Consider the following 70,486-nt stretch of genomic DNA (forward strand, 5'->3'; position numbering starts at 1 on the left):
ATGAAAAATCATTTATCAATTAAAAAATTCTGAAAATATTTATGTTAATAAAAAACCTATGGTTTTATTACCGTAATAACTTTGAGAATAAAACTAGAAAAATAAGTTTGTACAAAAAAAAATAACATATTAATTAAGTCAAACAAAAACTCTAATCTAGTAAATTTATTATTAATTTGAAAGAGAGCTAGATTAGACATATTTTTGGAACCCAGTATATATTTCTACTGGATTAATTAGAAATTTTCTTAAAATTATATTTCTTGGTACTTTTATGATTTGACCCCTATGATTTCATAAATACTAATTAAGTTTACCATGATTTCTAAGATTTGAATTTTGAAAAGAACTTGATTTTAAGCATGCATCATTTTTTCAGTAACTCTATTGTTATTTTACTTTTTTTTGTTTTTATTTTTGACTTTATCATATTCTTCTAGTGAACATGCCTTAGCTGAAATTGTTTTCAAATTGGCATTTTCTTTTTTCAAATTTATATTCTTAGATTTAAGTTTACATAACGATTTAGATATTGATTTTATACTAGAATATAACTGATCAGGAGGTAGAAGGCATACCTCATTTACCATATCTGATCTAAAGTCGAATTCTTCTTCTTCACTGTTGTTTTCTTCAGATGTAGCTCCCCTTTCATTGATGCTCTCCTCTTGGTGACTTGCCATTAGAGCTAGTCTGAAATACTCCTCCAGTTCAGACTTTGATGACTAATCTCACGTTGCCTTCAAATTCTTGTATTTCGATTTGCTCGGCCCTTTATTTTTTTCCTTCTGTTTCAACTTTGGACAATCATCCTTAATGTGCCCTTCTTCATCACAGTTGTAATATTTAATCTTTCTTTTACCTCATGGATTTTTCTTGGCCTGTAACTTATTAAATTTTTTATATCTAAAAAACTTCTTGAATTTCCTTATCATATATGCTTTTGATCTAAATCGAGGGATGTGTCAGAATTTAGTTCATCCTTCTTGGCTTGCAAAGTTAGGTTATGACTTGGCTCCTTTCTTTATCCTATATACTGAGACTTGTATAATTTAAAAGTAGAAAATAGACTTTCTAGAGTACTTACCTCGAGGTCCTTTGATATATAGTAAGACTTTACTATAAACACTCATTCTAGTGTTCTTGGAAATACATTTAAGGCACACCTTTGTGAGTCCTAATTAATTACTATTTCGCTGAGGTTCATTAATACGGTAATGAGCTCATTGATTCTTGCATGTAGGTGGGCTACCGTCTCTTCCTTTTCCATCTGAAGGTTGCTAAGTTGATTCCGGAGCTGGTCCCGTCTTGTGAGTTTAGATTCTGATGTGCCTTCGTGCAGTTCCAAGAACTTCTTCCAAAGTTCTTTTACTGAGCCATAGATTCTGATTAGGTCGACTTCTTAGGATGGAAGAACGCTCAGCAAATGGAACTCTGCTTTGTCGTTCACCATGAAGTCAACTTATTCCTTTTTGGTCCATAGATACTCCTTCTCTACTATGTGTTGGTCTTTGATACTACAAAATTGTATTTAATTATTAACAGAATTTCAAAGTCTGTTTTGAAAAATACCTCCATTTACTTTTTCACATCGCAAAATCTCCCTCAAACTTTAGTAGATGAATGCTTGAACCAGCCATCATCTTATTACTTTAGTCAACAGTTAATTCTTCTGAAACGATTGGGCTCTAATACCAATTGCAGGTCCGCGTAGGCCGGCTAGAGAGGGATGAATAGCCTTGAAAAATAAGTTACCAAATCTCTTGCTTTTGCTTAAGAAGGATAGTTAAATTAAGTAAGAACAAATAATTAACCTAAAATGCAATAACAGAAATAAGGTAAGAGGACAGAAAGATTTACTTGGTTACAACCTAGGTGGTTGTTAATCTAAGATAATTGAAAGCACCACTAAGAAAATTCTCAGTCATGCAGGCGAAGTAGTCTCTTACGTGCTTTGTATTTGGACTAAGGGGAGATAGAGGAGACAGAGGTGAATAGCTCGCTCGCATCGTTGATGATGATTTACAGCGGATATCCTGAACCGAAGACTCACCAATCCTAACACAAGGATTTACTTGGTATCCACCTTCTTGAGATGACTAATCTAAGGATTCGACCTTCTCTCACACATATACTATAAAAGAGCTCCTTCTTGGAAACAATCCAGAGGTAGATAAGTCTCGTACAAACTCACACATGAAAAAATACAAGAAGAAGAGAATGAAAAGCTAATACAAATGAAATCTTACAAGATTACAACAATGAAACCCTATCTTGCTCTCTTCTTGTTTGGAAACACCTCTTGAGAAACTTAGAAGTGCAGCAACACTTCACTCTAAGTCCCCAAGAACTGACATTGAAGAGTAGTGTGTTGTTGAGAAGTTGTGTGTGAGAGTTGTCATTTTGACAAATAGATTAAAGTTAGATGTGTTGTTGATTTAACCTTATTATCGAGTGTGCAGGGTTGACTAATTCTTGCATGTAGTTGAGTTGCTATTTTTCCATCCTACATTTTAATATTAGATAAGCTATTTAAAATCAAATCTTTCTTGGCTACCTTTGCATCGGTTGTGTCATCGTGCAGCTCGATCAGCTTGTCCCAAAGTTTCTTTACGTTATTGAATTTTCTGACCCCGTTGAGTTCTTCTCTCATCAATCTGCATTGAAGAGTGTTTACTGCCTTATTGTCAAATTATGATTTTTTTCTTCATTTCTGTGTTCCAGTTCTCCGGGTTAAGAGATATTTTAGTTGCTTCATCGATGGGCTCCTTGTACCCTTGCAGAATAGAGAACCATTGGTCGATGTCAATTTTCATATAGAACTCCATTCTCTTCTTCTAGTAGGAGAAGTTGTCTCCATTGTATAGCAGTGGATGAGTGGTTCTATAGCCCTTGCTTTGTGCCATTAAAAAGGATTCTTGCACAAATAGAAAAATTAGAAATAAGTACCAAGACTTGGTCTTGAATTAGTAGTGTGGGAGAATAAAGAAAATAAAGCTCGAGTGGTATTGCACCAATTTTGAGCAAAAAACAAAGCGAAAGAAAATTTATCTAAAAGATAATCGTGAGAGGGGTGGTACGTGATCGAAGCGTACGTGAGAGGGGTGGTGAATCACGTGTATTTTAAAAATAGAGTCCTTTTTCTTAAAACTTAATAAAAAGTATAGCAAAAAAATAAATAAAAGCAAAAACACAAGACTCGATCGGTTACTTGGTTTAAAGCCTTCGACGACTCCTACTCCAAGATCCATGATCCATAGAACTATATGGCGGTAATCTACTATAGGCCTCTTCTGGAATCGCTAGAAGAGGGAATCGAATACAAGTACGAAGAAGCAGGAAAATGTAATAGTCTACACTTTCCTTTTGCAAGAATGAAAAATGTAGAGTAATATTAAATCATTACCAACACTTTTGGAGTGTAGAGTATGACTGGTCTTGTGTGTCAGTGTCGGTCTACAGGCCACGATCGGAATCCTCGGAGTCATAGCACAACAACAGAGCATAGTCAAAGCAGCGAAGGGGTGGTTGAAGCTCGTATGCAACTTCTATATAGTGTGATATTCGAACAAGACATATATAGGCTGTAGAAGGCACCTTCAGCCTCCTACGAGGTACCTCCACAAGCAATATTTATCCCCTTATCTTCGATGATGATAAACCCCACAACCTTAAGTTTTTATCCTCTGGAGGACGCCTTCAAAGCTCTCCAAGGCACCTCCAGGGCCAAAGTCAAAGCACCTCCAAAAGCATCTGAGACACCTCTATACCCTCCCACGCGGAGTCTTCGATCAAGCATCTGAGGCACTTCCACTCGCACAAGAGGTACCTCAAGTATTGTTAACCCGAGACTTTTTTATCCATTTTTGTTCCTTTCGTTCTGTAAAATGTGTTAGTCCAAAAATAAAGTATACCCTACAAAATGAAGTTAGCACAATAATAAAATAAGCAATATTAGTTAGACCATGTTTGTCCAAGACCATGATCTAGTCAAAGTCTCAATTTAGGGATCTAAAATGGATCTAAACTGGACCTGCGTCTAAAGTCCCTAATTGGGACTTGTCCTTACTGAAATACTCTCCTCCAATGACTTACCTTACTTACCATGCAGAATCGCTTGACTCCCTTATGATCCACCAGGTCTTCTCGGCTGTCGTCAGGTCCATAGACCCAACTAGAATTCGGATAGCTATCAGGTCCCACAAACCCAATCGAACTTCCCTCCAAATATCAGGTCACTTCTTAACCTATCTGGACTTCTACACCATCTATCAGGTCCTCCATACCTAGCTGAATTTCAGCCTAGTGTCAGACTAGTTAAATCCTGTACACTCAGTAGATGAGTTAGATCACAACACATCTGACTTTAATCTATTTTTTCATTCATCAAAACTTAGGTTTGATCATTGGTGCCAACTTCATCAACACAATCAACCTACCGCCTGTGCCACCATCCCCAATAGCACATCACCGGTCACTATTCTATACTCCTTTTGAGGAGATGAGCTGAGAAGAAAGGCCCCAAGTATCATTTTCTGGAGATGCACTCGTCCAGGATTTTCTCAAAGGGAAAGCCTCGATGGGCGGTAGCTCTCCTGGACAGATCAGCATGCCCTTCTTGCAAAAGATAATAGAGGATAATCATCCAAATCACTTTTGGCCCCTGACGATAAGAGAATATGGAGGGGCAACTGACCCAGAAGACCACCTCCTTAAGTTAAAAAATGCCGCTATCCTCCACTAATATACAGATGGTGTAAAGTGTTGAGTGTTCATTACAACACTCTCATTTCAGCACAAAGATGGTTTAATCATCTCCCGGGCGAATCCATATGCTACTTCAAGGATTTCCTCAAGGTTTTCTTTTATCACTTTACCAGCAACCGATGTTACCACAAAATTACCCTGAGCCTCTTCACTCAAGTTGGGGCCCAAGAAAATGCTCAGGCCTACATCAAAAAATTCAACCAGGTGATCATGGATATCCCTTCAGCCACCCCTAAGATTCTAGTGAGTGCCTTTCCTCAAGGTCTCGTAAATAGTGAGTTTTTTTGCTCCCTGTTCAAGAAGCCCCCAAAGGATTTTGACCGCCTACTTGGCCATGTGACCAAGTAAATTAATGTAGAAGAAGCTCAATCCACTCAAAAGAAGGAAGTCCCCATCCCCACTCCGGCTTTTGCTTCCGAGACTCGAGCACCAAGCTCCCCTCCCTCTTCCTCACAAGGGTCCCCTAGCAAGGCTCCAGCCGCAACAGTGAGAACCACGACCACAAGTTGTCCAACATGTGAAAGTCGAGCGGAGAAGATTCCCTGAGCTCCCTAGATGGGTTCCAACAAAATTATGTGCATATCATCGATCGGAAACACACGACACTCAAAATTGTTATCATTATAATCTGGAGAAGCACCAGGGAACTAACCAAGGGTTCCTCCATCATTTGTCATCTCCGAACCGTCTACGTTACTAGTGGTCGAATGACCCACCCTGGAGAGATTACTAGGGCTCTGTGCAGCACCAAAGAACTCCCTAGAAGAAAGACAACCAAGCAAAGGCCCTGTCTTGAATGCAGCTAGAGCATCCCCTGCATGGTAGGAGGAAAATCGCAATAACACGACTCGGGGAGGATATTGGGATGATCGTTGGAGGCTCGACCGATGGAGACTCCAATTGAAATAACAGAAAGTCACACGCTTATCGACTGGAGATCCACGCAGTTAGCTGCAACCAAGAGCGGACATAAGAACCCAAGATTAGTTTCGGGTCCAAGAATTTAGAGAGAGTAGAAGTGCCCCATGAGGATGCTTTAATAATCAAGACTATTATAGCCAATTATAATATATATTGTACTTTTATTGACATAGGTAGCTCAGTCAACATCATCTTTAAGGAGGCATTTGAGCAGCTGCTAATTGATAAGAGTGAGCTCTATCCCATGAGGACGCTGCTATATGACTTCACGTGCAACGAAGTTCAGCCGCTCGATTAGATTAAGTTAACCATATCCTTAGGGGAGGAGCCCCTAATAAGGACTCGCCGCCCGACTTTTATTGTGGTCGATGCACCCACAGCATACAATGTCATTTTAGGTTGGCCGACCCTAAATAAATTTTGGGCAATTGTTTCAAGTTTTTGTTAGAAGATAAAATTCCCCATGGATGATTAGGTGGGGGGAGTTAGAGAAAATCAACTAGTAGCACACAGGTGTTACATTGATATTCTCAGGACTGAAGCCAGCGCTACTCAAAAAAGCCAACAGCTAGAAGTTAATACCATTCTAGAGGTACCCCGACTCTGATCCATGAAGAGAAAGAAGAAGTGCAAATTCGGCCCGGCTGACCAGATGCTACTACTCAAATAGTAGTCGACCTATCCACGGAGCTTAAAATAGAGCTTGTTGTGTGTTTAATACACAATAGTGATGTCTTCACTTGGGAGCTTAAGGAAATCATGGGTATATCATCAACGGTTATGGAACATGTGCTTCATGTCCAACCAGATGCCCGGCCGGTTAAACAAAGGAAGTGGGATTTTGGTGCCGAACAAAATAAGATAATCTGGGCGGAGGTAGATAAGCTATTGGAGATTGGCTACATCTGTGAAGTACAGTTCCCGAGATGGCTTGCCAATATAGTCTTGGTATTTAAGCCAAGAAACAAGTGGTGAATTTTTATTGATTTCTAGAATTTAAATAAAGTTTGCCCTAAAGATTATTATTCATTGTCGTGCATCAACTAGGTTGTGGATTCCACCTCTGGTTGTGAACTAATATGCATGTTGGATGTCTATCAAGGCTATCATCAGGTCATGATAGCCAAAGACAATCAAGAAAATGTTAGCTTTATCACCACTAAAGGCTATCATCTTAGGGCTCATTCCTTCTATGGGGTTGAGGTTCGCTCAACCTCAAATAGACTTCATTTGTATCAACAAAAGTATGTCATGTTAGTACCCCCAAGGTAATTTTGATATGATCAACCAAGTCAGGTTAGGTCTTATTGGTTTTTAACCCTGTGTCTAAGTGTGCAGGAACTTAGGAGCATAGGAAGTCAAGCAAAAGATGCAGCTAGCGAGAAGGACTGCACGGGAGAGTCGACGGGCTCGGTGCGTCCGAGGGACGAGATGCTACAGAAGAGTATGTGGGCGGACGAGAAGGGAGTGTGCGGTGTTTTCGAGGGATGAGAAGTCGGAGTGAAAAATTGCTCGAGGAGATGAGCAAAAGATGCAGCTAGCGAGAATAAGGACATGGGAAAGAGTCGACGGGCTCATTGCGTCTGAGGGATAAGGCGTTGTGGAAGAGTACGCCAGCGGACGAGAAGGAAACACGCAGCGATTCCGAGAGATGAGAAGTCAAAGCGAAAGTTTGCTCGAGAAGGCCGGAAGTTAGGTTCAGGTGAGCCCTATTCTGGATGGCCAAAATCACCCAAACAAGCAAAACCGGAGGCGGAGTGGAAGATCTGGACGCAAGCGAGCGGAACTGGAGCAAGAACCCATACCAAACAAGTTAACACAAGATTAACTTTGTCTGAGCGCCTAGACTAAGTCCAAGCGCCCGGACGATCCAGGTGTCCAGACTATGGAGTTTATCCGAATTATGATAATTATGATCCGTTACGATGGGGATAAAGTTTTATCCCCTTAGAGGTGCCTGGAATCCTTCCAAGAACTCCGACCAGGGCTATAAATATAGCCCTGGTCGAAATGGTTAGATAGAACACTTGAGAACACTTGTAATTGATTCTACTTGATTCCAACCTTTTTATTGTGAGCCATCAACGTTGTAAGAGGCTTCTCCACCTGAAGGAGAATTTGTTTAGTGCGCTTTCAACTTTCTTAGATTAACAACCTTCATAGTTGTAATCAAGTAATTTCTCTATGCCTCATCTTTTTTAGTCTTTTAATTATTTTATACAAGTGTTGATTCTTATTAGGACATAAAAGTTCAAGAAAGGTTCGTTTTATTTTGTAGGGCTATTTACCTTCCCTCTAGCCGACCGCCAAGGGTCCAACAATTGGTATCAGATTCAGGTCACCTTAGAAGGACTAACCACCGACTGAAGCAAACAAGAAATGGTTGGAGCTAGCATCTACCTACCAACGTTCTAGGGGGAGTTCACGTTTTGGAAGCGACGAATAGAGGTATTTCTTAAAACATATTTTAATATTTTATTAATAATGAAATATAGTTATGAAACACTAAAGAACATGAATGGAGAAGAACTCAAAGAACACCTCTAGACCAAAAATCAGCGCGACGATTTTACGTCAAACGGTAAGGCTGAATTTCATCTTATAAGCGTACTATCAGTTGAGGATCTTGACAGAATCGGCAACTACCAAAGTGCAAAAGAACTTTGGGAAAAGTTCTTGAAGCTCCACGAAGAATCAAAAGAACTCGATTCCAACTCCTCGATGGGCACTGAGTCGTCATTAGAAGAATCCGAGACCGAGGAAATTACTGGAACAACTCTTATAGCTGAGTACCTACCTAAAGACAATGAAAGCTCATCCGAGATGAGTATCGATGAAGGGGGAGAGTCTTCGGAGGAAAGTTACAATGAAGGGGGAGCATCAGAATATGAGGTAAGTCAGATACATGTCTTATCTCCTAAAAAGTCATTTAAATTTATTAAGATTTTTTTCAAGGATTTAGTAAAATTAGAAAAAAAAAAATAGACTTGAAAAAATAATTATCTAATGCATATCCCTTACATTTCTTTAATAATTTAAAATTAGAAAACGAAAAATTAAAAATACAAATTGAAAGTTTGAAAAATTAACATGTATGTTTGAAACTGAATAACTTTCAAAAATCAAAATTTAGAAAGTATGGAAAGCTAAAGTGGTATATTAGAAAACACCAGGGACAAATTAGAAAAGCCCCAGAAGTTATATTCCTCCCAAATTTTTAATAAATCCAATAAGTAGGAACTTGTATTGGGTTCCAAAATCATATTTAGGTTAACTATTTTTCTAGACTTAGGGCTTTTTAGAAAGAATGTTAAATATTTAAATTCTTTAAGAGGCTTTGTCTAGAAGTGATTGATGATTCAATAACCAAGAAGGCATAGTGGCTCACTACAGCCTGGAAATCAATTACTGAATTAAATGTTTCATTGACTTACTATAAAGCATTCAGTTAATTCTTCAAATTTTTGTTAGAAAAATTTATTTAAAAAGGTCTAATCATTCAAATTTGTTTAAGTTTTTTTTTTAAAAAAAAAAAAGTTAATCTAAACAATCTTTTGAATTTTTTATGAACTAGTGATCAAAATACAAAATTTTAAATTTTTCCAAAATTTTCTTGTTTTCCCCTTAGACTTTTTAGACCTTCCAAGTTATATGTTTAATGTACCCCACCTTTAATGTGATCAAAAGGGGGACTAGTAAAGATTAAATCTAAGGGGAGGGTAGTACAATTTTAATTTAATTTTTGTACTTACAATTTTTTGTAAAAAATATAGCTGCTATTTGTTTATGGTTTACCCTAACTTAACTTGGGTTTGATCATATCAAAAAGGGGGAGATTGTTAGTACCTTAAGGTGGGTTTGATGTGATCAACCAGGTCAGGTTAGGTTCTGTTAGTTTTTAACCCTGTATATAAGTGTGCAGGAACTTAGTGTTGGAGCAATCTGGGTATCCTAGGTTTTGATGTTTGAGCAAAGATTTAAGTTAGGTTTATTGTTATATTTGATATGCATTATGAATGTGCAGGATACAGGTACAACAAGGAAAGTCCAAGGGTAATCTTGGCAAAGGAGGAAAGTCCAATGATTAGTCTTGGTGGTGTAAGTCCAAACACGTAGTCTTGGCAACGTAAGTCCAAGTGTGACTTGGCAATGGATAAAGTCCCAGAGGCGTGACCTCTTGGCAAAGGAAGACCCGACAACAATAACAAGGCCGATGGAAGCTCCAAAAGGCAAGACGTGAAGGATGGGGAGGCATCTGAGGGACGCAGAGCTGATGGAGGAGGCTAGAAGGCTAGGTCTAGGTTGCTCAGGCGAGAACGAGTGCTGAGTAAATGTACTCGGGGGTTAAATCCTAGGATTAGGGTTTTACTGTAGCATCACTGCAGTAGTACTGTAGCGTTACTGTAGTAGCACTGTAGTGTTACTGTAGCAGTACTGTAGCAGTCGACTGATGTTTTCATCAGTCGACTCGTGCGGTCGATCAAGCAGTCGACTGGAAGCGAACAGAATACTTTTGTTCGTTCGGTTAGTATGGAGTAGTTGACTGATGGAAGTATCAGTCGATTGGTATCGAGCCGTTGGATTGTAACAGTCGAATCTCCATAGAGGGCAATCGACTGAAGATTTTGGTAGTCGACTGGTAGGCGGGGTTTTTCAACTCGTGACCTATATAACCAAGCATTGGAAGTTTAGTTAAGGTTGACAAAAATAGAGGTGGTTAACCCCTATTGGAGTCTCCAAGGTCTTCTTGAGTGATCAAGAGCTTGTGCGATTTTATGGCGAGATTTCTCCACCCACAAGGAGCTATTCAAGTTACCCTGAGGTTTTCCAAGGAGTCATCCACCGACAAATCAGGATCGTCCACCTTATGGACAGCCGTGGAGTAGGAGTAAGTGATCTTCAAACCACGTTACATAAACGTGTTAGAGGTTTGATTGTCTTGGTTATTGCCTCTAGGTTTAGCTTTCTTCTTGTTAGTTTCTATTTTATTTTCCGTTACGTACTAACAAGTGTACGAAGTGACGATTTGGGTGAGACGCTATTCACCCCCTCTAGCGGATGTCAATGTCCCAACACTTAGGAGCATAATAAGTCGAGCAAAAGATGCAACTAGCGAGAAGGATGACACGAGAGAGAGCCGACGGGCTCAATGCGTTCGAGGGACGAGATGCTGTAGAAGGGTACGCAGGCGGACGAGAAGGGAGCGTGCAATGTTTCTGATGGACAAGAAGCCGGAGTGAAAGACTGCTCGAGAAGACGCAACTAGAGAGAAGGACGACATGGGAGAGAGTCGACGGGTTCGATGAGTTAGAGGAACGAGGCACTGCGGAAGAGTACACCGACGGACGAGAAGGAAGCACGCAACGATTTTGAGGGACGAAAAGTCAGAGCGAAAGTTTGCTCGAGAAGGCTGAAAGTTGGGTTCCGGTGAGCCCTATTTCGGATGGCCAAAATCACCTAAGCAAGTAGAACTGGAGCCGGAGTGGAAGACCCGGACCTAAGCGGGCAGAGCCAAAGCAAGAACCCAGACCAAATAAGTTAACATAAGGTTAACTTGGTCCAAGCGCCCAGACCATGAAGTTTATCTGGATCATGATAATCACGATCCGTTGCAACGGGGATAAAATTTTATCTTCCTAGAGGCGCCTGGAACCCTTCCAGGTGCCCTGACCAGGGCTATAAGTACAACCCTGGTCCAAATGGTTAGAGAGAACACTTAAGAACACTTATAATTGATTCTCCTTGATTCCAGCCTTTTTATTGTGAGTCATCAACGTTGTAAGAAGCTTCTCCGCCTGAAGGAGAATTTGTTTAGTCCGATTTCAACTTTCTTGTATTAACAACCTCCCCAATTGTAACCAAATAATTTCTCTGTACCTCGTGTTTTTTAGTGTTTTAATTATTTTATGCAAGTGTTGATTCTTATTAAGCCATAAAAGTTTGAGAAAGGGTCGCTTTGTTTTACAGAGCTATTCACTCCCCTTCTAGCCGGCCGCCAAGGGTCCAACATGTCTCTGATCTTCTTTTCAAATACAACATGCTTGACTCCAAACCAGTTTCCACTCCTATTGTTGCTAGCTCTCATATTACTTTGCATGATGAGTTTCCATCATTTAATGCAACTAAGTTCTGACAAGTGGTTGGGGTTTACAGCATCTTTATATAGCCCATCATAATATTTCATTTGCAGTCAACAAACTCTCACAATGTATGTATGCCCTTTCAGAAACGCACTAGGGCACTATGAAGTGTCTACTTCGATATGTCAATGGTACTAGGGATCTTGGCATTCATCTTCTTGCGAATACACCTCTCACCCTTCATGACTTCTCTAATGCACACTGGGTAGGAGATTTGGATGATCGGTGTTCTACAGATGCATTTGTTATTTTTCTATGTGCTAATTTGGTTTCCTGAAAATCAACCAAGCGGCGCATGGTTGTGCGCTCTTTGACTGAGGTCAAATATTGCACCATTGCCTTTGCAGCATCGAAGCTTCAATAGATTAAGTCACTTCTGACAGAACTACTTCTTCCAATCATTACGCATGCCTTGCTCTTCACCGATAATTTGAGTGCAACCTATCTTTCGACTAACACGGTCTTTCACTCTCGGATGAAGCATCTGACTATTGATTCACTATGTGAAAATGGACAATAGACTTCTCCACTGTTTACTTCATCAATTAATAATTACGAAGTAATATATGAAAATCAACTTCAGTAATAAATTTAATGTAGTAAATATGATTTTAGACTTCGTAGGTTTAAAAATATAAATCTTACTTCTAATTTTATTTGATATTTTACTTCATAATTTATATTTGATGAAGTATTAAATTATAAAATAAAATTTATATATTTAAGAGTGAAGTAATAAGTTTAATTGGATTAAAAATTTTGATCCAACTTGGACCGATTTATTATTTTTTGCCACCAACTATTTGCTAAAACCTAAGTTCCGCCGAAACAATTCACAAATGCCTTGTTCTCCTTCGCGTTTTTTCCCGACGCAAGCTTTCCCCGACGGCAACCTTCTCCATTTTTCCCGACGCAAGCTTTCCCCGACGGCAGCCTTCTCCATTTTTCCCGACGCAAAGCCTTCGCGTTGAGACGCCTTCACTTCCTCTCCTCTCTGCACGCTAGATCTTTTCCCTCTCCACCCCCTTCTTTCTTTTCCTCTCCGCCGCGCCATTAGTGTTCTTCCTCTCTGTCGCGTTGCCGAAGAATTGAAGTGAAGTGAGGTAGGGAAGTCACTATGCCATCAAGGATATCATCTGGTGACTTCTTCATATAATTTTTAATCCTCTGTGGCTTGGCTTGGCTTGGGCTCGCTTTCTTCAAGGAGGAAAGTGAAGTGAGGGAGGGAGTGGAGATCTCAAAGAGTGGGCTGGGATTGAGAATGGTAGTCTGGAGCTCTCTAGATTTTTTTCTCCGCACTTCATTTCTTCCTCCTGTTGCTTTTTCTCCTTCCCACGGCGCAATGTGTCATCAGAGAGTGAAGGCCATCGTCATCAATGGCCAGAGAAAGATCCTCATCTCAGGCTTCATTCACTACCATAGGAGCACCCTAGAAGTACTTTCTCATGAAAATTCTTTCTTTTATCCCCTTATCTTTTATTAATCTTCTTTTGGTTTTGTAGGTGACACTTTTTGAGGGTTTTACCCTAATTTTAGATGCACATCATTGTTTGTTGTTTTTTTTCGTGTTAGATGTGGGAAGGACTTGTAGAAAAAGCTAAGGATGAAGACTTGGATGTTAGATAGACCTATGTCTTCTGGAATGTCCATGAGCCTTCTCATGGCAGTGTATTTTCCTGACTTTTCTTGCTAATTTCTTGTTTTCTTTACTTCTTGTGCTTTGATTTGACGGAGAAGTATATTTCTTAGATGGATCACCTTGAGTCAGTGCAATTCGTTTTTCTTTCTTTTTTGGCAGTATAATTTCGAAGGAGGGTATGATTTGGTGAGGTTTATCAAGACAATCCAGAAGTTGGGACTGTATGTCCACCTCTGAATTGGACCTTATGTCTGCGTTGAGTGGAATTTTGGGTACTTCTCTCATAGATTCTTCATGTGGATAACTCATCCTAACTGTTATGTTTCCCATTTTTGTTTTCTCCATTTGTTTAGAGGATTTCTAGTTTGGTTAAAATATGTCTCTGGAATCAACTTCAGAATAGACAATAAACCTTTCAAGGTAAATTCCTTAAACCACTCTTTCATATTATATTCTTCTTGTGTTGGATTGTTGATGCAAGAACAATGTAGTCTTCCCTGTTTATTTTAAGTTTCAAAGGGCATTACTTGTTGGATTTGTTGCATGCCTTGCAAGTCTATACTTAAATGCTCTATACATGCTCTATACAGATGGCTATGCAAGGTTTCACCAAGAAAATTGTTGATATAATGAAGCCTGAATCACTTTTTTCTTTTCAAGGCGGTCCGATCATCCTTTCTCAGGCATGTTTTTTATTGTGTGTCCTCAATGTGGTAACTTAATGTCAAATTGTGTTCCTAAGTTTTATTTTCATGGGTCTTGAATGCAGATCTAAAAGTAAGACATTTGGTATTGTTGGTCATGCATATTTAAACTGGGCTGCACAAATGGTTGTCAGGTTGGGAACTGGTGTACCATGGGTTATGTGCAAGGAGGATGATGCCCCAGATCCAGTGGTAGGAGTCAAATATTATTATTCTATGCTTGGTTCTTTCTTTGTGTTAGTGACTTCTTCATATAAAAATTAAGATGGAAGTCTATGTTTTTTATCTTTCGACATGATTACTTTTTATCTATGTAAACTTGAAGTCTATGTTTTTTTTTAGCGAGTAATGAGCTCCTATTTAATGAATATCTCATTCGTATATTATTTCTTTCTAAGTCTTTATAACTGATTTATACATTTAAAGATAATTTGGATAATATATAGTTCATGGATGATGAGCTTCTATTTGATGAATATCTCTTTATTGTATTATTGCTTTTTAAATTTGCAGAACTGATTTATACATTGGAATTTGGAAGTTGGATAATATTTGATGTTAGATACTTTTGCTAATAGATATTATTACAAACTATTCAAGTTTTATGATGATGATTATGATTACCTAGTATGTTTAGGTCATTAATGTTGTTGCCATAGTCCTTTGGTTATGTTCTAGTTTTACCTTGTATGTGTATCAGTGTAGCATTTTTTGGGTTACTCCTGCTTTTTTTGTGAATGGAATCAATCTAGTGCATTTTTACCTTGTGGGTCAGACACAATCCAGTCATTAATTAACCTTTTAGGCATATGTCTTTGTTTGATAATATGCAGGACATCCAGGTTATATGTCCTTTAGGCATATGTCTTGCATCTCATACAACACTGGGTAAGATTTTAATTATTTATCAATTCCTACTATGTACTAGTCAATGTTATATTTTCACTTGTGCAGGTACCATTGGATCCTGACTATAATTAATGAAGATAAGAATATGATATATTTATTGGACTCTTTGAGTAACAGGAACTGAGAACAAGTAGGAAGTACATTATGCTGATTGTGAATGCATTCAGTTCATTAGAAGTTAAAAAAATAACTTTCTATTTTTTACAATGTAGTGGGGGCAAGATATACAATGCATCAAGGGATATTTCAAAAAGATCAAGTTTTAAAAAATTGACGGTATGTATTATAGTTATGTATTTAGATATTAATTAATAATTCTTATTATTTGGATTACAACTAATTACATTACATTTTCAATTTCATTAGGAAGGTCCACTATTGAAGAGGAAGGTGAATTTCTTTTTTATGAAATATTGAGTCATTTTGCATTGACCCTAAAACCTTTGTTAATGTTTCAGTTTGTAGCATCAAAAAAATCAAACAGTATTGCAATTAAGCTCAGTATGATGAAGTTAGAAGTGAATAGAGTGAATTCGTCTACTTCTACGTGGGTGCCTAAGTGTAAGCTGTGATATAAATTTTTGATTGTATTTAGAGATTTGTGGATACTAAAGCTTTTGGGTGAAGTTGGTCAAACTTGTCTTTTGTGAATATACTTTTGAGTTATATTTAGAGATTTGTAGATACAAAAGGTTTTGGGTGAAGTTGGTTAAACATATCTTTTATGAATATACTTTTGGGTTGTATTTGATTGATATTTGTGGTATATTTGATCAATTTTGATGGTAAAATATTGTGTTGTAAAATATTATGATATACAATTTTAGCATTTAAGATTGTATTGTAGTAACTATGATCAATTACTTCGACACTATGAATTAATGGTGGAGTAATACAATACAAAAACTTTGACAAATTTAAATAGTGGCATAGTTAAAAAAACTATTTACTTCACCACTGATAAAATTTATGAAGTCGTTTGTATAAATTACTTTGCTAAATTGAAATTTTGGTTGTAGTAAATTATGCTCTATTATGTCTATACTATGATGAAGTAATATAATACAAAATACTTCATCCAAGCCAAATAATGTAGAAGTTAAATTAAACATTTACTCCACCATAATATAAAACTTGTGAAGCCGTATACATATTTTACTTCGTTAATCAATGTAACCTATGAAGTAATATATCATTTATTACTTCAGTACTTTTACTGATTTCGATGAAGTAATATAGCATTTTTACTTCAAAAACGGTTCAATTTTAAACCGGTTTTGGACCGGCGATAGACTTCGGTAATTGTGTGGCGAAGTAATAAATTGACCTTTTTACTTCACGTGCGTCTATTTCGGTAATTATCTACCTATTACTTCGGATAATATCCGAAGTATATTGCTGATTTTCACATAGTGATTATTACTTTATTCGTAATCTAGTGCAGCTCTCTGAACTACGAATTACTCATATTCCTACTGCTAATCAGTTGACCGATACACTCATCAAGTCACTTTCTAAACCTCGACTACTAACTATTTGCAATAAGATTGGTATCTTCTCTGAGATACCATCTTGAGAGGGCGAGGCGTATTAGATATTATTTTCCAAAATATTTCTTTAGTGAATATTTTCCAGAATGTTTCTTTAGTTTATTTATTTACTTGTTTCCTAGTGTTTTAGATGTTTTCCTATTTTACATTTGTAATGATATTTATATACTACACACATCATTAATAAAATTTTGTACATTAACTCTCAACACCAGCTATGTAGGATTTGGGTCATTTTGACATGGATGGAGATTTGAATTTAATGAGGTGGTAAGGGAGGAGGATGAAAAGGAAGAGTCCCCTTCCATGTCTTCTAATGAATTATGTTTAAGTTTTTCTACAGTTGTCAATTTCATATTTTCTTAAGTTGATTCAAATGGAATTTACCATGAATGGCTTTTTCAGAAACTAGTAATGCAGCACTTTTCCTTGTGCTCCTTATATCATGATGTCTATTATCCTTTACGATCCTGCCAAATTCCAAAGAACTGAAACTAAGTTGATCATCATGAAGTTTTTGTTTTTTCCTGATATGACACACCATTTTTGTTTATTTGTTTTCTTATTTATTTTCTAGCCAAATCAATTTTACTTTCTATGTGGTGATGTTTGTTTTTAGTGTCCCGTCAATCCGTCTCACGAGTAATACAAAAGAAGAAATTTTACTTTCTTATGTGATTATATAGGTGTTGTTTTCTTCACCGACGCTAGCTTTCGCCTATCAAGGCATTCGACGTGGCTGCCTGCAAGTGAGAGGCAACGGAGGGAGAAAAGATGGGGGAGAGCAAGTGACTTTTGAACTTTAAGGTTTTTAAGATATAAGTTGATTTTAAAAATTATAAATTAATTATATTTATTTATTATATATATTATCAACTTATTATTATCATTAATGTTATTAATTTAATTTATTTAAAAATAATAATAAATTGAAAAGAGTAATATAGTAAATATAAATCTAGGTTATACGTTACCATCTTCAAGCAAATAAGATTATGTGATTATTTAACCATCCCATCACCTTCTTATATAATTATTGGTAATTACATAATTAAAATTATATATGATAACTTAATTTAAATTAAAAAAATAATTAATCAGATAACATCGAACCTAGGATAATCGGTCAAGTTCGCATCGTGACAACTAATATTCTCATGTCTACTATCCATTAAGGAGAAACTTTTTTTTATAATATATCGTAGCTAAGTATTGAATTTTAAATCTTTAATCTATTATTGGAGGACCTAACCAAACTATAAAGTTATGTCGATTCAACCCCTTGCCATAGCACCATTAGAGAAGAATGTGTTTCCGCAAAAGGCCGACACAGTCCTAAAAAAGCAAAATGGGTTCACCAGACACACACAAGGGGTTAATTGATTGAATTGGTTGAGTTGGATGCGTCGGGCTGATTAGGACGGTAAATGAGTCGAGCCGAGTCAAGTTTTTGTTGGATCGAGAAGCGCTAGAGGAGGGGAGTGAATAGCGCTCGTGGCTATCTTGTTCGATTATCGGAATCGTAAGAATTATCGGAGTAATTAAGCAGCGGAATAAAACAACGTAAGCACACAGAGACAGGAGGATTTTTACTTCGTTCGGAGCCTTGATCGACTCCTACTCGAAGGCCCGCGATCCTTGATCGCTTCCGATGGGCAACAACTATAAGCTCATTAAAAGATTACAATTATGAGTACAAATAAAAGCTATAAATATTATACCGACAACAAGAAATGCTAATTCTGAATCTTCGGGTCGTCGGGCAATTGTAGCAGCACTTCGGAGCGTCTTTTGGAGCAGCACGTTGATGAAAGATCACTTGGAATTCGTTGTATTGAAGTGCTGGTCGAATCCCCCTTATAAAGGGTGTTCAAGGCGCCTTGAAGGCTGTTCAAGGCGCCTCCATGCTGCCTGGTCTTCCGCGTGGATCAAAACTGACCTGGTCGAATTTCATCCATTCAAGGCGCCTTATATCCCTCTCAAGGCGCCTTCCAAGGCGCCTTCTGCCTTCTCCAAGGCGCCTTCTGCCTTCTCCAAGGCGCCTCCAATGGTGCTTCGCAGCCAGCTCAGCCTTTGCACCCGAGGCGCCTCCAACCTCCATGGAGGCGCCTCGGACACTGTTCATCCGAGGCTTTAGGTTGCTCCTTTGCTCCTGCAAGATGCGTTAGTCCCAAACACTATCCTGCAACACAAAGTTAGCACAATAAACATTATAAAAGAAGTATAGACAGTCTCTGGACTATCCGAGTCTGACTTCAGGTTTCCAACCGGAAACCCTAGGTCGACCCGACGCCTACTGTTCCCTCTACGGGGAACGCGTCCTCACTTACTCCACTCAGGAGATTTACCTGATGCCTTCCGGATCGACCGGACTTTGCTCAAGACTCAATGCTTCCGGACTTCTCACTGGACATCCGCTTCCCGCTAGTCCAGCCTTTCACCGGTTCGCGACACCAGACTTTTCACCTAGGGTTACCACCCCAGGACTTTTGCCTCAAGCCATCGACCGCCAAGACTTTCCGCATAGGGTTACCACCCCCTATGACCTAGGGTTACCGCCCCCTAGGGTTTTCCCTTTGCCTAACCGCAGCTAGGACTTTCCTGAAATCCTCAAGTAGACTTGTTAGACTACAAAACATCTTAACTTTGAATTCTTTGCCGTTATCAAAACACGAGTTCGATCGTCGGATGCTTCCCGCACCAACAATCTCCCCCTTTTTTATTATGGCAACACAAATTCAAAGTTAAGTATACAAACGAATAGATAGACATTTTTAACACAGGCAAATCTGCTGAGTATAGATGAACAAGGTAACTAAAGTAAATTTGCCCTATATGCTCCCCCTTAACTTTGGCTCCCCCTTAACTTTTGCTCCCCCTTAATTTTTAACTTGAATTTTATGTTTACATTTTTGCTACTCTCCCCCTTTGCCATAACTAAAAAATGGGCAATAATATGTGTTTGAATGAATTGTACATGATTAAGGTATAACGACCCAATTTTCCCTATTTCGAGTTCTAAAAGTCCTTATAAAAATTTGGAAATGCTTTTAAAATATTCTAGAGATTTTTAGGAATTTTTAGAGTATTTTTATGCAATTTTTTGAGTTCGTTTGGTATTTTTACCGAGAGGAGAAAGTTAAAAAAAAAAAAAGGTTGTAGAAGCTAGGTTTCGAACCCAGCTCCTCGGACCCAAGCAAAACCGGCCAAACCAGCTGAGCTACACGGTTTTGTTAACCTTATATGGTGAGAAATAAGTTTATAGCATAGTTAATGATTAGGAAATAAATTTAGAAAAAATGTGCGGCTAAGGGATTGAAGCCGAGACCTCTTGCTTCGGTTAAAAGCCGATTAACCAGCTGTGCCAGCGAGTTTTTGTTAATTAAGGAAAGAACGAGTTATATTTAAAGTATAGTTAGTAATAGAAAACCTAGTTATAAAGGGAATTAGGTTTTGGATTTTCGGAAAATGAAACATTTTCTCTCAAAATTCTTCCCCTCCTTCTCGCGACGGCGCGCGGCGGTGCTCTCGGGCGAAAACAGAGACGAAGCTAGGGCTTCGTCTCCGGCGGCCGGCGAGCACCCTTCTCCGTGAGTTCTTCATACCTTTGTGATCCTCTCGTCGAGGAGAGCAAGAAGATACCAAGAGATCGTCGAGGAAGCATATATCCGAAGCCCTAGAAGCCTCCTTCTTCTCGGTTGTAAGTCCAAGAACAGCGAGGTGAGTTGCTTCTCACCTGCAGTAGGAGTAGTTCCGTGAGCTTTGATTCTTCTTTGTTTGCTTCCGGGATTTTCTGCCTTGTCGCTGTGAATTGAGGTTTCGGATTTAGTTTTCTTCAAGGTTTGATGTTAGCAATTTAGCGTTTGATTTGGGTTTCCTGTTTGTTACCCTAATTGGTATGTTCGGTTTACATATGAAACCCTTGGATCTGTTAGTTTACTAGTGGGCAAGAACAGCCCTTGCTGTTGGTTCCGGATTGCACATGCATTTTTATTTGCATTTCGTAACCATGAACAGCTTAATCAGAGCTTAGAACAACCCCTCTTAGAGCTTGTTACAGTCAGGATTCTAGTATGCTTTGATTCCATGCTTGGATTGTTCTGTACAACAAGTGTTTCAGTGTTTCCTGTTTCATATTTAGTGTGCAGTTTTAGAACCATTTAGTTACTGCCGTGAGTTTGATAAAGAAGAGGAGAAGAGATTTTTAATTAGATTTTAAGCTTCAGCAGATTTTAGCTTTGTTTGTGCCATGCATTGAAAAGAACAGCCTTTGGAACCTGCTGTAACAGATTATGGTTGCTAGGGATTTAGTCCCTCCTTGCCTTTGGAACCTGCTATTAGTTTAAGAACAGTTAGTTAAATAGATTTATTTCTTTTAAGCATGATCGGCTTGTAAATGAACAACAATGAACAGATTTAATTAGGGAAGTTTTAGTTGGATCCTTAGTAGCTAATCCATACACGAAGTTTTGGTTTTCTGATGAACCTTTTAGTAGGAACAACTGATGTGGTTACCATACTGTTAAACCAGTTGTCATGGATTTGTTTAGCATTGCAGTTTTGATGGTTTAGCATTGGAAGATCCAATTAGATCCCTAGTAGCTTAACTAGATTTGCAGATTTTTGGTGGAACTTGTAATGCAGATTTTAGCAAGTTATAATGCAGAATTTAATTAAGTTAGTATGCAGAATTGTGTTAGCTTAATATGTAGAATTTTATTAGCTTAGTATGCAGATTTTGGATAAGCTTAATATGCAGATTTTTTGTTAAGCTTTGCATGCAGATTTATGTTAAGCTTTGTATACAGATTTTCAGTACGTAGGGTGTGTTCTAGTGCACACCAAGTGCTCGATAGAATGCTTAGCTCAGTAGGATGCTACAGTAAGCATCTATATAGCACAGTGAATGCAGTAAGAAGCATTTAATTCAGCTTATATAGTCTTGCTACAGCTTTTATGGACTAGATGTCCAATGGGTGGGCTCCCACAGTCGCCTCTAGGTTCAGATAACCTAGTTCTAGGTTCAGATAACCTAGTTAAAGCAAGGTAAGAAAATTAGCTATGAAATCAGTATTTTATTTTCAGCAGTGGCACTGTACTGGATTAGATATCCATTGGGTTGGGCTCCCACAGTCGTCCCTAGGTTTAGATAACCTAGTAAACCCTACTAGACTCGGAACTTGCAATCCCGGGTTTAGTTAGGGATGCGCGCACAGCAAGTACAGTTGCCGGGCCCATCAGCAGCATGATTACTATTTTAATCTATTATGTAAATAGTTTTTCAAAACTTCACAAATTAGTTATGTGAATACAAGTTAGACTCAGTTTAGCATTAATTAGTTCAGCTTATGTATCAGTTCAGTTTCCTATTGATACACATGATAGTTCTATGATTAGCTGCACATGTTTAGTATTTCAGTTAGCATGATTCCTTTGCTATTTATGAGCATGAGTAGCTATACATGTTAGTTTTTTTCAGTTAGTTGATTTCTTTGCTATTTATGAGCATGAGTAGCTTTACATGTTAGCATTCAGTTTTAGCATGTTTTTATTTATATACATGCATATCGAGTTTTTGTGAGTAGGATAGCGCTCACTAAGCTTTTAGCTTATAGATACTATTTTCCTCCTACTGCAGATAAAGGAAAATCTAAAGTATAAGGAAGAAGGCGACAAGGAGGTGCTGTGACAGTGTGTGATGTGTGGACTATGAAGATCCTTGAGACTTAGCTAAAGAACTCACTTAGTTTAAGATTTGTTATGTTTCCTTTTCTTTTCTCCTTAATGCTATGATGAAGTTGAGATTGTAATTGAGTCTATTCCGCACTTTGTTATGTTTTTGGAGTATTGTCTGTTTACTATTGCTAGAGTAGTTTCATTCTTCTTATTGAGTTATTATACTGCGTGGTTGAGTGATTATATGTTCCAGCCGCCTGTGGCTGAGTATATATTATTTGTATTGTTGATTTGGTCACCGGTATAGGGGAGACTCTGTCGAAATTTTTCGGTAGGGTTTCCATGTGATTCTTAATCATACCGGTTAAGTAGAGTTAGTAGTCAAGTAACGGTCATCCTTAGAGTGTAGTAGTAGTAAGAAGGGTGGTCAACAGGGTTTGAAAGTTAAGGTTAATTGGATTAATATTTTAAGTTTTTAGGACAAGATTATTCATTTAAGTTCAGTTGGTCCTTAAGTCCAAGCACAAGTCATGTTCACTAGATTGATATATTAGGTATCAGAATCATAGAGAACAAAACATTCTTAACTAAAAAATCGAGTATCTTTTGCCAACTGTCTAACCTTTAGTTACTTGCTGATTGTCTATAGGACAAAAGCTTTTACTAGGTTAGTCAAGTTAAGTTATTTTGGTCCAGATAGACTTGACTAGAGCTGGAGAACTTAACTTGATTAATGTTTATTGCATATTTAATGCCCAGACTCATATTGATGCACAGATATAAGCATTCTTGAGTCCAGGCTATACCCTATGCATCTCACGCTGTTCTATGTTCTTCAATCACACTCAAGGTAAACCTAGGTGTTTGTGAGATGCTCTGGCTTAATTCTAGGGGAACATGATATCTAGGGGGAAACCCTAGGCTAATTCCAGAAAATTTTAAGAATCTAGCAAAATTGGAGTTTTGAAAACTATTTTTCCTAGAATTTGAAAAAAAACAATAAAACTTATGCTCATAAAATATAACACATAAAACTGAGTAATAATATGTCTAATCAATTTAAAACATCCAAGATATACATCAAAAGCTGAGTAACAGAAAGATCCCAGATGTCAATAATATGTCAAGGCAAGTGAAAAGATAGAATCAAGCAGGTGGATCGTCGGCTGGAGGATCGGCTAGGTGCTGCTCAGGTGGCGGCTGAGGCTGTCCCTGACGCCGAAGCTCGCCTCGAAGAGATGCGAATCCAGCAACTATCTCATATCGCATAGTCCGAAGAAAACGATGACTGTCTAACACAGCTCGTCACGTCTGTGTGGACTGGATCTCAAGTCGAGTGAGTCTATCCTCGACAGAGAGTGGTGCTGAAGATGACGGCCCGGCTGAGGAGGAGGGTCCGACAGAGGTGGAAGGATCTGCGAAGAAGTCCTCTGCCAGAAAATCTGGCCACTCCGTCGGCCTCTGGAGCACCAGGGGCAGCAGCTGGTGGTGGTCGGCCCTTCCAGGCCAGAATCCCTTCGGCAGTGACATCTGCCCCTGCTAATCTAAGGCTACGCTGACCGACCTCATCATAAAGGGTAAGTGGGATGAGAACCCCTCTAGTAATGTCTATCCTAGAGCTGGAGAATATCTAGGTCAGGATATGACAATAAGGCATATGAATTACTCCAGATGTAACTGTGTTAGATGCAAGGATAATATTATGAAACATATGGAGGGCTATGTCTATGTCCAGGTGCTGGGTGAGGGCGTACAAGAAGAACGAGTGGGACGGTCGCATCGTCGAGACATCTCGAGATGATAAGGGTAGAATACAAGCTGTCAGGACTCTGTACATAGCATAATCCTGAACTCGAAGAAGAGTGGATCTAAACTCAGCCAGGCCTAAGGGTCTCTCCTCCCCATAGAAATGCATGTAAATGTCGTCTAATGTAACGTGGGAATAGGGGGCACCAAAGGGTAGGGGCCTACTCGGATAACATAAAAATGTACACTCAGACTCCCTAATCTCTAGGCTGGTGCGAAGTAGTGATGGAGTGAACTGAATGTTAGTACCTCCTACCCTGGTGGTATAAGTTCTATCATCAACCTTTTCAAGGTTGTGATAGAACTGGGTACATAGGTCTTGATTGACAGTCGTGGTGCAATCAACCAGTTTATCTAAATGATAATGGGTTATCATTTGGATAGTGGGTTGACAATTTTGTGACAAAAACTCCCTACCAATATATCTAGGTTTGATTGACTCAAAGGTAAACCTAGAGAAATCTATCCTATGCTGTTCCGAGGGGAATCTCAGGTCCGTGGAAGGGGCCCTTGCTGGTGTGGTATCCACAATACGACGCTTCCTATTTTTGACATTATGCAAGAAAAATTGCAAAACTAGCAAGAATATAGGATTTAAGCAATTGAAGAAGGGTTTTAGATTGTACCTAGGAGGCATAGCTAGGAATTAAAGGGAAGAAAAGAAGTAGAAGGCGCCTTGGTTGGGAAGAATCCGAAGAAATCGGCGGCTTGCAGCGAAACACGAACGGAAGCAACAATGCTTCTGTTCGTGACAAAAGAGAGATTTTAAGGCACCTCCTGATCCCTTTAGGGCGCCTTCGGAGGCGCCTTAAGGGCTTCTTAAGGCGCCTTAAGTAGGCGGCTGGAAATTTCCCGCCGCTGATTGAGGGTGCCTCCTCTTAGATGGAGGCGCCTTCGGATTCTACCAGTCCAAAAAAAAAATTTTTTTTTTTAATTAACAAATTTCTTATAGATTAGTTTTTGAAATTTAAGTTTAAAATAATTTTGAAATTTAAGTTTAAAATAATTTTGAAATTTAAGTTTTTAAAATAATTTTGAAATTTAAAAATAATTTTGAAATTTAAGTTTTTAAAATAATTTTGAAATTTAAGTTTTTTAAAATAATTTTGAAATTTAAGTTTTTAAAATAATTTTGAAATTTAAAAATAATTTTGAAATTTAAAAATAATTTTGAAATTTAAGTTTTTAAAATAATTTTGAAATTTAAAAATAATTTTGAAATTTAAGTTATTAAAATAATTTTGAAATTTAAAAATAATTTTGAAATTTAAGTTTAAAATAATTTTGAAATTTAAGTTTTTAAAATAATTTTGAAATTTAAGTTTTTAAAATAATTTTGAAATTTAAGTTTTTTAAAATAATTTTGAAATTTAAGTTTTTTTTAAAATAATTTTGAAATTTAAGTTTTTTTTAAAATAATTTTGAAATTTAAGTTTTTAAAATAATTTTGAAAGTTAAGTTAAAATAATTTTGAAATTTTAGTTTAAAATAATTTTGAAATTTAAGTTTTTAAAATAATTTTGAAAGTTAAGTTAAAATAATTTTGAAATTTAAGTTTAAAATAATTTTGAAATTTAAGTTAAAATAATTTTGAAATTTAAGTTTTTAAAATAATTTTGAAATTTAAATTTAAAATAATTTTGAAATTTAAGTTTAAAATAATTTTGAAATTTAAGTTAAAATAATTTTGAAATTTAAGTTTTTAAAATAATTTTGAAATTTAAATTTAAAATAATTTTGAAATTCAAGTTTAAAATAATTTTGAAATTTAAGTTTTTAAAATAATTTTGAAATTTAAGTTTTTTAAAATAATTTTGAAATTTAAGTTTTTAAAATAATTTTGAAATTTAAGTTTTTAAAATAATTTTGAAATTTAAGTTTTTTAAAATAATTTTGAACTTTAAGTTTTTAAAATAATTTTGAAATTTAAGTTTTTGAAATTTAAATTAATTATCAGTTTGATTTTAATTACTTAGTCATCTCACCCGATCTAAATTCTCAATCAGGGAATCCTATAATTTTTGTGAGATGAATTGAGGTTCAATTTAAGGGTTTGGTTTAGTCTTGTGTTAGATTCAGGTTTAGCTTTGGGTTCAACAAGTAAGCATTCTTTGGATAAACTTCTAGGCTATGGTGAGTCACAAGGAGCTCATTAAAGTAACCATGCCTTCGAGGTTTTCCAAATAGTCCTACCCATTGAACTTAATACTAAAACTTGGTCTAACTAGTTAGGATCCATTTAAGGGTAGCTTCGGTTAGTTCCACTTGGCCAAATGCACCAGGTCGAAGCCATATCTTCCTAGACATGCGATGCCCAAGCTTCCCTAACGTACTATCATCCAAAAACTTCACCAGTACTGTGGTTCAAGTTAAACTTATCCCGTTTTAATCTAACCTTAATTACCCTGCCGGGTAATCTATTCTTGTTTTACCCATTCCGGGTAAATTAGGTTCAGTTACCCTGTCGGGTAGTTCAGTTGGAGGTGCCAGCTAGTTTGGATCCTCCATCTATTTTTCATTTTCATAATTTCGACTTGTTGAATTTTGAATTTGTAATTTTTGAATTTTGATTTTTTAATTTAATTTCGAATTTTAAGTTTTGAATTTTGAATTAAGATCGTTTTCATTTTAGCTTTCCCTGGATCACGGCCTCGATATCGTCTGTCGAGGTAGTATATTTGATCCTTCGGAACCCAGTATTGGCCAAGTCCAATTTGATTGATCAATTTGGACTTGGGGACCCATGCTTGGACTGATTTACTACTTTGTTTGTTTATTAAGGATAAATAAGATTTATATTTCTTTTTACTTTTATATCCTAGCCCAGTTCTATTGTAGACGGCTCTTTGTGTCCCAAGAATTAGATCCAAATTCTTGGAGCCCAGAGAGAACTTTTCTAAAGTAATTTTTAAATCTTTTAACTGATTTTTCAGATTTGAATTTTCTTTCTCAAGTTGTTGTACTTGAGTTGAATCTTCAGTTTGAACTTGATTAGGTAAAGATTTTGAGTTAGTTACTCCTTTAAGAATGGTTACTTCTTTTAGAAGTGACTTAATTTTCAAATTTGATTTGTCTAATTTACGAAGTAAATAATTGACTAAGTTATTAAGCCTAGGAATACTTACAACGGAGTCTGGCCCTTCGGAAACGGATGCGGATCCGTGGCTTTGCTCGGAGTCGGCTTCTGATTCGCTCTCGGATTCGATGATCTGGTCCCGGGCCATCAATGCGAGTAAACTCATTTGGTCGAGTTCGTCGTCTTCGTCCTCCGAAGAAGATTCGTCCCAGGTTGCCTTTAGGGCCTTCTTTCTTTTTTGCTTCTTGGCTTCCTTTTGATTGGGGCAGTTGGCTTTTATATGCCCCTTCTGGTTGTACCCGTAGCAAGTGACTTCGAACTTTGCCTTTGAGTTCTGTTGAGCCTCCTTGGATTGAACTGCCTTCTTTAGATCTTTCTTGTTGAATCCCTTCTTCTTCTTGTAGAGCTTCTTCACGAGATTCACTAGTTCGCTGGTCAGTTCATCCTCTGAATCTTCTGAGTCGGGTTCGTCTTCTGATTTCGATTCAATCTTTCGCCGTACTCTTGATTCCCTTGTTCGACTTGTACCTGCAACCAAAGCAATGCTCTTCTCGGATGGCTGTGCATTAGTTTGCTCATGGAGTTCAAATTCACTAAATAATTCATCTAATTTTAAGGAAGACAAATCCTTAGAGACTTTGTAGGCATCTACCATTGATGCCCACAATGAGCTCCTAGGAAATGAGTTAAGAGCATACCTTATTATATCTCTGTTTTCTACCTTTTGCCCGATTCCATGAAGGGAGTTCAGAATATCTTAAATTCGAGCGTGTAAAGAACTTGCCGTCTCGCCTTCCTGCATTTTCAAATTGTATAATTTGTTAAGTAACAGATCACGCTTACTTACCTTGGTCTCCGAGGTGCCCTCGTGTAGTTCGATCAGTTTCTCCCATAGTTCCTTTGCAGAGGAGAATGGACCGACTCTGTTGAGCTCTTCTTTGGTCAGACCGCATTGGATGGTGCAGGTGGCTTTGGCGTCGGCTTCCACTTTTTTGATAAATGCGGGCTCCCAGTTCTCACAGGATGTAGGCTTACCGTCTGTACCAGTTGGTAGTTGCAGTCCTATTTTGATGATCATCCAGGTGTCGAACTGGATCTTTAGATATATCTCCATTCGCCCCTTCCAATATCCGAAGTCTTCTCCGGAAAATAATGGGGGACGAACGGTGCTATATCCTTCTTGTTGGGCCATTTAGATATACAAAAAACAGAAACAACAAGATCTATTCCAAGACTAAGTCTTGGATTAGTAGTGCGGGAGGAAGGAAAAAATAATAGGCTCAAGTGGTATTGACCAACTTTGAGCAGAAAATCGATTCGTAAAAAGAAATTAGAATATAGCTATGAGGCTAAATTCTAATCGACTCCGAACAAAACCACGAAAAAATTATCTCGAATAGTGGTTGCACTGATTCAAGACGACCCCGCTCTGATACCAATTGTTGGATCGAGAAACGCTAGAGGGGGGTGAATAGCGCTCGTGGCTATCTTGTTCGATTATCGGAATCGTAAGAATTATCGGAGTAATTAAGCAGCGGAATAAAACAAAGCACACAGAGACAGGAGGATTTTTACTTCATTCGGAGCCTTGATCGACTCCTACTCGAAGGCCCGCGATCCTTGATCGCTTCCGATGGGCAACAACTATAAGCTCGTTAAAAGATTACAATTATGAGTACAAATAAAAGCTATAAATATTATACCGACAACAAGAAATGCTAATTCTGAAGCTTCGGGTCGTTGGGCAATTGTAGCAGCACTTCGGAGCGTCTTTTGGAGCAGCACGTTGATGAAAGATCACTTGGAATTCGTTGTATTGAAGTGCTGGTTGAATCCCCCTTATAAAGGGTGTTCAAGGCGCCTTGAAGGCTGTTCAAGGCGCCTCCATGCTGCCTGGTCTTCCGCGTGGATCAAAACTGACCTGGTCGAATTTCATCCATTCAAGGCGCCTTATATCCCTCTCAAGGCGCCTTCCAAGGCGCCTTCTGCCTTCTCCAAGGCGCCTCCAATGGTGCTTCGCAGCCAGCTCAGCCTTTGCACCCGAGGCGCCTCCAACCTCCATGGAGGCGCCTCAGACACTGTTCATCCGAGGCTTTAGGTTGCTCCTTTGCTCCTGCAAGATGCGTTAGTCCCAAACACTATCATGCAACACAAAGTTAGCACAATAAACATTATAAAAGAAGTATAGACAGTCTCCGTACTGTCCGAGTCTGACTTTGGGTTTCCAACCGGAAACCCTAGGTCGACCCGACGCCTACTGTTCCCTCTACGGGGAACGCGTCCTCACCTACTCCACTCAGGAGATTTACCTGTTGCCAGTCGATCCTCCAGATCGACTGGACTCGATGCTTCCGGACTTTCTGCTGGACATCCGCTTCCCCGGCTAGTCCAGTCTTTCACCTGGTTCGCGACACCAGGACTTTTCACCTAGGGTTACCACCCCCTAGGACTTTTGCCTGAAGCCATCGACCTGCCAAGACTTTCCGCATAGGGTTACCACCCCCTATGACCTAGGGTTACCGCCCCCTAGGGTTTTCCCTTTGCCTAACCGCAGCTAGGACTTTCCTGAAATCCTCAAGTAGACTTGTTAGACTACAAAACATCTTAACTTTGAATTCTTTGTCGTTATCAAAACACGAGTTCGATCGTCGGATGCTTCCCGCACCAACAGTTTTGAGATGCTCAAACTTGTTTGATAAGAAAACTGAGTCGAGCCGAGCCAACCTTTTGAAATGATTATTCAAGCTTGACTTGGTTTATTTTTTATGAGTTTAAGCTTGAGCTTGTTTAAAGCTTGATATGACCTTAGTTCGTTTAAATGTTATCGAGCTCTCAATTCAAGGTTGGCTTGAGCTTGATTCGTCTAGATTTTATTGAGCTCTAAATTCAAACTTGTTTGATTGGTTATTGAGCCTGATAATTTAAACTATTTTATTTATTTTATTTTATTTTTTATTTAGAAATTGAAAAGAATTTTATTAATAAATATGGTTCGTGAACATTATTCACGAACATTGTTTACAAACGTTAACGAGTTGAACACATATATGTTCAAGCTTGTTTGTTTAGTTTAGCGAGCTATTCTTGTTTGTTTAATTAATCTTGTGTATATTGAACGAACATAAATAAACTCTTACCAAATCGAACACCAAATTTATTCATGAACGCTTGGTTCATTTACAGCCCTAAGACTGATCTCAAGGAAAGAGGAAGAAGATTGCGAGAAAATGATGAACTAGGTAGCATCAAATCTAGGATAGTTGGTTTGATCCTATAAAAATCTTCCACCGATTGCTAAGGTAAATCAGGAAATTTTCGTAGAGAATTCAGAATCCCAGTAACCCGTCGTTATCCATCCCATTTGGAGAAAAAATGCTTATAAATGCACTGTAACCAGGGATCGAACCACGGATACTTAAGTGACAACTTGGTGCCCTTCTGCTGCACCATAGCTCGGGGCCAAAATATTGAACCAGATAATACCGAACTTGGGGTGACCAATCTGGCCCCATGAATATTTTCCATCGGTAGTTAGAATAAATCAGAAAGTTCTCGTAGTAGACGGCCTAAAAGTCTAGCATCCAGTGATTTTTCATCTCATTTAGAGAAACTAATCTATACTGTCAAATCGTAAATATCTGAGTGATAATTTAATATCTTTCTATTTAACTGTAGCCTCAAGGGCAAAGTATATTACAAGAAAAAAAATGATAATCCCAATTAGTCTCATTAACTCTCCCTAGAGGTGATCGAGCTAGTCTCACGGAAGTTTCCCACCAACCATAAGGATAAATCAGAAAGCGCACGCGACAGCCAACCTAGAAGACCAGCACCTTTGGTTGCACTCCCCATTTTGATGAAAAATTTCTGCAAATACACTATAGCTAGGGATCGAATCATGGATATCTGGATGACAACCTGGATAGCCTACCACAGCACCATAATCCTGAGGACGGAAATTATATTACAAGAGATAAGCAATAAAGTCGTTAATTAATCACTGGACAAATAATTTAAGCGAATTGTGAAATTTTATAAAACCACTTAGAAACTAGCATAAATGGTCACTTCATCCTACAGATGTAAATGAACCAAGCCACTTATGAGCTATTCGAAATACGATTAGATATAAGTTTGTTTGAGCTGGTTTAATGAGGCTCGTTAAGATAAACAAATCAAGCTCAAGTTTCAAAATATTCGGCTCGTTAGCTTGTGAACATGTCCATTAAACTCATGAATTAACTTTTAAATAAAAATAATAATAGTTTTAATACTAAATTTATAAATTTTACATTCTATTTACGAAACATATAGACAAATATCTTAAATTTATTTATTAGAATAAAATTATAAAATTTAATAAGAATATTATAATTTTCTCTAAATATATAATTTAATCTTTAATAAATATTTTAATTTATAATTTATATTTATTAAGCTCGTTTAAATTCGATAAAAGCTCGTGAACCATAATATATTCGTTAAATAAATCTCGAGCTCGATTCGATTATAAATGTGCTAAATTCAAATATTTAAGAATTCGACTTGTCTCGATTCGATTACACCATTAGTCCGTCCGTCTCAGCTGCGGGTTCAAGCGGGGTGTCAGATGCGGGTTCAAATGGGCCGGAACGGACTCAGTTGGACGGTGGTTTGTTTTTTATTTAAAAAAAAAAAAATAGAACTCAGGCTTCCAAACCCCGTCCCGTTGTACGATGTTTGATGTGCCGGCCCGTCCCGGCCGCCGGCGCCTCTTCTCTTCTCTTTCTCACTGCCAACTTTACAATCGGTAGGGCAACCGCTTGTGCTGTGGCGGAGGGCGGTGGCGAGATGCGGCGAGAGGTGTCGAAGAAGACGCTGGGGGATGATGGGGAAGATCGCTGTAAAGGTCTCCGGCGCACGCCAGGAGATCGATCTCCGCCGGACACCCTTCTTCGACATTTGCTTTCGTTCGTTAAAATGGGGGATTTTGACCTTCTTGCCTCCGACGGCAATCTCTCGCAGTCCAGCGTAGTAGTAGGCGGTTAAGCGAAAGCCCTAACCGGCGCCAGTCGCCGAATTGTTGAGGAAAGGGGTGAAGCGTAGGCCACTGGAGTTCTCTTTCAAGGCAGGAAGGAGCCCCTTCCGGCGATGCCCCCGTCAGGTTGGCGCTCGACGACAAACAGAGAAATTCTTTATGATGTAAAAATACTAGTACAGCGACAGCAATGTGATGGATCCAAAAGAAGCAAAAGAGCGTCAGCCTTGCTGCTTCTGCTCCGCCAAGGCCGCCGCCGTCCTCGCCTCCTTGACCTTCCTGTCGGGCATCGCCTCTCTCAGCATGGACAGCACGTCCCTCATCGACGGCCGGTCCTTGGGGTTCTTGCTCGTGCAGAGCAAGGCTATGCGCAAGACCAGCATCATCTCCTCGCTCACCTGCTTGCACCCGGCCGCCGCCGCTTGGTCCAGCACCTCCCGCGCCCCGCCTTCCTCCGCCTTCGCCATCCTCGTCCGCACCCACTCCACGATGCTGTTCCCCTCCCCGAACTCCGCCTCCACCGACCTCCTCCCGCTCACCATCTCCATCAGCACCACGCCGTAGCTGTAGATGTCGCTCTTCTCGTCGACCTGCAGCGTGTACGCGTACTCTGCGCACACAGAGAGGCGAAGGTGAATGAATGGAGTAGACAAATCGTCGAACATTTGGTGTCCGTGATGCGCGATTGATTACTCACCGGGAGCAATGTAGCCGCAGGAGCCGGCGATGACCGACATGGATTGGTTGGCCGTCCGGATGAGCTTGGCCACGCCGAAGTCCGCCACCCGAGCCTCCATCTGCGCGTCCAACAAAATGTTGCTCGGCTTCAAATCGCGGTGCACGATCACTGGGTCGCAATCGTGGTGGAGGTAGCAGATCCCCTGCGCGATCCCCACCGCAATTTGGTGCCGCATCGCCCAATCCATGCTCAGCCGGCAGCTACCTCCCTTTTCTGAGCCGCTCCGGCTGCGCAGCAGATCCTCAAGGCTCCCGTTGGGCATGTACTCGTAGAGGAGTAGAGTCGTCTCGCCGTTGGCGCAGCAGCCCAACAGCCGGACGATGTTGCGGTGCCTCACCGATCCCAGCACCTCCACCTCCGCCACCGTGCCTCCCTTCCTCCTCTTCTGCCGCCCGACGCCCTCCTTTTGTGGGCTCCACAGTTTCTTCACCGCTATGGTCTCGCCGTCCGGCATCTTTGCGCGGTACACGATCCCCGTCGATCCCATCCCGATGATCTGGTCGCTCGACGACACGCATCTTTCAACGTCCTCCGCCGTGAAGTTTAGGCGCTGGAATGCGGTCATTCGCCACTGCGCAGGTCCACCCAGCTCCTCCTCCTCCACCTCTTCTTTTTGTTGCGTCCACCGAGTTCCCAGTATCAGAACCACCAGTCCAGCCGCAACTGCCGCGGCGGCAATCCACACAATTGTTGCTCCGGCAGAGCCCCGAGCGGTTTGCTGCGTGTCCGTGGCAGCGGCTGCCTCGGCGCCCCCTGGGATCTCGCAAGGCCTCCCCGCCAACGCACCGCAGAGGCCGGCGTTGCCGGCAAACGCTGAGGAGTGAAAGTTCTTGAGAACATTGTTCGCGGAAGGGACCGGGCCAGTTAGGCGGTTGAAGGAGACGTTGAAGTTTTCCATGGTGCTGCAGTTGTCGAACTCGGGTGGAATGGTGCCGCTGAGCTCGTTCCAGGAGAGATCAATCTCGGCAATCGAAGGTAGCTCCGCTAGCTCCGGCGGGATGCTCCCTGTGATTCTGTTACGGTCTAGCTTCAGATTTAGCAACCTCTGGCAGCGGCCGATGGTGGTGGGGATGCTCCCTTTAAGCTCATTGTTCTCTAATTCGATCTTGTAGATATTCCTGCAGCCAGAATCGAAGCTCGGAATCTCCCCGATCAAACCGCAGCTGCTGGCGGCGAAGATTTGAATACTCGGCGCTTGCCAAATGCTTTCCGGCAGTGGCGCCAGGAGGGGATTCTTCGAGACGTTCAAGAATTCCAACCTCGGGGCGTGCCCGAGGTCCTCTGGTAAGCCGCCGGAGAGGCCGTTGCTGCTTAGGTCCATATAAGTCAGGTTAGGCAACGAGCCGAAGCCCGCCGGAATGGACCCGACCAGGCGATTCTTCTCGACGCGGACGCGCCACAGCGAGGAGCAATTCGCGAGCTCCGGCGGAATTTCCGAGTCGAACGAGTTGGAGAAGAGGATGAGGCGATTGAGTCTGTTCCCGAGGCAGAGAGTCCGTGGGATCGGACCGGTGAGAGAATTGGAGGACACGTCGAGCTTCTGCAACTTACCACCGGCGCCAAGTTCCGGCGGAAGCTTCCCGGTGAGTGAGTTGTTCCAGAGGTTGAGCACTTCTAGATTGGGCAGAACTCCGATTCCGGAAGGGATCTCACCGGAGAGCTCGTTGCTCATGAGGCTGAGTTGAGTGAGGTTCAGTAAAGCGGAGAAGCCAGTAGGAATTCGGCCGTGGAGGAGATTATCGGAGAGATCAAGAACTTTGAGAGCTCTTATATTGGAAAAACTCGTTGGAATTCCGCCGGAAATCCTGTTCTTGAAGAGGAAAACGGACTCGAGCCGAGTAAGGTTGCCGAGCTCCCACGGCAGAACGCCGGTGATGTTCGCCGACGAGATGTCGAGGTAAGTAAGACTAGCCAACCTTCCGAACTCCGGCGGAACGCGGCCTGTGTAGGAGTTATACCCAATCTCCATGTGGTCGAGCAGCGTCAAGGAGCCGAGCTCGCTCGGCAGCCGGCCACCGAGGAGATTTCCTGCGAGGTGAAGAAACCGCAGCCGCGGCAAGCTGCCGAGACCCGGAGGAATGCGGCCCTCGAAGAAGCTCCCGCCGAGATTGAGGTGCTCCAATCGTCGGAGCCTCGTCAGGCCCGGGGGCACCGGGCCAGCGAAGCTGTTGCTGTAGGCGTCAAGGACGGTGAGACAGCGGAGCCTGGCGACGCCCAGCGGGAAAGTGGAGTTGAAGTCGTTGCGGCTGATGTCGAGGCTGCGGAGGCGAGTGAGGTCGAACAGAAAGTCCGGGAGCGGGCCGGTGAAGGCATTCCCACTGAGGTTGAGGTGTTCGAGCGAAGAACGGAGCAGGCGGAGCTCGGGCGCGATGTTGCCGGAGAGATTCTTCCGGGAGAGGTCGAGGGCAGTGACCGCACCAGTAGCGTCGTCGCACGTGACAGCCGACCAAGAACACCACGGCCGCGGGTCGTCCGTCAGGTTACCATAGGCCGCCGCCCATTTTCGAAGGTTGGAGGAGGGATCAACAAGGGACGAGCGCAGGGAAAGCAGAGCCGTCACAGGGAGCGGCGGCGGCGACGACGCAGAGCCGGCGAGGACAATGCAATAACAGAGAGTGGAGAGCAACAACAGCATGTTGATTTCCGACGACGCACCGGACGATGAAAACAAGAAGGGATAGGAGAGCACGGCGGCGGCGGCTTCCCTTTTTAGGAGGTGGGATGGTGCGGGGACGGGGAGCAGGGCCTGCGTCGCCGCCATCATTGGGTCGCCGGGCGACTCGAGCAGCTCCGGATTCGTGCGTGCCATTCCTCCCTCTCCCTTTTTGGTCTTTAATTGGAGCCATGGTCTGTCTCTTTCGCTTTTGCCTTTGGCTCTTGTTCCTTTTGTCAGCCATGGAGGCATGGGAGAGCAATCGAGTTGTGCGTGCCTGCTTTTTGCTGGTGGAACCGGAACCAGATCATTCTCTTTTGCATCCAAAGAAAGCGTCATTAGTTTACTCTAGTTTTATGCCTTCTTTTTTACTTCAAAAGATGGATATAAAAAAAACACACACACACAAGATTAAAAGAACGTGTCAATTTGGTGGATTTTAGATAATTCGACCCAATCCTAACCCAATTCAAAAACCACCCAATCTAAACTTGATCCGAATATGAAAACTCCTCAATCTTAACTCGATATTTTTAGGATCGATTCGGATTCAGAGGCTGGATTCGTTTTTGACACTTCTAAACAAAATAGATTCGTTACGTCCCCCTCCGTGCACGACAGAGTCTAGCCTGAAGGGTACACATCCATGTGGCGGGCAACCTTGTTAATCGTCACATGGAGTGCGCCCCTCAGTTGCGGATGCTGTTGTGCACGGAGGTGCTGGTGGCAGAATAACTAAAGATAAAAAAATGATGAATTCAAAATTTATTCATAGATTTTTTTTTGTTGAATGTTCTCATCTAATTTAATGGACTTTGATGCAACGATAAAATTTTTATCGTAAGATCTGAGGTCACGGGTTCAAATTGTAAAAAAAAAAAATCTTATAATACAAGGTAAAACTATATATAATATACCTTTTCTAGGATCTCATATTGACTGAAACTTCATAAACCGAATTACTTTTTTCTCATCTATAAGCAAGCTCACGAACTCGCAACCAACTTGCAGCGAGCGTGTGACAAGAACAAGATCACAAATTGGTCGCGCTAGTCGTAGCCTTGACCTAACCAAAAGCTTGGGTTGAGGTCACTGGGTGCGGTGAGCTCGTGAGCTCACATACTGACCGTAACCTATCAGCAAATTATGGCCTTGCTCAATCACAAACATGTGGCTAGGCCGCTGCACGATGAGTAGCGAACTCATCGTGATTTAACAGATTGGCCGCGACCGGGTTGCAAGTCTCGGACGCAGGTCTAACCGCAAGCTTGCTCTCTTTAGTGCGATGAACTGAACCTTAAGTTGAAATCAGTCTATTTCTTTTGCTAATTACTAGTAAACAAATAAATAGGATTAACTAGCTCTATTACACAGGATTCCAAGCCTGGAGCTCGTCTGCCCTTTGGTTTGATAGCTACGTTCTCAGTCTGACCTGATCCAACTAGTTTTGTTTATTTTATTTGGTAAATGTTTGCTTTTAGCTAAAGTTTTCTGGGCCACACCGTATTCGATTTCTTTGGCACGCCGAGCATGACATGATTCGAGCCTGCACTTTAAATTTCATGTATCTGCGGGTTGACATAGTACATAACTTTATGGAAGGGTTGTTCATTTTTAACGGCAGTAAAATATTGTTTTGGATGCCTAGTTTTTCTATATATATTAGATCGATTTATTGAAATAAAATATTCTTCATCATTTATCCTAAATATATTACAACGATTTATTAAAATAAAATATTCCTCATAATTTATCTATCTATATTTAATCGGAGGGCCGACAATACTAAAGTGAGCTTCATTACCATTTACTCTAATGCTCTAATAATAATTAATTAATTGAACCTAGAGGTTGGCACAGTTAATTCATGCAAAAGTGTTATTGTCAATAGATTTGGAGTCGATTTCAAGCGGATGTGGAATGTCCCATTGATTGTCTCAACCTCTCCATGTATGCGTTGTTATTGCCGGACAAAACTCCTTGTGATTTACCTTCCTTCTGGATAATGGGGGCCACCTTGAAAGGGGCTTTCAAAGTGACGGTTTTATATTTTAGGCTAAATAACTTTATGTCTCCCTTTATTTTCTATCCGGTTATAGTTTACCCTCCCCCCCTCCTATATTTTAAAAATAACACTTAACCCCTTTTACCTAAAGTCAAAATAAAAAGATGATAATGACCAAAATTTAGGTCAAAATAAAAAGATGATAATGACCAAAATAACCTTGAAAGAGAATAAACTCTAATTCTGAACGTTGAAAATTTACGTGTTCACTTAAATCCTAATTTTGAACGTTGAAAAAAAAAAAAGGTGATGACCAAAATAACCTATTATTTTGTTGACTTAAACTCTATTTCTGAATGTTGAAATTAATCTGATTGAAATATCCTTACTGAAAAGTACCATTTGACTTTTAGACAAAAAATGAAAAGCAAAAACAAAAAAAAAAACTCACATGACCATTGAAAGCTTAACCTTAACCTGAACTCTTTGGAAGTTGAAGCTATTGAAATCCTAGGTTTCTTCTTCTATTTCATCCATCGACAGGAAGAACTTATATCAATCATTTTTTTGCATGTAAATAGTAGTTGGCATCTATTAGATATTAGTGGTTTTGGATTTATATGGTATATTAAGATGTTTGAGCATTAATCTTATAGTCACAATAGCCTATAAACTTCCTTCCTAGATTTTATAATGTCTTTAATGTATGTATTAGTGCAATTTTGTCACACCAACACTTAAGTCCTACTTCATTGTATATTACATTCGATGATGAGAAGGAGATTTTTAATGATGAACTTTGTTTCATCTTCATTTGATTTTGGTTCATCAATTTAAAATTTTAACTTTTTTTTTTTTAGTGAGGGTGGTGGTCATTTGGATGGTTATCCCTTTTAGAATTGCTATTTTACTATTATTTAGGCAAATGCATGTATGAATTTTGCGAGGGTTTAGGTCAAATGACCCTTTAGATTTTGTGAGGGTTCCTTTTTTATTCTTTTTCCGGATTTTTTTTGTCATTACCATTTTTTCCATTCTAACTTCAGGTCAAAGGGGTTAAGTATTATTTTTAAAATAGGGGAGGGACTGTAACTTAATAAAAAAAATACAGAGAGGCTTAAAATTATTTAGCCTATATTTTATTGTCAATAATAAATAATTAATTATCCTCATGGACTAGTGCAGTTGATTGATATTATTTTAATTTCTTTTTATATGTGTTATTGTTGTTGAATGGAGTAATAAACAATTAAACATAAAATTTCTTTTTATATATATAATAGATAAACGACTTTCCTTCTAATTCATCTAATGGATAGACTCAAAATCCAATTTATACGCACTCACAAGTCTAACCTTCAAAATATTCAACCTTGATACCAGTTGATACTGCTCCCCTACTCGATCACATTCTTCCTACGGATCATAATATGATAGCTTCTTTTCTCCTGAGAATGCACATCAATATGCATCAGTGGACGGTAGCGTGGCCAGCGTGCAGGCCGGATCCTCTGGATTAGAGAATGCTCCCTTTGTATGTATTGGTGAGGATGCATGATCCTCACACTTATAAAATAGGTGGGGACCATATATCCCTATTAATACATGGAAAGGGAGCATCCTCTGGACCGCAAAAGCGGTCAAGAGGATCTCCTCTCGGCCAGTGTGACTCCTTGTTAAATCAACGCCGGACTAAATGAGGATGAAAACTAAGCAAGAAGAAGAATACTAAAAGTTATCTTTATATCATCCTATTCCTTTTAGTTGTTCATTTGAATATTTTACCTCTAACCATTGCACTACACCCATGAAGGCAAAGATAGATCCATTTAGTTTAATGATCTGGTGCATATAGGTATCAGTGCAATGAGCACTAATAATTAAATTTAAATTTTGATATATGATAAAAATTTTAAGTTAAATTATATATGACCTAATATATTTACCAGTGTGTAGGCTAAAAAACTTGATGAATCTAGAGGATCAAACTCTAAGTTGAACTCTAATTAGGTCAAGAAGATCATATAACTGGCAAGAAGCATAGATAGATCAGAGAGGACCTGATATATGACAAGAAGTCCAGCTAAGTTAGTAGGACCTGACAATTGACTAAAATCCAGATGGGGTATCAGGCATAAAGATCTAGTGGGGCATACGTCAAGTCAAGAAAGTCTGCAAATTGTAAGTGGAGATAAGTAATTAAAACAGAGATCTAGTGAGAATGAGTCCTAGTGAAACTGTAGGCACTAGTCCAACTTAGATTCATTTTAGAAACCTAAGTTGAGACTAAGACTAGATCCTGGTTATATCAGATGGGATATAATTTATAATTATAATATGTATGCTAACTCTATTTTACAAGTAATTTTATTATTTGGACTAACATATTTTTATAGGAGTTAAATACAAAAAAATCAGCAACAATACTCCAGACACCTAAGTTAAGTGGAGAGCGCCTTGAGTGAAGTGTTGGATGCGCCTTGAATGGACTGGAGGGACTCCCGAGCAGATAAAGTTTGAGGATAAAACTTCAGCACTAGAGGCGCGCCTCAGGTTGGGGCATTGGAAGCGCTCTCAGACGTTTGGAGACGCCTCCAGAAGAATAAAGTCCAAAGACTTGGGATTAAATCAAAGTTGACGGAGATACTCAGATGAACCAAGGCACCCCCAATGCATTATAAAAGAAGTCAATGGCCCGTACTTAAGATATTACTTTCGAACAAGCTTCTTTGTGTTAGGATCTTTCGTACGGCTAGAGAGGGGGGTGTGAATAGCCGCCCCAAATCGCTCTCGTTTCTTCCTACAATTAGGTTAGTCGCAGCGGAAAATACAAAGAAACGAAAGAGAAGAAAACCAAACCTTAACACGAGGATGTAACGAGGTTCGGAGATTAGGGCTCCTACTCCTCGGCGTGTCCGTAAGGTGGACGAGTCCGGTCAATCCGTCGGTGGATGAGTCCCCGGAGAACCGGCTAATACAATATACTCCTTGTGGGTGGAGAAACCTCGCCACAAACGTTTGCAACAGCAAACAAAGAGTACAAGAGCAGTAAGAAAAGCAATACAATATGAATACAATCGCACTCTACCAATTGCTTGCTTTCTTGTCGACTGGAGGTGAAGCAGCAACTTCACGCGACGCCTACAACAGCAGGAACCCAGCCGGAAGCTCACGCGAAGCTTTGGAGGAGCTCAACAAAGCTCAAGCACAGCAGCACTTAGAACAGCAAGAAGGAAGAAGGAGATATATTCGCACAGAAGATGCCTCGATCCTTTATACCTGCGAAGAAGAAACAGCGAAGAAACTAACCGTTGTGTCGCAACGGCTAGAACCCTGATCGGTCTGCACCGGCCCTAAGCGCATGAGGCTTCGCTTGTCACCGATCGGTCCCGCATCGATCAGGTGTCGCGATCGAAGCCCTGATCGGTCCGTGGACCGATCAGAACCCTCCCGATCGGTCCATAGACCGATCAGCCGCCTCACGCCATCGATCTATTCTCGATCGGCCCGCACCGATCAAAGGGTGGATCGGCCGAGACCGATCCACGGTTTCTTCTCGCGAGGTTCCCGATCGGTCTCCGCACCGATCGATTGCAACGCGAGCCATCGATTCGATTCGATCGGTCACCGACCGATCGTGGCAAACGCAGATCACCGGATCGGTCACCGCATCGATCCAACTCCTCGGCTTAGAGTGCCTCTCTAACCTAGTTCGGAGAACGAGCCACCGAGCCCTCTCCGACTCCATATGCCAAGCTTCACTCACTTGACTTCTCAACACCGGATGTCCGATCACCCTGATCCATCCGGATTTTCCCTCGCCCGGCTTCACTCACCAGGACTTTCCACCGCTTAACTTCAGATTTCACACCGCCTAACATCCCGCTTAGGACTTTCTCATTCACCTAGCTTCACTCACTAGATTTTCACCGCTTCACTCACCAGATTTCCAATCTCGGCTTCACTCACCAGACTTTTTCCGCCTCGGCTTCACTCACAGACTTTCCTTGCCTCGGCTTCACTCACCGTGACTTCCCAACCGCCTAACATCCCGCTTAGGACTTTCCACCGCCGGCTTCACTCACAGACTTTCCAACCGCCTAACATCCCAGTTAGGACTTTTCCACGCCTGGCTCACTGGACTTCTCCGTGCCAAGTCTTCATACTTGGACTTTTCCTGCCAAGTCTCCATACTTGGACTTTTCCCTGCCAAGCTCCTGCTTGGACTTTTCAAGTCTCCATACTTGGACTTTTCCGTGCCAAGCTCCCTCTTGGACTTTCCATGCAAGTCTCCATACTTGACTTTTCGCGTGCCAAGCCCTGCTTGGACTTTTCCAGCCAAGTCTCCATACTTGGACTTTTCCAGTGCCAAGCTCCTTGGACTTTTCCGCGCCAAGTCTCCATACTTGGACTTTTTCCGAATCAGTCAACCAGTCAACCTTGACCTACGGTTGCACCAATAATCTCCCAAACATCTATTCTTGTCCCATATCAAGAATAGAACTCTCTCACGAGTGTCAAACATCAACATGCAACACAACTAGGTCAACCTCGACCTAAGGTTGCACCGACAATCTTCCCAAGTCAAACATCAAAATACAACTCGAGTCAAGTCAACTCGAGTCGGGTCAACCAGTCAACCTTGCACCAACAATCTCCCCCTTTGATGTTTGACAAAACCATAATCAAGTTAGGTTAACCCGATAACCTAACTTAGGTTTTCCAACCATCTTCCAATGTCCAATGTTCTTTCCTTGAACATTCTCTAGACATTCTCCCTTAGGTTAACCCGATAACCTAACTTGGGTTCTCTAATAATTCTCCCCTCACACATCAAAAGTATTCCAATGTTCTTCCTTGACAATCTTTCCCTAGCTTAGGTTAAACCGATAACCTAACTTGGGTTCTCCAATAATTCTCCAATGAACACTCTCCCCTTTTTGACACACATCAAAAAGAAAAAATAAGGAGGGTATCAAGGTCAAGAGTTTCTTCCTAATGAAAGTCCCATACCTTTCATTGAAACTCTTATTTTCCCTCGATACTAAGCTCAACAATCCACTTAGTGATAATCCCATATCACTAATCCTCAAGGAGTAAAAACTCCCCTAAAAGTCAACTCCCCTGACTAATAGTTAAAACTCCCCTAAAGGCCAACTCCCCTTGACCATTGCACCAACAATGTCTTGGAGAGTTTCAAACCTTTAGAAATCTAAAACCAACTTTCACCGAAATTTCAGACATGCAATCGAATTTCAGTACATCGGCACGCTATCAGACCTCACTGGATCGGTCACCGGACCGATCCACAGCACTCTGGATCGGTCCAGTGACCGATCCAGCCCCTGATCACAGACCGATCCAATGTACCATGGATTTCGATTTTCCCTATTCAGAAACCCCTAATAAATTCCAGAAAATTCAAAATTGTGAAATTTTGAGGATACATTCTCATATCATACACTACCATGGAAAAATAATTTTCTATGAAAATAGTTTCCATTTTCAAATCTTGATACAAAGTTCAAAAACTTTGAAATAGTTCAAGTTTTAACTCAACTTTGTATCACAATGTTCAATGATGAATGCTATCACTAGGAAAGCTTCATCAAGGTTTTTCAAATCAATTTTAAAATGCTTTTAAAACCATTTGAATTTAGGACCATAATCTTAGGGCTAAATGTACATGACTTGTACATAAGCTTTCCCTATGATCCTCCATTTCTTGAATTAGGGTCATCTAGGTACAAGAATTATGCACCTTGATCCTAACTCATGATCCTAATATCTCACACACATCTAAGGTGTATCAAACCACATTCAAGTCAATTTGATGTGAGATATGGGTTAAGATCAACTTAGGCTAAGTTCTCATGCATTTTCTAAACACCAATTTGATCTCAATATCAAATTATATGTTTGTCCTTAAATCAATTTCATTGATTATAATGCAAGAGATGATGACATGGCATATAATGATATCATAAGTAAAAACATGTGCCAATGTCATGATGTCATGGCATAAAGTTTGAAAACTTAAATAAAGCATGACATATAAACTAGCCTAGCACTATCATGACATTTCAAATGATGATAAAACTAAACATGATGTCATGACATGTCATATGGCAAACAACCATGGTAAGTTAACACAAATAAAATACCTAGATTACCTATCTAAGTATCCTTAATCTCTTAGTTAACTTAAATTCTAATCCTAGATTGCCCATATATCCCTAAGAGAAAACCAAAATCCCAATTATGGTTTTTCTCTAGGTTTCCTTAAATTGTGCCAAATAAGATTAAAATATTCTCACTTTGGCACACTTTACTCTTCCAAGGAGTGAATGATAAAGATTATCCCTTTCATTTTCAAAGGTTCCCAAAAACCTTGAAAATGCTCCTTGAGTGTCAATTTCCTCAAAGTTGGGTTAACTACCCTTCTTCTTGGAGTTGACACTCTCTAACCCATCTATGGGGTAGAGAAAATGCTCCTAGGAACCCAATACCTACTTGAGCTCATTGGGTTCACTAAAAATTCACTAGGGATGACTTCCCTAGCAACCCTCCTAATGACCCTCTTAGGCTTTAAAGCCTTGGTCATTTGGGTCTCATCAAGATCAACTCTAGGGGTGACTCCCCTTGTGACCTTGGTGGTGATCTTCCTAGCCCTAGGTTTTGTTCCATAATCGAATGGAACATTATGATAGGTGGGCTTGACCATTTGGGACTTAGGTTTGTGACCCAAACCTTTCTTGTCCTTGGGCTTTGGTTTTTGACCCTTAAACCCTAGAGATGACTTCTCCATGTTTTTAAGAGCCTTTTCTAAATTATCAAGTCTTGACCTCAAGACTTGATTTTCCCTCTCTAATACCTCAAGTTTTAATTTGTCATTTTCTCTTGAGATATTCCTAGGCATGTGTCTAGTCTTTTTGGGATTTCTACCTAGGTTTTCCTTAACTTTAGAAGCGTTAATCCTAGGGTTGGTATTTCTAGTGTTATCCTTACCTAGGCTAACATGTTTAGCTCCTAAGCACATGTATTGGTTCCTAAAGTTAACATGCTTATCATTATTAACAATTGCAACAAAACTACTAGCATGAGTTTTATTAGAATTGCAATAATGAACCTTAGAGGTTACCTTAGGGTTTGCCTTAGCTCCCCCTATCGTTGTGCCCGGTCTCTTGCCCTTGTGAGGTTGCCTCCCCCTCGGACAATGGCTCCTATAGTGTCCCCTTTGCTTGCATTGGAAGCACACGATGTGCTCCTTGCCCTTGCGTTTCGGGACTCCGGCTTCCTTGACCTTTGGCGCCGGTGGAGTCTTTCTTACCCTCTTTGGACACTTACTCTTGTAGTGCCCAAATTCCCTACACTCAAAACACATTATATGCAATTTACTTGAACTTAAAGTGTTTGAGTTACCTAGGATTGAGGATGAATGGATGTTCTCTTCTTCATCCCTCCCGGAGGTAGAAGCTTCTTCTTCGTGCTCCGATCTTGAAGAAGAACTCACTTCCTCTTCTTCCTTGGATGTTGAGTAGCCCTCAACTCCCAACTCGCTCCCTCCATGATGTGAGCTACTTGGCTCACTAGGCTCCTCTTCATGGCTTGAAGTGGAACTCTCCTCATGGTACTTGGCCAAGTTATCCCACAACTCCTTGGCATTGTTGTATTCACCTATCTTACGCAAAATATTAGTAGGTAATGAAAATTCAATTGTTTTAGTTACCTCATTGTTGATCGTTGATTGATGGACTTGTTCCTTTGTCCACTTGTTCTTCTCTAGAGGCTCTCCTTCTTTATCCATTGGAGGAGTAAACCCTTCTTGTACACAAAACCAATTCCACATATTAGTCCTAAGAAAATACATCATCCTTACCTTCCAATATGCGGTTGTCGTTGTAGAAGGGTGGAATGGTGATGTCTTCTCGAATTGATCCATCTCTAGCGCTTGTGCTCCCACGGGTGTGAATCCGATGAAGAGCGACGCCCTGATACCACTTGTTGGGATCTTTCGTAAGCCCTAGAGAGGGGGTGAATAGCCCAAATCGCTCTCGTTTCTTCCTACAATTAGGTTAGTCGCAGCGGAAAATACAAAGAAACGAAAGAGAAGAAAACCAAACCTTAACACGAGGATGTAACGAGGTTCGGAGATTAGGGCTCCTACTCCTCGGCGTGTCCGTAAGGTGGACGAGTCCGGTCAATCCGTCGGTGGATGAGTCCCCGGAGAACCGGCTAATACAATATACTCCTTGTGGGTGGAGAAACCTCGCCACAACGTTTGCAACAGCAAACAAAGAGTACAAGAGCAGTAAGAAAAGCAATACAATATGAACACAATCGCACTCTACCAATTGCTTGCTTTCTTGTCGACTGGAGGTGAAGCAGCAACTTCACGCGACGCCTACAACAGCAGGAACCCAGCCGGAAGCTCACGCGAAGCTTTGGAGGAGCTCAACAAAGCTCAAGCACAGCAGCACTTAGAACAGCAAGAAGGAAGAAGGAGATATATTCGCACAGAAGATGCCTCGATCCTTTATACCTGCGAAGAAGAAACAGCGAAGAAACTAGCCGTTGCGTCGCAACGGCTAGAACCCTGATCGGTCTAAGGACCGATCAGCCTAGGCGCATGAGGCTTCTGTTTGTCACCTGATCGGTCCCCAGACCGATCAGGTGTCGCGATCGAAGCCCTGATCGGTCTGTGGACCGATCAGGGAACCTCCTGATCGGTCCATAGACCGATCAGGCTTCGGCTCCTCACGCCACTGATCTATTCCTGATCGGTCTGCAGACCGATCAGGCCATGGGTGGATCGGTCAGCAGACCGATCCACGGTTTTCTTCTCGCGAGGTTCCTGATCGGTCTCCAGACCGATCAGATTGCAATCAGTGAGCACTGATCGATTACGATCGGTCACCGGACCGATCAGGCAACACGATATCACCGGATCGGTCTGCGGATCGATCCAACTCCTCGGTTTAGAGTGCCCTCTCTAACCTAGTTCGGAGAACGAGCCACCGAGCCCTCTCCGACTCCATATGCCAAGCTTCACTCACTTGGACTTCTCAACACCGGATGTCCGATCACCCTTGATCCATCTGGATTTTCCTCGCCTGCTTCACTCACTGGGACTTTCCACCGGCTTCACTCACAGGATTTCACACCGCCTAACATCCCGCTAGGACTTTCTCATTCACCTAGCTTCACTCACTAGGATTTTCACCGCCAGCTTCACTCACCAGGATTTCCATAACTGCCTGGCTTCACTCACGTGACTTTCCCTGCTCGGCTTCACTCACCGGGACTTCCCAACCGCCTAACATCCCGTTAGGACTTTCCACCGCCCGGCTTCACTCACCAGACTTTCCAACCGCCTAACATCCCAGTTAGGACTTTCCTTCGTGCTTCACTCACCAGGACTTCTCCGTGCCAAGTCTTCATACTTGGACTTTTCCGTGCCAAGTCTCCATACTTGGACTTTTCCGTGCCAAGCTCCCTGCTTGGACTTTTCCGAATCAAGTCAACTCAACTTGGTTCTTCCAGGTCAACCTTGACCACTGCTTGCACCCACAATCTCCCAACTTTGGATTTTTGTCAAGCATCAAGCTCCGACTTTTCTATCCTCGTCAAACTTCAACATACTCCTCGAGTCAGGCTTGGACTTTTCCGTGCCAAGTCTCCATACTTGGACTTTTTCCCGAATCAGGTCAACCAGGTCAACCTTGACCTACGGTTGCACCAATAATCTCCCAAACATCTATTCTTGTCCCATATCAAGAATAGAACTCTCTCACGAGTGTCAAACATCAACATGCAACACAACTAGGTCAACCTTGACCTAAGGTTGCACCGACAATCTTCCCAAGTCAAACATCAAAATACAACTCGAGTCAAGTCAACTCGAGTCGGGTCAACCAGGTCAACCTTGACCTAAGGTTGCACCAACACTTTGATCATTATGCTAAGTCGTCTCTTAGTTATTGCTCTATTGCAATTCTGTTACACCCAACTGTTGTAGTCAGAGTGACTCTGACCTTGAGCTACAATCTTTATCTACTACAAGTGTTGGTAAAATTTAAGTTTGTTTTCAATTATTATTATACTTGTATAAGAAAGTGTAGGTTGTTACATTTTCCTTATTTTTGTATTCGACTTTTTTATCTGAAGGTTTTTCAAAGGAGATTTTAGTTGATTGCTCAATCGATACGATCCAAAGGATTGTGAGATTTAGAGTAGGAGTCGTTGAAGGGTTCGAACCAAGTAAAACCAACTTGCGTACTCTTGTTGTTTTTCTTGTAATTGTCTTTCATTGTTTTTGCTATGACTCGATAAGTTTTTTTAATCGAAAAGGAACAAGATTGCCCCCTTCCATTTGTTAGTTTAGATCCTACAATAGGTGGCCTCCACATAGGAGATGGAGGTCAACCCGTCGGTTAACATGAGAGCCCACCGAGGTCGTCACTTAGATTGGATATTCCCGATCGGACATCCCAAGGGCCCAAATCCCCACTCGAATATTCTCGGGCTCTGCTCCCCTTCTCACTCTGATAGAATATTCTTAATCGGGCATCCCAGTGCCTAGATCCCCACTCGGATACTCTTGGAGCTCTACTCTCCTTCTTACTCTGATCAGATATTCCTGATCGAACATCCCATGGACCCAAATGCCCACTTAGATACTCTCGGGGCTCTGCTCCTCTTCTTACTGGGATTGAATATTCCCGATCGAACATCCTAGGGGCCTAGATCCCCACTCAAATATTCTCAGGGCTTTGCTCCCCTTCTCACTCTGATCAGATATTCCCGTTTGGACATCTCAGGACCTAAATCCCCACTCGAATCTCTCGGGGCTCTACTCCCCTTCTCACACTCGGATACTCTCGGGGCTTTGCTCTCATTCTCACTCCAATCAGATATTCTCGATCGGGCATCCAAGGGGCCCAGATCCCCACTTGGATACTCACGGGGCTCTACTCCCCTTCTCACTCAGATCGGATATTCTCGATCGAGCATCCCAGGGACCATATCCCCACTTAGATACTCTTGGGGTTCTATTCCCTTTCTCACACTCGAATACTCTTAGGGCTCTCTCCCCTTTCACTCAATCGGATATTCCTGATTGGACATTCCAAGGACTCAGCTCCCCAATCAGATACTGTCAAGGCTCTGCTCCCCTATCGTTCCTTAAATAGGAGTAGGTTTGTAATTAGGGCCATCTAACCTAAATCAAAGGTCGGGCCTCTTGCTCCTAACCCATTATCCTTTTAGTGGGGCCAAGCCCCAAAAGCCTAGTAGGCCTTTTGGCTCACAAGCCCATTTCACAATTAATGCCGCCCACAAATTCGTCATAGGTATGTGGGACAGTATCTCTACATCGATACACGATACTAATTACCCATATATGTGATATGGGTACTTGATAAAACAAAAATATGGCGATTGGACATGTCATCTATCATTGATATGATGTCTCATTAATACGGAGATTACGATAATATTATAAAAGGGGTCCTGCCCTTGCTGATGCAGGTACGCTTCCTAAGAGTTCATCTCATTTCCTCTACTGTTTGTCTTATACATGTTCATCCACTATGTTAGCTTGAGCGTCGAAATGATTACGTCAGGTAAAGACGGACAAATGACCTCCCGAATGTCTCTAGGCTAAATGCCCTTTGGTTTAATTGAAAATTTCAAAATCCATATGATAAACCAAAATTAACATAATTTTCTGTGGGCCCCCGCGTTATAGCCCGGGTAAACTCCTACCTGGCTCTGTTCTTGGTGCCAAGGACTCCCCTAATCTGCTTACTACGTTCCTCTCTCCTTTTTCCTTCTCGTAATCTCGCATGCCCCCCAATTCGAGGTTTTCTTCCCGTCAACATTCAAACCAGCTCACTGTGGTCCAGTTCACTGAATTCAGACTGGATCATTCAGCAAGCATACTGAAGCGGTATTAGACTTGTGGCTGGACATCAGAGTCAAAAACACTTTGATGGAATTCATACTTTGTGAAGAGCTCTCGTACTAGCATTGTTGTAAGTCTCCCCATGCATTTGATTTTTAGGTGCATATTGTAAGAAGAGTGCTCAAGACAAACGTAACGAAGCCGAGTCAATATATTTAGATGATCAGAATTCGGTATGGTGAACACTGCGATCAATGAAGTCATTTACATAGTGTCTAATAAGATAGCATACTTGTCCGAGACTTCAGTGATGCGCACAATAGTTGTTTCAGTTTATTCTTCCTGTTCTCGGTGGCAGCAAGAACTGTGGGAATTGAATAAACATTGTTCGTCCAAAATGTTCATCACTCAGAAACTCAGATTTTACATTGAGCCCCAAGCTTATAAAGGGTGCGATGAAAGCTTTCGCAAAGAAAATAGGTAGGATAGCATTGTAACTGAATGATCTCGTGACAATATTCATCGACCATTCCTTCAGTGTTGCTCTAAATATCCACATCACCACCGGAGCTAGCTGAGTCATCATTGCTTCCATCACTATCGCTGCTGCTGCTTCCGCTCCCACTGCTGCTTCCGCTCCCGCTACTTCTGTCGCTGCTGCTGGAGCTCTCTGTCTCCTGCTGCTGCCCATCCGCTGCATTAGCCTGAGCTCGTAGAGCTTCAGCAGCATTTAGCCCTTCGTCTGCCTCATCACTTACATCGACATCGGCGATCTCATCATCGGTATCATTTTGATTTGTGATATTAATGTCGAATCCTCCATGCTCATCCTGCCCAAAAACTTCATTGTTCGGCGTTCCTCCATCATCGTCACCGAAAATATCAATGTTATCAATGTTCTCTAATTCAGACGATTTCCTATCAGGAGAAATAGGTGACGGATTAACTGGAACTGATTCATTAACAACACTCTTTTCCTTGGGTCTGGAACCTGTAAGGAGAAAAATGCCACACAAGATTTGGATGGAATGTGATCTACTTCTATGTTTCGTCGAGAAGTAAAATCTAAGCCATGGCTTCGTAAAAGTAAGTAAAACGAAAAGATGTTATGTACCAAAACTAGTCTTTCAACATGCTGCAAGTAAGAGGCAAAAAGAAAAGGAATACGACATTTCAGAACAAATATGTTTCATGAGTGATATCGAAGCATCAAAAGGAAATCAGAAGTGTTGCAGTCAATTGAGGGGAGTCTAGAGACTCATAATAGTATTTATAGTTTAAATTTCAAAAATAGAAAATTTTCACAGGAGATAATACCTTGACTTTCTGGTACACCTATATCAATTCGTTCGACCTCAACCTGCACAACAATCATATGTAGACATAAGCAAAGACAGTTTAGAAACTAAAAAACAAAAACCTAAAGTTAGTTGAGTGCTAATATGAGATAATAAATTTCTCAAAGAAACTAACATACAATAACCAATGATAAAGAATGTCAGTATGAGCAATAATAGGGATGCGAACTGAAACAATATAGATGGAAGGTGTCCTAATTAGAGGGAACAGTTACATAGGATGCTTTGCATCTCGACATAATGCAAACTTCATATAAACCTTGAACAATGCAATCCGCTAGGATATCTTGTGTGTTGATCCTGTCCGAACCAGGAGTCAACGGACACTGGGCACGTGGCGCTCCCTGCTGAATCCTCGAGCGCTCCGGCGAACCTGCAGCAAAACCGAGCCGGGAGGGGTGTCCCGGCGACGGCCCTCCGACGCTCAAGTCAGGCGAGGAATCAAGAATAGGTGGCCTCAAGATGAAGACTTTTTTCTTTTATTCATACCTCCGGTGAAGAAATGGAGGCCTTATATAGACCTCTCGAAGAAGCCTGGGCGCGCCAGTCAAAGCAACCACCTGCCTTTGACCATGCCCAGGTATGGGTCTGTCAGAAGGACCATGCCCAGATATGGATCTGTCAGGAAGACGTCCATGAGGCCATACTGCTACTGTATCAACCTTCCCATGATGTGACGGCAAGATCCTCCATCGTGTGATATTGTGTACGGCCTAATCATCACACATGCTTCTGCTGATATCCCATAACCCGAGCCGAGCGCATAGGCCGCTCGGCCACCTTTGTACCCTCGCCCCTATCCTGGCCGAACGGACCACCCGATCGGCCCTTCGGTCCCAGCCGAGCGGACTTCCGCTCGGCCCTTCGATCTTCCTGCCTTGGCGTCGGAAACCCAAGCCCATGGATGGGTTATCTCTAGCTCCGCTCGGACCATTACCCGCTTGGCCAGCCCTCCATCCATCCTTAGGTTGGGACCCTTCAGAAGGTGGGCCCCCCATTCTTACCGCCGGATCACTTGCCTTCCCTTCAAGTCTAGTCGAAGGAGGAAGTGAGTCCGACTGACTGGACCATATGTGTCCGAGTGGGCGGTCTACTCGCTCTGCACGTATCTTGCCTGCGTGAAGTTAACAAACGCCGAGTATCGAAGGACCAACCTCCAATCGGGCCTGAATGTTTTAATATTTGTAGTTTCCGCAGTTTCTTACTCTGATATTCGTTCGTCCGCTCGGGGTATTTATAGTCGCCGGACCGACTTGATTTTTAACGACGGTGCTCGTCGGCGCGGATGTTTATAGCCGATCGGCGCGGCCCTCGATTTTTAACGACGGTGCTCGTCGGCGCGGCTCTCGATCTTTAACGACGGTGCTCGTCGGCGCGGATGTTTATAGCCGATCGGCGCGGCTCTCGATCTTTAACGACGGTGCTCGTCGGCGCGGATGTTTATAGCCGATCGGCGCGGCTCTCGATCTTTAACGACGGTGCTCGTCAGCGCGGCTCTACGGTTTAACGTCTGGGCTAGACGGCCTCCAAGGCTAACTCCTTACCAGGTCAAGCGACCTTGGCCTTCATAACTTTTCCCGTGCTCGAACAAATTTTACGCCCATCCGACCGGCACGGGTCATTTGCTTAAGAATCTATATGCATACGCCGTTCAGCGGAGAATGCTCCATGTGTTTTCATCTTTTTGCTCCCTAGCTTGGAGAACGTACTCCTGGCCGAACGACTCGTGGTCCGCTTCGTCGAGCATTTTGGCTAGGATAATATACCTCCTGCATGGTCGGGCATTTTGGCTCGGCCCATTTACCTCCTCCGAGCGGTACGGGGCCTTCGTTATTTTGTTGGCGGTGCCTTATTTGTTCTTTTGATTTTTCGTTTCTGCATTTCAAGTATTCAACGAAAAAGTACACAAGATGATTTACAGGCACACCTTTCACCCCGCCCTAAGGTGGAGGTGGTTCGCGCTCCACGGCCTATCTGACTGCCGACCGTGCTCATCTTCCTATGCACCCGAGCGGAGCTTTTCGATGATTTTGAAGGCCGCCCACGGAGCTTCAAGCTTGCCGACGTCGTCCGTCTTTTTTTGTATCCTTGCCGTTCGGCTGTTGCCTTCTGTTTTGCTCCACAACTTGGCGGCCCGCAATTCGATCAGAGCGTCGAGTGCCTCTCTGCTGAATCCTCGAGCGCCCGCGAACTCCGCAAAGAAACCGAGCGGAGGGGTATCCCTGACCTCCGACGCCTTCAGTCAGCGAGGAATCAAGAATAGGTGGCCTCAAGATGAAGACTTTTTCTTTTATTCATACCTCCGGTGAAGAAATGGAGGCCTTATATAGACCTCTCGAAGAACCTGCCTTTGACCATGCCCAGGTATGGGTCTGTCAGAAGGACCATGCCCAGATATGGATCTGTCAGGAAGACGTCCATGAGGCCATACTGCTACTGTATCAACCTTCCCATGATGTGACGGCAAGATCCTCCATCGTGTGATATTGTGTACGGCCTAATCATCACACATGCTTCTGCTGATATCCCATAACCCGAGCCGAGCGCATAGGCCGCTCGGCCACCTTTGTACCCTCGCCCCTATCCTGGCCGAACGGACCACCCGATCGGCCCTTCGGTCCCAGCCGAGCGGACTTCCGCTCGGCCCTTCGATCTTCCTGCCTTGGCGTCGGAAACCCAAGCCCATGGATGGGTTATCTCTAGCTCCGCTCGGACCATTACCCGCTTGGCCAGCACTCCATCCATCCTTAGGTTGGGACCCTTCAGAAGGTGGGCCCCCCATTCTTACCACCGGATCATGTGTAAAGAAAAAAATTAATCCCAAATAAGGAGGCATCAAAAAATCAAGTACCAAAAATTATATCTTGTCAATATCAAGATGCCATTGTATGCAGGTCCACATATGTGATGCTTTAGCTTATCAAGAATGATAAAATCAAACTTCTTGGAAACTATATTAAGATTCGAATTATTTGACATACTGAGTCATTTAATAAATGCTAAGCAAAATGTGTAGTTTTTACACCATGAAAACTCTCAACCGCACATCTCTAGAGGACCTCACCTAGGTTTTTCTTTTTCTAATCTTTTTTTTCCTTAGAAAAAAAAAAGAAAACACTGCACAGTTCTTTTGACTATAGTGAAAAGGTATTGTCAGTCTAAGTGTCTCATAAACTGAATAGATTACATTTCATTAAAATGAATCTTGAATGGCATTCATGAACTAATTCCATTTCAATAGTAAGCTTCTATTTTCCTGATCACGGAGCTCTTATGTTAAGGAAGTTAAGAAGGGCTAATTTGGGCCTGCAAGAGCTTGAGACAAAAGAAAACAGGTTTCATCTAATCGCTCAACTCTGAGCATCTTTACATCCAGCTCTTGTGAAGATGCATAGTTTAGAAGGACGGAACTGTAATATAATTGTTCATTCCTTCAATGGGATACTCTAATACACAGCAAAGGGCTAGTAAAGTATTGGTATAACCAAGAAATGCTATATTGTAGATTTGGAGCAAGTAACAATTTATATCTATGTACCATTCCTGCATTAGATGTATTGGTCATAGGAAAGTTCATAGGTCTAAGATATAAAATGGAACAAAATGAACTTTAATATTTCTCAAATATAAAAATAAATGCAACTGCCACCATTATTTGACGACAAACAAAGCAAAAGTAACTCAACCTATAACTGATGCTACCGTAGACAACAGAACTGATGACAATGTTTCTTGCACTAAACTATGTCCTAGACTCCTAGTCCAAACAAGGAACTGCAGAAAATATAGAAGTTGATAATTGAATTTGCAGGTTTCAGCAGTAACAAATTTAACCATTACTTACATGAATTGGATGCACTACTGTTTTATTTGGCACTTGCATTTTTGCCGTCCTTCCAACTGGAGGAGAACGAGACTCTGTGGCTGTTCCAGATGAGGGCGGTGCAGATGAAATGTTAACTGCTGAAGCATGGTCACCAGGCAATCGCACATGCCTCAACCTCTTAACTGCACGGTGCAACCGTTCCAACCTAAATGTCTCTCCATCAAAAAACAGAACTCCATCATTGTCTTTGTAATCCTCACTGCTGCCCTCAAAGGAAACATTTTGTTTTCCAGGCTGATTATTACGGAACTCTACAGTTATTCTGTTCTCCTTATTCTTATGCAATGATCCAGGTTGGCTCTTGTCAATTGATGCAGGCTTAAATTCATCTAACAGTTGCAGATAGAAATATGATTTCAGTACTAATGCTTGATTATATATGTAGTACAAGCAAGTAAAAAAAATGTATTCGCATACTAAATCATAGTGATGAAGTAAAAATGTAAAAAAAGGGCAGCCCGGTGCACTAAGCTCTCGTCATGCGGGGTCTCGGGAAAGGATCCATTGTACGCAGCCTTACCCTGCTTTTTGCAAGAGGTTATTTCTAGGATTCAAACCCATGACCTTTTGGTCACAAAGCAACAACTTTTCCGTTGCGCCAAGGCTCCCCTTCGCGTTTCTTTTTCTTTGAAAACAAACCTTCAATAGCTAAAGTAAGATTATGAGTAAAAGAAGAAAAGATGTTGAAAGCATATATACATCATGATGTAGAAGCATCTCTATTTGATCCATGTGGTCCTCCTACATCCTTGCTCTCTCTTTGCTCAAACGTTAAATCACTGATGTTCAAATGGGTTGTGCAAGGCTTTTGGGTTAGGTTATCAATTAAGCTTAAGGTCTTGCATATTAAAACAATGAATAGTGACAAGGGAACCAAGAGATATGAAAGTTTAAAAGGCACTTTGAACTAGGATTATTATCATATGCAAAAAGAGATCTCTTTTCCAACTAGAGTTTTTCCAAAATTATCTACTAAATCAAACCTAAAGATCTCACCAAAAGTTGAGCTGGAATCTTTCCTTTTATACCATGTGAAGACTTGGTAGGCATCTTGACTTCCAATCATCATGTCATCTCAGTGGAATCCTTTCTATTTTTAGAAACTATTATAGATACTTGGTCAAAACATGTAAAGCCTCAAAGAATGATTGTTAAGATAAATCCTATAGAATTTTTAATTTCTAGTTGTTGATAAGTGTGCTCTATTTTTACTCTCTTTTTCACACATTCAAAACATTGGTTGGGTGGTTCTACAAGATAGAGTGCAATAAAGAAATTCCTCAAATCTACATAGTTAGCAGATCTGAATCAATTGTGATCATATTGAAATCCTTATCCATCCATTCATAAATTGACAATTAACTGTGTTGGGCAAAGAAAACTATTTTCTCTTTCTACCAGGGGTTCTCCTTAAAGAATGAATTCATTTTAGATTCTCCTCACTGCTTCATCCAATGTGATTTGCCAACTTTTTCATAGATTTGCTCTTACCTGGATTTGTGCAATATGTAAGGAATGCAACTCACACATATTCAACGACAAACAACTAACTTATCCATCCCACACCAATTAGAAGTGTCACATGCTTGGTGCTTTACCTTATGTTATCCGCTACATTCTATTTATTTTTGTCAATATTGTGCACAGTCTCATTTATTTTATGTGCCTCTCCGAATAAACAATCTGGCATAGGTACCTTCCAGTTTCATTCAGAAAAGAAAAAGACTTCTATTTTCTGTTTCTCTGTTCCCATGCATTAGTTTTAGGGATCTCTACCAAATCAACATATAAATATGTAGTCAGGTCCAAATTGAGCACCATAAACCATAAAAAAAAAATCTACAGGTGAGATTCCAAATTGATTCGTGTACAAGAAGCAACATCCCTCAAGAAACGAAATAAAAAATAATGAATGCAAGAATGGAAGAGAAAATTTGGAACCAATTGGAACCATATTAATTTAACTCACATCGAAGTGTGCAAAACTTGGTTGATGAATTGTCTTGGAGGGAGGAACCTAGTCGTAGGTCATACCACATATCAGGTTGTGGAGCAGATGCAGGCTCGCCATCATTGTTCAGCATCTTGATGAAATGTCTTGGAAATAGTAACCTAGCCTTATGATCTATTAGTAACAAGTCTTCCTTTGATAACAAGCAAGTAAAGAGAATATGCACAGCAAGTGATGCTTAACCAGTCCCTATGGAAGAATACTCAAAATTGGATAAAATAAATATTTGAAGGAAAGCTGGAAAGTGTGACATAAGGAAATGCTAAATTGACTCAACATACACTAATTGCTAAACTATATTGCGACAACTAGTATTAAATGAGAATGCACAAATTATAAGGCAGAGTTAAATTTAGAAATGTTTATAGTTTTACCAAAATTCACATGCATACAAAGAAAGGAACCTTGTGGCAACACATCATGTATCCACAGTTAAAATGAAAAGACAAGTTTGCTATAGCTTTGGTTTACATGTTTAAACTTGGGGTTTACTATTAGCTTTGGCATGCAGGCATATGATGAAGGCAAATCTCAAGTATCTTCTTTTGGGCCCTTGACCGTATAGTCAGTCTTAGGAAAACACTAATAGATGTATGGAGAAGACATGACTTCCTAAGCCAATAGGTTTCCAAGGTATGGGTTTATGATCACAGAAGCATTTTCATTGTTTTTGCGTGCAGTTAGGCAATATAATTTTTAGTGACTATCAAAATAACTATAGAGGCATATTTGTTCAGAGCAATAAAAAAAAAACTTAATTTGATAACACGATAGATTTTCAAATGCCTAAATCGCCATTTCATAAAGTGATTTGTTGAAACTAGTTAAAAGACAAGTGAAGGAAGATATAAGCATCAAACCTCTGTCTACGAGTTTATACGAGATTTTGCATTTGCTAGGACAAGACAAGGAAAAGCACAAGGAAAAGTTATGATATGTAAGAGCACTTCAAAGGGCATGTATGCTTATACAAATTCTCTTTACTAAGACCATCCACATCAGTATCCTCATCCAAAATCTAAAATTTAGGGTAAAAGAACTACTTTATTAAATTTAGATATCCATTTTTCACTATATGATACATCAGCTTCCCTATAATTTACCATATATTTATTTTAAGAGATAGAGGAGAGAGAATTTTTTTATTATTAGAGGAAGGAGAGAGAAATTTTTTATTATTAGAGGGAGGAGAGAGAAATAGTATTTTAATGTTTAGGGAATGGAATCCATTCCCTAAATTTAAAGAACTACTATTCATAACATGTATATTTAGGGAATGAGTAGGGTACCTGATGCGGATGTTTTTTTAATGCAAAATGTAAAATTTAAGGTAAAAGTTTAGGGTAATTGATGTGGATGCTCTAAATAGCACTAGGATATGAGTAGTTAAATAATATAATTATTTCCACAAGCATGCAAGTTTCTAAGAAAATAGTTTTGTACTGAAGCAACTATTGCCAGAAGTGTTAATGAAAGCTGTATTTGCACTTGTAAATGTCATCTTTCCAACCTTGATATAAGAGAAGTCCTAATTTCCACTTGATAAAAGTTGACAAAACATAAGTTGCCTGAAATCCTAAGACAATTAGTGGTACAATGAAGAATCCTAGAATCAAACTCAACACAAGATGTAGATTGACCAAGCTAAACAAGTTAAAGAATGAGACAGAATTAGCTACTAGCATTTAATACCTAAACGTTTAGCTCAAAAACAAATATATAAATTGGGTTGTCCTATTCAAAAATGCAGTTAGATTCCAATGAGTTCAAAGAATCGACAATTACATTAGGATATGTTATATACTACAAATAAGATTCATTAATGGATTGACAAAAAGATATATCCAACTATTTGATTGACTGAACTCGTATCAACAGAAGTATACCAATTGAATATGAAGGAACTGCATCCATGTAGGAATAATTGGTGTTTTACATGATTCCACAATTATTAGTATGCTGATAAAATAATTATCAATTCTGTAAAAATTGGAGAAATGATAATCCCAATGGTTCGATAGACATGCGATCAAAGGCCTATTTCATAGGAGTGGAAATAAAGCAATAATATTAAAATATAAGCATTTCCTTTTCGCTCTGACATTTCACCGTCGTTAGCCTTCTTATAACTATTTGTAATCCAATTGAAATATGTAACAAACATCATTAACATAAAGAAAATTATACTAAATATGAAGCAATTTGAAATTAACCTGTTTGCCAATCACTATTACCCTGCACCAGCAGCCCTCCTCACGATGCCCAGCTTGACAGAAGTAAATTCAGCTGCAAACTAAAACTCATTCGATGTCACAACTACAAAAAGCACTGGGCACATCCCAAAACCAAACACAGACGAAAAAAACAAGGGAGAAACGTAAATAGATCCCAGAAGCACTACGAACTCAAGCACATGCGTCGGATCAAGCAAGTTATCCACTACCAGGGGGGCCGGACGCGGCCACGACCGGTCACCAGGGGGCGGACGCGGCAAGCAGGAGCCGGCCGAGGGCACCCACGACCGGCTACCAGGGGCGGACGCGGCAAGCGGGAGCCTGCCTAGGGCACCCACGACCGGCCGCCGTTGAGGAGGAGAAAAGAGAGAGGAGAGGGGGAGCTTACGCTTCGTCGCCTTCGCCGCTGTCTCTTTTGCCGCCGTCGCCAGTAAGGGGAGATCGAAGAGAAGAAAACGCGCCGCGAGGGGAGAATGAATTAGGATCGGAGGATTTGCCTAAGTCCCAAATTTTGGGATGAAAAGAGAATTGTGTTTAAGAAAATCGGAATGGAAATGATAGTACAGTATTATGGAATAGGAATAAGTATGAGTTTGGATACCATTCATTAAAAAAATAATATTTAAATATTTTTAATCGAAATGAATCTAAATTTTTTTTTTTATCCTTAGAGTAAAACAAGAGAAAAAATTAGATGTAAGAGAAAGTTGAATGTGAAAAAAACATATTATGAGAGAGATTGATGAGAGAGAAAGTGTGATGAGAGAAATGAAGAGAGAGAAAGTGGGATGAGAGAAAATGAGGAGAGAGAGCGTGATAGAAAAGATTGAGAAGAGAAAAAGTATGATGAAAGAGAAAGTGTACCGAAAGAGGAGTGATGGGAAAAAAATGAAGAGAGATAAAGTGTGATAAGAGAAAATGAGAAATTAAGGAAAGAAAGTATAATGAGAAAATATGATGAGAAAGAAAGTGTAATGGGAAAAATGAAGAGATTGAAAGTGTGATGAGAGAAAATGAAGAAAAAGTGTGTGATGGAAGAAAATTAAGAGAGAGAAAGTGTGATAAAAGAAAAATACGGAGAGAGAGTATGGTAAGAGAGATTCAGGAGAGAGAAAGTACGATGAGAAAAAAAGAATGATGAAAAAATGAAGAGAGAGAAAATAATGAGAGAGAGAGAGTGTGTGATGAGAGAGAATACAGAGAGAAAATGAGAGAGAATGTGCGATGAAAGAGAATGAGGAGAGAAAATATGTTGAGAGAGAAAATGTGATGATAGAATGAGGAGAGAGAAAGTATGATGAGAGAGAACAAAAAGAGAGAGTGAAATAAAAGACAAATTGAACAAATATATTAAGAGTATTTTCGTCAAAAACTTAATTCTCATTCTCATTCCATCAAAACCCACGGAAGGCGGTGGATTTCATCCATACTCAAATTTTTGGATTTCATTTCAAAATCTTGATTTCATTCACATCAACTAAACATAAGATTTGGGAATGAATCTATTCACTCATTCCCAAACCTCTAAACCAAACGTCACCTTAGTCCCAAAACTTTGTTTTGTCACAAAATTTGGGATGAAAATAATATTTGTCCCAAGGAAAAAATAAAAAATAAATTAATACATTAAAAATAAATGTATATAGTTTGGAATTTCATGAAACAAGTTTATATGTGTTCGTATCGTTCTCCAGATCATAAACATATCGTCATACATAATTTTGTGTGATGATTTTTTAACTCGAATTTGACCTAATTCGGATTAAAAAATCATCACACTCAAAATATTAGATCAAAATTATGGATGAGGATATTTTTACGATTATGAAAATGATACAAGCACATAGAAACTTGTTTCATGAAATTCCGATGTATTTAAGTTCATATTTAAGTCTTCCGATTATTTTTTTTTAAAAAAAAAAAATCAATTCTAGGAAGAATCCAGATTCGTTCCAGATTTGGGGACGATTCGATGATTTGTCCCAGATTTTTTAAACGAATCCTGTTGGTGCAGCGGAGGTCGGCAAGAGGAGAGTGAATTGCCTGAAAAATAAAAATTATACCCTCCTCGTGCTTTCAACTAAAAAATGCAATAGCAATAATAAAATAACTGAAATAAAGAAACAGAAATAAAACAGAGACTCAGCAGTTAACCTGGTTACAACCAAGAAGGTTGTTAATCCAGGGCGATGAAAAGCGCACTAGAAAAAATCTCCTTTACTGAAGGCGGAGAAGCCTTTTACACTCTAACAGCTCAGAATTATTGCTAGGAATGAATACAGAGTTGATTGAACAATTGATGAATAATTCCTAGATCCAGGGGCCTTTATATAGCCTCTGGAAATTCTATCTCGGATGTTCAAGGCGCCTCCAATAGAGGTCTAAGGCGCCTCCATCGAGTGGATGGATAAAACTTTATCCGAAAGCTCAACGACCACTTTGGTTAGGTCTGAGGCGCCTCCAACAAGCATTGAAGGTGCATTCAAGATGAAAGCGCCTTCAAGCTTTGATGAAGGCGCCTTGAGCTTGAATTCCATCTCACTTTTTCCTTCGCTTTGACTTCCGAACCTCCATTTTTTTGGATGATTCCGGCCAATCGAAATAAGGCTCACCCGAACCCAATTTCTGGCCTTCTCCTCGAGCAGCCTTCCTCCCCGGCTTAACGTCCCTCAAACGCCGTGCACATTCTTCTCGCCCACCGGTGTACTCTTCCGCAGCTCTCTCGTCCTTCGGATGCACCGAGCCCGTCAGCTCCCTTCCCGTGTCGTCCTTCTCGCTAGCTGCGTCTTCTGCTCGACTTCCTGCGCTCCTAATCTCCTGCATACTCAGAAACAGGGATCAAACACAAAGCAGGACCCAACCAACTTGGTTGATCACATCAAAACAACCACAGGGTTCAACAATCTCCCCCTTTTTGATGTGCATCAACCCAAGTTCAAGTTAGGATAAAAATAGACAAAAGGTAATTAAGTAACATGTTAAGCATAAATTTTCAATAAAAAAATTGCAACTATTTAATTAAGAGTTAAATAGAATTTTTTAAAAATATTTAAACTCAGAGTTTAAACTTTCTCTCCCCCTAAACTTGTACCTATCTCTAACGGTGTAAATGAGTCAAGCCGCTCATAAGCTATTTGAAGCTCGATTTGATAAAAACTTGTTTGAGCTCGTTTAATGAGGCTCGTTAAGATAAACAAATCAAGCTCAAGCTTCACAATATTCGACTCGTTAGCTCGTGAACATGTTCGTTAAGCTCATAGATAAACTTTTAAATAAAAAATAATAGTTTTGATATTGAATTTATAGATTTTACACTCTACTTATGAAAAACATAGACAAATATATTAAATTTATTTATTAGAATAAAATTATAAATTTTAACAAAAATATTATAATTTTTTTAAAATATATAATTTAGTTTTTAATGAATATTTAAATTTATATTTATTAAGCTCGTTTAGGCTCGATAAAAGCTCGAATAAGCTTGTGAGCCATGAATATATTTGTTAAATAAAGTTCGAGCTCGGCTCGATTATAAACGAGTCAAACTCAAACATCCAAGAGTTTGGCTCAGCTCGGCTCGATTACACCCCTAGTTATCTCTCCCCCTTTGATCACAGCAAAAACGAGGTAAAAATAAGAGAATATGAATTTTTAGAATATTCCCAAAAAAATTCTAGCTAAACTGAATTTTTTTGGAATTTTCAAAAAAAATTCTAAGTAAAATGAATTTTTAGAATATTTCAAAAAAAAAATTCTAGGTAAACTGAATTTTTTTTAAATTTTTTTTAAAAAAAATTCTAAGCAAAAATGAATTTTTAGAGTTTTCCAAGAAAGTGTTTGAAAAACTTTCAAAGCATTATTTAATTCTAGTTTTAATGCTTTTTCAGAAATTAAACATTTTATTTCAATATTTCAGCTTCCAGGTCATGGCGAGGCACTAGACCTACTTGGTTATTGAATTCTTGGTTATTGAAGCAACAATCACTTCCTTAGACAAAGCCTCATAAAAAAATTTTGACGTTTATTTTTCTTACTAGAAGTTTTAATAACAAAAATTTATTCTATAAGACTTTTGGAACCCAATAGAGGTTCCTTCCTACTGGATTAATCAAAAACTTAGGGGTATATAATTCTTGGGAATTTTCCTAAGTTGACCTTGATGATGTTTAACATACCAGTTTAATTTTCCATAAATCTTAAGTTTTGACTTTTGAAAGATATTTGTTTTAAAACATGCATCGGTCTTCGTTTTTTTCAATTTCATCTTTCAATTTTGCATTTTATAATTTCAAATGTTCATTTTCCTTTTCTAATTTATCTAACTCTTTAGAAAGGGCTTTAATAAAGCGAAAGGATTGAGTAGGGGGTAAGATTACGCACCTGACTTACCTGACTTAGTGATGCTCCCCCTTCACTGCAGCTTTCCTCTTCTGATATTCCTCCCCCTTCATCTATACTCATTTTCTGAGCTTGACTCTTCTTCCAACTGATGGTTAGCCATTAGCGCTAACCCCGAGAATTCTTCGACGTCTGATTTGGAGGATGAGTCTGACCATGTGACTTTCAGGTTCTTGTGTTTGGAGAAAGATTGTCACTTTTCCTTTACTTTTACCTTTTTCTTCAAGTTTGGGCAGTCATCTTTGATGTGCCCTTCTTCGTTGCAGTTGTAGCAACGAACCGTTCTTCTCTTTCACTCATGCTTCTTTGTCTGCGATCTAAATTTATTAGAATTAAAAAATTTATTGAAACTGTAACGCCCGAAAATTCTCAAAATAATTATTAGAAATATCCTAGTATTTTTTTGGAATTTTAGGATATTTTTACAGAATTTTTAGAGTAGCGGAGATAGCAAAAATAAATAGAATCGTAGAATAGCCTACGCGGGAATTGAACCCGAGACCTATTGGGTCCTATGACTTAAGGTGAACTCTAGTAACCAGGAGAACCCAGCAGGGCCGTGCTGAAAAGAAAGGGAATCAGTTATATTTAAGTTTGAGTTGGGCGAATTAATTCCTTAATATAAATAGGGAATCAAGTGAAGAGTTATTTTATTTTAACGTAACTCTCTCCTCTCCCAAACCCTCACACGCCGCCCTCTCCCTTTTCTTCTCTTCTTCTCTCGGCGCCAACCACAAGCAAGTCTAGGGTTCCACCCCTAGGGACATAAAGGCTCCAAGAACACCTTCCGGCGATGACTCCGGCACGAGGACGCTTCTCTTCACGAGAAGAACGAGTAGACGCAAGAGAATCGTCGAGAAGATCGTCTCCACCGGAAAACTAGCGACTAGAATCGTAAGAAATCTAGTGCAGGAGGTAAGAAATCCCTCACCTACAGTATAAGTAATTCTCGTGTGATTTCATGCTTTAGTTTAGTAGTATATGCATTTGTGGCACATAGGGGGTGCAACAGCGCACGCCAAGTGCCCGATAGTATGTTCAACACCAATAAAATGCGACTTAGGCATTTTAATAGTTAGCTAAATGCGATAGAAGCATTTATTTAGTATATGCAGCTTTAGTACAGCTTATATGAGACTACGGTCCAATGGGTGGGCTCCCACAGTCGCCTCTAGGTTCAGATAACCTAGCTCTAGGTTCAGATAACCTAGAAATAGCAGGATAAGAAAAATTTAGCTATAACCAGTATTTTATTTTAGCAGTGGCACTGTACTGGATCAGATATCCATTGGGTTGAGCTCCCACAGTCGTCCCTAGGTTTAGATAACCTAGTAAACCCTACTAAATTCGGGACTTGCAAACCCGGGTCTAGTTAGGGATACGCGCATAGCAAGTACAGCTGCGGGGCCCAAACAGCAGCATGATTATTATTTTAACCTATTTATGAAAATAGTTTTCAAAACTTCACAAATAGATATGTGATTTCAGTACAGTTTTAGCATTAGTTAGAATTAGCTCAGCTCAGTTTTTGTATCAGTTTAGTTCCTATTGATACAATATGATAGTTTATGTTAGCACTTGTTGCCATGACTAGTTTGTTTGTATGTCATGCCATGCTTTTACATGTTCAGCATATATTTCAAATAGCATGTTTTAAAAACATAAATTGCATCGTATGCACGTTTTAGTGAGGTAGATGGTTTCTTACTAAGCGTAAAGCTTACAGATACTTCTTTCCTTATACTGCAGATAAAGGTAAAGGAAAGATGGATTAGCGGAGGTTGGAGGTTAATGCGATGAAGATGTGTGTGGAAGGAACCTGGAATGAAGATCTTGGATAAATTAGCAAACTAAGGCTTTAGCTTTTATATAGTGTTATTTTCCGCATTTCTAGTTATTTTAATGCCTTGAATCGTGAAAGACTTGCTTAGATTGTTAGTGTTGGAGCAATCCCAATGGTCCGTGGGACCATGTGTTTTGGTGTTTGGGCAAAGGGTTTAAGTTAGGTTTACCCTCGTTATTTGATATGTGTACTTGAGTTGTGCAGGACTGCAGGTGACACATGTGACTCAGGTTGACGGCTTCGGGTCCGGTGAAGGATGGAGCATCCGAGGGACCGTGGACAAGGCAGCAAGGACAAGGGCCGAGGGAAGCGACTTCGAGGCATACGCGAAGGATGACATTGGGAACGAGCCGCGGGCTTGGATGCATCCGAGGGACGAGAGCCAAAGGAAGTAGGCTTGAAGGCAAGAGGTCAAGGCTGCAAAGAAGAGTCAAATGAGTCGTGAGGGTACGAGTGCATGAGAGATTGTACTCGGAGTAAAATCCTAGTTTTAGGGTTTTACTGTAGCGGCACTGTAGCAGTTACTGTAGCGCACTGTAGCAGTTGTTTTAGCAGTCGACTGATGCAGTCGACTGGAGCAGTCGACTGGCAGCGAACAGAATGTCTCTGTTCATTTGCAAGCTCTATAAGAAGGAGCTTGGTATGGCCGGCCAAGGCGACGAAATTAGACTTGGTTAAAGCCTAATTAGTAGTCACCAAAGTGCTCAAGGTCTCTTGTGTCCAAGTGTTCTTGGTTGGTGTTGTGGCGAGGTTTCTCCACCCACAAGGAGTTGCTTGAGTAGCCGGAGTTTGCCGGGGGCTAATCCACCGAAGGATCGGGATCGTCCACCTTACGGACAGCCGTGGAGTAGGAGCATCATCTCCGAACCACGTTACATCGACGTGCATTGGTTTGCTTGTTCTTTTCTTTGTCATTAGCTTTTGTATTCGTTATTAGTATTTGTATTTCCGCTTGCGCACTAACGAATACGTAGGAAGCGATTATTTGGGGGTGCCGTCTATCCAACCCCCCTTCAAGCCGGCCACCGATCCTCCAACAGTTAGTACTTATGCTCATAATCCCAGTTATGTGTTATTGGTATGTTCTCAGCTAATATAGGACTCTTGTAGGTGAGTTTGGCACGAAACAGTGCTGAAATCAGAGTTTTGCTGCGAAATCAGAAACCACGATCGATCAGTGGATCGATTGGGGGCCCTCAATCGATCAGCGGATCGATTGGGAGCCTGGTTCCGCGAACAGTAAGCTTCTAGATCGATCAGCCGATCGATCCAGTCGTATTCTGTCGCAAACAGAGAGTTCAGGGATCGATCGTTCGATCGATTGGGAAATCACTCCCGCGAACAGAGAGCTCTGGAATCGATCACTGGATCGATTGGCCAGTCTGGATCAATCAGCCGATCGATCCAGATTATTACCCCGAGCACAGTAGCGATCTGAATCGATTCATGGATCGATCCAACAGCTTGCAATCGATCGAGTTCAATCTGGATCGATTGGGAAGTTGGGTTTCGACCAAGAGACCTTGTAATTCAGCTTCTTAACCATAGGGGATGTAGGATATGCCATGTATACTTTAGATTGCATCCCTTAGCACATGAAGTACCAAGAACTTGGATTAGCTTCGCAATGTTTTAAATTGGTACAGTTTTCCGCACCTAGACTTAGTAGTGGTCATGGATATAGCTTAGCACAACATAATGTGACGGTCCGGCCTTATAGCCTAGCCAGTAGAAGGTGGGTTGTCACAGAAACGCTTTACCAGTAGGCTTCGGAGTCAGAATCGTTTGTTCTTGCCTTTAAGGCAATGTTCTGACTTGTTTTCTCCACTTCATTGGGCTCTGGAATCCGAGATTCGTGAAGTTCAAAAGTTGAAAATAAATTTTCTAAAGTACTTACCTCGAAGTCCTTAGAGATGTAGTACGCATCTACTAATGAGGCCCACTCGGGAGTTCTCGAGAAGGCGTTGAGCGCGTACCGGATTGAGTCCCGGTTTGTTACTTCTTCTCTAAGGTTGCTTAGTTGAGTTATTAGCTCCTTAATCCTTGCTTGGAGTTGCGCTGCCTTTTCGCCATTGTTCATCCGGAGGTTTGTAAGCTGGGTTCGGAGGATGTCGCGCCTTGCTAGCTTTGCTTCTGAGGTACCTTCGTGGAGCTCTAGGAATTTATCCCAAAGGTCTTTAGCGGAGTCGTAACTTCCGATCCGACTTACCTCCTGGGGCGGCAAAACACTGAGCAGGTGAAATTCGGCCTTTCTGTTGGTCATGCAATCGACCTGCTCCTTCTTCGTTCAGTTGCACTCTTCTTTATCTTTTGGCGCTGTATATCCATACTTCATTATTAAAAGTATATCAAATTCAATTTTAAAAAATACCTCCATTTTTCGCTTCCAAGTAGCGAAGTCTCCGTCGAACTTCGGGAGATGAATGTTCACACTAGCCATCGTCCTGATCTTTGTGCTTCAGTCGGCGGTTAGTCCTTTTGAAGCTGTCGGGCTCTGATACCACTTGTTGGTGTAGCGGAGGCCGACAAGAGGGGGGTGAATTGCCTGAAAAATAAAAACTATACCCTCCTCGTGCTTTCAACTCAAAAATACAATAGCAATAATAAAATAACTGAAATAAAGAAACATAAATAAAACAGAGACTCAGCAGTTAACCTGGTTACAACCAAGAAGGTTGTTAATCCAGGGCGATGAAAAGCGCATAAGAAAAAGCTTCCTTTACTGAAGGCGGAGAAGCCTTTTACACTCTAACAGCTCAGAACTATTGCTAGGAATGAATACAAAGTTGATTGAACAATTGATGAATAATTCCAAGCTCCAGGGGCCTTTATATAGCCTCTGGAAATTCTATCTCGGATGTTCAAGGCGCTTCCAATAGAGGTCCAAGGCGCCTCCATCGAGTGAGCCGATAAAACTTTATCCGAAAACTCAATGACCACTTTGGCCAGGTCCGAGGCACCTCCAACAAGCATTGAAGGCACCTTCAAGCTTTGATGAAGGCGCCTTGAGCTTGAATTCCAGCTCACTTTTTTCCTTCGCTTTGACTTCCGAAGCTCCGTTCTTTTGGGTGATTATGGCCAACCGAAATAAGGCTCACCCGAACCCAATTTCTGACCTTCTCCTCGAGCAGCCTTCCTCCCCGGCTTAACGTCCCTCGAACGCCGTGCACATTCTTCTCGCCCACCGGTGTACTCTTTCGCAGCTCTCTCGTCCTTCGAATGCACCGAACCCGTCAGCTCCCTTCCCGTGTCATCCTTCTCGCTAGCTGCGTCTTCCGTTCATCTTCTTGCACTCCTAAGCTCCTGCACACTTAGACATAGGGATCAAACACAAAGCAGGACTCAACCAACTTGGTTGATCACATCAAAACAACCACGGGGTCCAACAAATCCATGGATTCGTCCCCAATTCTGGGACAAATCCTGGATTCATCCCAGAATTGATTTTTTTAAAAAAAATAATTGGAAGACTTAAATATGGACCTAGAGACATCGGAATTTCATGAAATAAGTTTCTATGTGTTTGTATCGTTCTCATGGTCGTAAAAATATCCTTATCCATAATTTTAACTTAATATTTTGAATGTGGTGATTTTTTAACCCGAACTAGGTCACATTCGGATTAAAAATTCCTAAGACTCAATATATTATATTAAAATTATAGATGAGGGCATTTTATAATCAGATGAATGATATGAACACATAAAACTTGTTTTATAAATTCTGATATATCTGTGTTTGTATTTAAGGTTTCAATCACATATACGAACATGTGTTGAACAGTAACTTTCTTAGTTAGTATTAAACTATATATGTTTTACTAAATATGGACCTAGAGACATCATAATTTCATGAAATAAGTTTCTAAGTGTTTGTATCAATCTCCTGATCATAATAATATCCTCATAAATAATTTTGACCTAATATATTGAGTGTGGTGATTTTTTAACCTAAATTTGACGTAATTTGGATTAACAAATCATCACACTCAATATATTAGGTCAAACTTATAAATGAGAACATTTTTATGATAAGGAGAACGATACGAACACATAGAAACTTGTTTCATAAAATTCTGATGCCTCTAGGTCCATTTTGAGGCTTCCAATTGTTATTTTCTTTTTTTTGTTTTAAATTTTTTATTTTTGGGACGAATTCATGGATTTGTCCCATAATATAAAAAGTTTTTTAAAAAAAAATTGGAAGGCTCAAATATGGATCTAAAGACATCGGAATTCTTTGAAACAAGTTTTTATGTGTTCTTATCATTCTCTTGATCCTAAAAGTGTCCTTATTTATAATTACGACCTAATTTATTGAGGGTGACGATTTTTTAACCCGAATTACATTAAATTCAGGTTAAAAAATCACCACACTCAAAATATTAGGTCAAAATTATGGATAAGGACATTTTTACAATCAGAAGAATGATACAAACATATAAAATCTTATTTCATAAAATTTTGATGTCTCTAGGTCCATATTTAAGACTTTCGATTATGGTTTTCTTTTTTTTTAAAAAAAAAAAAATTCAATTTTGGGACGCATGTTGGATTCGTCTCAGAATATAAATTTTTTTAAAAAAGATAAATAAAATCGGAAGACTCAAATATGGATCTAGAGATATCGGAATTCTATGAAACAAGTTTCTATGTGTTCATATCGTTCTTCTGATCATAAAACTGTCCTCATTTATAATTTTGACATAATTTATTGAGTGTGGCGATTTTTTAACCTAAATTACATCAATTTCGGGTTAAAAAATCACCACACTCAAAATAGAAGGTCAAAATTATGGATGAGGATATTTTTACAATTAGGAGAATGATACGAACACATAGAAACTTGTTTCATGAAATTCCGATGTATCTAGGTTCATATTTAAGGCTTCCGATTATTTTTTTAAAAAAATAAAAATTAATTCTGGATTCGTCCCCAATTCTGGGATAAATCCTGGATTCGTCCCGAAATCTGGGACGAATCTTAGATTCATCCCAGAATATAAAAATTTAAAAAAAAAAGATAAATAAAATCGAAAAGCTCAAATATGGATCTAAAGATAACAGAATTTTATGAAACAAGTTTCTATGTGTTCGTATCAATCTCCTGATTATAAAAATATTCTCATCCATAATTTTGACCTAATATTTTGAGTGTGGTGATTTTTTAACCTGAATTTGACGTAATTTAGGTTAAAAAATTGTCACACTTAATAAATTAGGTCAAAATTATAAATAAGGACATTT

General features: G+C 40.3%; 2 protein-coding genes across 7 annotated transcripts; both read right to left on the minus strand.

Annotated features, from left to right (window-relative positions):
• Positions 1-32,332: 32,332 nt before the first annotated feature.
• On the minus strand, positions 32,333-35,862 carry LOC122035057 (leucine-rich repeat receptor-like protein kinase TDR). The gene is made up of 2 exons (XM_042594427.1): positions 32,903-35,862; positions 32,333-32,815 (listed from the first exon to the last, which is right to left on the minus strand). The coding sequence occupies exons 1-2, from the start codon at positions 35,847-35,849 to the stop codon at positions 32,427-32,429; spliced, it is 3,336 nt and encodes a 1,111-aa protein (XP_042450361.1). The 5' UTR covers positions 35,850-35,862; the 3' UTR covers positions 32,333-32,426.
• Positions 35,863-49,830: 13,968 nt separating this feature from the next.
• Positions 49,831-59,529, minus strand: LOC122034297 (ell-associated factor Eaf-like). 6 transcript variants are annotated; one of them, XM_042593486.1, is made up of 6 exons: positions 59,385-59,529; positions 58,976-59,048; positions 56,721-56,863; positions 54,710-55,080; positions 50,825-50,867; positions 49,831-50,498 (listed from the first exon to the last, which is right to left on the minus strand). In XM_042593486.1, the coding sequence occupies exons 3-6, from the start codon at positions 56,833-56,835 to the stop codon at positions 50,053-50,055; spliced, it is 975 nt and encodes a 324-aa protein (XP_042449420.1). In that variant the 5' UTR covers positions 56,836-56,863; positions 58,976-59,048; positions 59,385-59,529; the 3' UTR covers positions 49,831-50,052. The 6 variants fall into 6 exon arrangements, with proteins under 6 accessions (XP_042449420.1, XP_042449424.1, XP_042449422.1 ...); XM_042593490.1 differs by having other exon boundaries at positions 56,721-56,868; XM_042593488.1 differs by having other exon boundaries at positions 56,721-56,951.
• Between the last annotated feature and the right edge of the window lie 10,957 nt (positions 59,530-70,486).

This window comes from Zingiber officinale, chromosome 11B (assembly GCF_018446385.1).
Source record: "Zingiber officinale cultivar Zhangliang chromosome 11B, Zo_v1.1, whole genome shotgun sequence".
Taxonomy (NCBI): Eukaryota; Viridiplantae; Streptophyta; class Magnoliopsida; order Zingiberales; family Zingiberaceae; genus Zingiber; species Zingiber officinale.

Bases quoted from the DNA above. Each gene is read 5' to 3' on its own strand.
- LOC122034297 (XM_042593486.1), bottom strand. From the start codon at position 56,835: ATGCTGAACAATGATGGCGAGCCTGCATCTGCTCCACAACCTGATATG. The intron at 55,081-56,720 runs GTGAGTTAAATT...TGCAACTGTTAG, and splicing joins CAAGTTTTGCACACTTCGAT to ATGAATTTAAGCCTGCATCA. The intron at 50,868-54,709 runs GTAAGTAATGGT...ATTGTTGTGCAG, and splicing joins CAGTAGTGCATCCAATTCAT to GTTGAGGTCGAACGAATTGA.
- LOC122035057 (XM_042594427.1), bottom strand. From the start codon at position 35,849: ATGCCTCCATGGCTGACAAAAGGAACAAGAGCCAAAGGCAAAAGCGAA. The intron at 32,816-32,902 runs GTGAGTAATCAA...CTGTGTGCGCAG, and splicing joins CTGCGGCTACATTGCTCCCG to AGTACGCGTACACGCTGCAG.